General features: G+C 38.8%; 1 protein-coding gene and 1 long non-coding RNA gene across 2 annotated transcripts; both read right to left on the bottom strand.

The window, feature by feature from the left end:
- Positions 1 to 14,134: 14,134 nt before the first annotated feature.
- LOC149080972 (uncharacterized) lies at positions 14,135 to 17,139 on the bottom strand. The gene is made up of 3 exons (XR_016193402.1): positions 16,715 to 17,139; positions 15,148 to 15,395; positions 14,135 to 14,525 (listed from the first exon to the last, which is right to left on the bottom strand). It is a non-coding gene; the product is annotated as an uncharacterized LOC149080972 (long non-coding RNA).
- A 16,432-nt stretch (positions 17,140 to 33,571) lies between these two features.
- On the bottom strand, positions 33,572 to 45,525 carry LOC149080971 (uncharacterized). Its single transcript, XM_089238273.1, has 3 exons — positions 45,380 to 45,525; positions 42,082 to 42,595; positions 33,572 to 33,610 (listed from the first exon to the last, which is right to left on the bottom strand). Exons 1-3 carry the CDS (start codon positions 45,523 to 45,525, stop codon positions 33,572 to 33,574), a joined length of 699 nt encoding a protein of 232 aa, XP_089094399.1.
- Positions 45,526 to 58,893: the final 13,368 nt, after the last annotated feature.

The following is a 58,893-nucleotide window of genomic DNA, read 5'->3' as shown; positions in this document are numbered from 1 at the left end:
ACGTATAATGTACAAATGATGTTATTAAATCGCCAACGGGTCTTCCAACCGGAACAAGAAGGATGCCAAACATTTGGCGACTTCCGTAAACGATTCTTCGATTCCGATTGGTTCCCAGACGTGCACCAAATCTTTATTGTTGTATGTAGTATGTAATAGTTTTTCTTCCCCCCCCCCCCAATGAATCGTTGTAACGTTCGAAAATTACCACTGCTAACATAGCAATAGTAGTTGGCTTCTTTGGTGTTCCCTCTTTTTGTGTGTGTGTGTGTGTTATTACCAGTGTTACTTCCGAAACCTGCAATTACATTAGACAGATTGAAATTTTCTAACTTTATTATTATTGTTATTTCGATATTTGAAGGCCTATGGTTAGATTGGTTGTTTTTTGCGTTTTTTTAGGGCGGGGTGCCATTTCTGGAAAATATCTCTATTAGGTGTGGAATCCCCTGCTTCTCGCGTTTATATATATATGGTGGTGGATGAATGGCTACATGTGAATTATTGCATCGTTTGGCGTCAAAATAGGCGTTCGGAAAATACATATCAATCGAATAAATCTATTTTTTGAGCTTGAAAATTGGCTCGTTATTGGACATCTGAGAGGAAAGGGAGGTGGAGGGAAGCAAGCGCGGATTCAGAGGGATAACGATGAGGGCCATCGCCCTCCCAAGAGCTGAATAATATGGAAAAGCTGTAAATTTGCCCGCCCCGTAAAATACGGGATGATCCAATTTCACCGACACATAGTCCTGAATCCGCCTGCCTTCGCTTCATTAGGCAGCTGCAAACGTTTGTTTCGACTTCAGCTTCATTTGTAGCTGAAGATATCTACCGTGGCTTCGTTCACAGCTGAAGATGCCAGCCTTCCCTCAGACATGAATCCATTGTGGGGTGGGGGGGGGGGTTAGTAACGATAGCTCCAGATAACTGATAATTCCAGCATTAATGAAAGATAATTTCAGAATTAATGAAAGAGATAATTTCAGCATTAATGAAAGAGATAATTTCAGCATTAATGAAAGAGATAATTCCAGCATTGGTGAAAAAAAGTGATAATTCCAGCACTGGTGAAAAAAAGTGATAATTCCAAAATTAATGAAAAAGTGATAATTTCCAAAATTAATGAAAAAGTGATAATTCCAAAATTAATGAAGTGATAATTCCAAAATTAATGAAAGTGATAATTCCAAATTAATGAAAGTGATAATTCCAAAATTAATGAAAGTGATAATTACAAAATTAATGAAAGTGATAATTACAAAATTAATGAAAGTGATAATTACAAAATTAATGAAAGTGATAATTACAAAATTAATGAAAGTGATAATTACAAAATTATTGAAAGTGATAATTCCAGCATTAATGAAAGATAATTTCAGAATTAATGAAAGAGATAATTTCAGCATTAATGAAAGAGATAATTTCAGCATTGGTGAAAAAAAATGATAATTCCAAAATTAATGAAAGTGATAATTCTCGAATTAAGGAGATATAACTCCGGAATCAATGAAAGAATTAATGCCCGCATTAATAAAGGAAATAATTCCAGTATTAATTAAATAAATAATTTCATCTTTTTTCATTTTTAGAAGAAGTTCGCTCTATCCTTTTTTTTTTTAAATCTCTAAAACGAAATATTTAGAGACCGAACTGTGCATTTCAATGGGGCAGGGCACGAACTGTGTTTTCACCGAATCACGTGATTTCCTTGCATTCGATGTCGCCGCCGCCGCCGAGGCGGCTGGATGCTCCTTCCTGTAATATAAGCTCGATATTCTGGTCTGGTCATGAAATTATCACATTAATCAAGGAACTCTGTGTGGGGGAAATTTTAGGTCTAGAGAATATTATTCGTTACTTGATTAAACCGACACTAAATCTGAATAAAAATTAACTCTTCAATCGCTTTGACCAACACCTTCTACGGCAGAAAGACTCCGCGCGAAGCTCGTGACGTCACTGAAGTCATCCATTTGGGACCGTTCAAGCATTACGTAAGCAAATTTTTAGCAATTTTTGACCCCCCCCCCCCTTGTCAGCAACGTTTCGTCATCAGCTCTGCCCCTCTGAATCCTATCGAATATTGGTGGGATCAGAAACGTACACGGGGGGGGGGGGGGGGGGCATAGATCAAAAATTTGTTTTTTTAATGCAAAAAAAAAAATTTTGAAATTGAAATTTCGGAAGAAAATACCTGTATATGTTATTATAATCAATTTCTATTAATTTTAATGATATTTAAAGGCTATGAACTCAAAATGCATCTTTAATAAATTCATTACGACCCTCCCTCTAAGCCATATAATGATAAATCGCATAGAGAACCTTGTCCCGCGGACCAAATACGGCCCCGGGAAGTTATCTAATGCGGCCTACCTTCCTCAAACCTAATTTTGTAAGAAAATGAGCTAAGCGGCACATCTACAGATCACTTAAGCGTCCCGTGGTACAATTCCAGAACATTTAAGCGGCCCGTGGCACATTTTCAGATCTTTTAAATGACCCCGGACACCGTTCGAGAACACTTAAACGATCCGTGACACATTTAGAGATCCCTTGAGTGAAATGTGACGTAGTTTTAGAGCTCTTAAATGGCCCCCCAGTGCGGTTCTACATCACTCATGTTACCCGCGGCACATTCTCGGATTATTTAAGTGATCCGCGGCATATAATTACGGATCACTTGAGTGATTCGTGGCACAGTTCCAGAGCACTTAAGCGGCCCGGACACTTGGATCCGCGAAAAATTTAAAGATCATCACTAAAGTGGCTCTGTAGGGCACTTATCAGTGGGGGAGGGGGGGGGAAGGGAAGCTATTTCAAGTGCCCACAAACTATCGAAAGGTTTTTCTCGTTTTCGGCTCGCCGAGTAAGATGCCATTAAGAATATTTCATATTTTCATAAAGAGTGGTTGATGACGTAAGCATTATCCAAACCACCCTTCCCCCCTTGTCATCAAAAGTCAGCAAATCGGAAACCCCCTCCCCCCATCGATGATGACGTAATACTTGAACGGCCCCTTTCACCTATAGCCATTATTGGATATACAGTCGAATACCGTTATAGCGAAAATCTAGACGAACACTTTTCTAATCCACCAGATAAGTTCACATAGAAACAATACAAAAAAACCTGGAATTCCTTTATAACGGAATTTCATTATAACGAAGCGATTTCTCCGGTCTCTTGGTGTTCGTTGTAACGGGAATCGACTGTACTGAAAAAAAAAAAAAGGTAAAGATTTCACATACGTCGGACTGCTATATCCAATGGCAACAGGTGAAATGCGCGACTTCAGTGACGTCAAAGCTTCGCGGGGAGGCTTTATGATATAGAAGATGTTGATTAAACGGTGCCGATCTCGAAATTACGTAGGGGGGCTAGAGGCTACGTGAATTGATCGAAATATGTCGCGGAGCGGCAATTGAAGAACACTGCTCTACCTACAACATAGGTTTACCCCCTGGAAACAATTACAGGGTTCTGCTAAAGCTTTCCCTGATTCCCACGGGAAAGGGGGGGGGGGAGAACCTATAAAAAATTTTATAGGTGCCGCCACAATAGGAAAAATATTCGTTGAACGGAACCCAAACGCACACTTATGGTTTTCCGTCAAAAAATCTTTTCTCAATCACCACCAATATCCTTAATTTTTTGGCGTATAAATTTCTACTTCCTAAACCATTTCTCTTATATAAGAATAAAATCAAAAAATGGTGCCCCCCCCCATTCCCTTATACGTCCAAGAGGAAAAGGGTTGAGGGGAGGGGGGGGGGAAAGAGAAAGGAAGCATCATCATCAATTCATCATCACTCTTCGGGTGACAGAGGCTATTAATTTTAATTATAACTCATCTATCAAAGTCACCAAAAGAAAAGAAGAGAAAGTCTTATTTTTTTGAGCGGAGAATATTATTATTATTAATTCGGCTGGACTTTTACACGGTTGCCATCGTCTGAATTCGAAATAAGTTAAACCGTGAATTTTATTATTATATTAATTATAAACACGTAGGAAAAAAATTGGCGCGGACCGATTGTTGTTGGTGTTTTTTTTTTTGGCCCTTTTATTTCTTTTCGTTCGCGATTCTTTTATCCAGTCCCGGATTTGAACGGGTAAGAAAAGTGCGGTCGCGCAGCACCGGGTCGTAAAAAAAACGGTGATGTGCCTATCAGGCCCGGACTTAGGCAGGTGCGAAAGGTGCGGTCGCATCGGGCCGCAAAATTTAGGGGGCCGCAATTTTCCCTGAAAGAAACAATTTTCTTCTGGAATGGGAAATATATTTGTGAAAAACTTAATTTTTTCCCCTGAAACTTTCATTTGGTGGGAAAAGAAACAGCTCCCAGTTTCAACACCAATAACATCAAAGCGCTGATAGCCATTACAATTAGTGGAGAAATTCCGAAGAGCATATGCGTAAACTTCTATTGGGATCAAATTCCTCCCCTTAATATTTGTAATATCAATGGAAACATTTGGGTTTTATATAGGCCTCCTTCCCTCACCAATATTTTTGAACCCTCCCAATGTTTTCAATGAGGGCCGCAACTAGATGTGTGGCCAGCTGGGGGAAAGCACGCATTTTGGCTCTCCTCTCTAATATTGAAGAGGTTAAAGGGTGAAATTTGTGGTCTCTCTGATCTGGCACCCGGGACACCAGATATGCCTACCCCCCCCCCCATTTGCGGCCCTGCTTCCAATACACAATGAAAATGAATATGATGATAAAAAAGTCTTCTTTGTCAACATTGTTTTCCCTTCAACATTCTGATTTTGATCTCCATCACACTTCCTGTACAATTTTTGTTGCATGCTGTAAAACCAAGACTGCCAAAATACTTCGGTTCACAACTCGGGAAGTTCGTAAATGGGGGAGTAATTATATATATTTTTTAAAAAGGGTCGCAATTTTATTATTTTCTTTGCACCGAGCCGCGAAATTCCTCAGCCCGGCCATGGTCCCGATTCATTTTTCTCCCGTTTAATCCTCTCGTTGAGATAGTGCCGTTTCATCCTCGGATGATATAAATTCCAGTTCAGTTTTCATCCATTCCATCCCCCCCCCTTCCCGTTCGTATGTTGACATCTTAAGAATGGGGTACGGAGAGGAGGACTTCAATGTTTTTTTGAGTCAAGAGCACCGGTACATGCCAATCATTAGGAGAGAAGCACCCGGGGCCGTAGTGTGCCTTCTCGGTGCCCTCAAGACTTTTCCTTGGGGCTCCCCCCCTCTTGGAAGGGTTATCATTATGCAAAACAAATGTAAACTTTTCTGGGGCTCCCATTCGGCTCGGGCTCCGGGGCAGTACCCTGGCTGCCCCAGCCTAGTTACGGCCCTGGGAGCACCTATGGTAAGAGGTGTTCAACATTAAGGTGAGTTTGGGTCATTTGATTGGTTTGGGTCGTAGGTCACCCAAATGATCTGAAAATGTGCAGCGGAGGTCACTCAGGTGATCTGAAAATGTCTTCGGGGGCACATTTGGCATGCGGATCATGGGCTGAGAATGTGCATGTATGACCTATGTATTCATATGCTTAAAATCGAAAAAAACAAGAGAGATGCAGAAATTCATAAAAGGGCAATTAAAGCGTGGGGGGGAGGCAGGAATTCAGAAATGGCAAAGGGAGGAGGAGCAATTTAGAAATGGGCAAGGAAGTCAAAAATTCAGAAAAGGGGGGGGCAGAAATTCAGAAATGATCAAGGAAAACAGAAATCCAGAAATGTGAAAGGCAGGCAGAAATTCTGAAATGAGCAAGAGGAATTGGGAATTAAGGGATTGCCAAATGTATTGAAGTTAAATTGACTTTCTGTAAATGTGTAGAGAAAGAAAAAAAAAAATGATAGTCCCTGGCAGGGCCTGTTTGTTCCTCATAAATTTGGGTCCTAGGCAAAAATTCACGTAGCCTTCTTTGAGGCGCACACAGAGAAAGGAGGCATTCGGACCGTATTCAAGATACAAAAGGTAGTCAATTTCGGGGGCCCTGAAAATTGTGGGGCCTGGAAACTTGTCCCACCCACCCATGTGAGAAACAGGCCCTGGTCCAACCACCATACCAGTGCCTGGGGGCCTCAAGCGCAGGGGGGGGGGGAGCTCATGATAATGTGATCTTGTTGAAATTTTCTAGATTGAACATGCAAATTGATAAGCAACCATTTCTAGTCAGGTTGGGAGTGAGGGGAGATCAGAAAAATCAATTTGCCTGAGGCCCATGATGCTCTTACGACGGGCCCTGAGCATGGCCCGTCTGTTATGTATGTATATACATAATGGGACGCAAAATGGCCAACTCCGTCTATGCATTCGGGACATTCTAATAGTATTTAGAGAAAATATGTGTGGACTTTGGAAAGAGACTAATACGCTAAATCAGTCTTTCCCAAATCGGGCAATATCGCCCCCCGAAGGGCGACGGAAGATTCCGGGGGCGATAGAAGCTGCGGATTTAACATAGGATTCTATGGGTTCACTTGAGTTGGAGGAGACGAGAGAAATTTCTCATGAAGGGGGCAAACAAAACGCTTGGGAAACTATGAGCTAAACTATAAAGAAAATATTATAAATGGTGGGATCTATGCAGGGACAAAACCAAGACGCGTAATACTACAATATAACACGTTAGTGCAGACGCGGATCCAGAGTGATTTGAGAAAAGCGACTAATTGCGGAGGTTCGTAGGATCGGTATATCGCGGGACAGAAGAATTTTTTCCCAAATTATCCAGCTCATTGGAGGGGGTGATCGCCAAAATCACCCCTCCCTCCTCTGGATCCATGCCTGCATTAGAAATACTGGCGAAGATTCAGAGAAAGGGTGATGCGAGGATTGTGCCCCTCTAGACGATATGAGAAAAATTTAGTCTGTCTCGCAGAACAGTGTTTCTCAATCTGGGGACATATATAGCCCCTTACAGTCTTGAGACATTCCAAGGGAGGGCCATGGGGTGAAAACCAGGTTGAAGGGAGAACCATAACAGGCTGCTGGGGGGGGGGGGGGCAGACATAAAGCACACACAGAGCTGTGAAAAAAATATTCAGATGGGAAGAAATATTATAAAGCTTTTTTAAAGTAAAATATGATGAAGAAAAAGTGCGACTACTTTCAGAATCCATCAGAACCAGGACCTACCAGTACAATTAATTTTGAAAATAAGTAGTAATAATGTGGGCTGCTTATTTTCCAGCTAAGTATGGGACTACCACATGTTGGCTATTGATTATTACCTATATTGACTACCATGGGGCCCATGATGTTGAGACAGTCCTGAATAGAACTCGGACTAGCGGGGAGATCAATAAATTCTAGGCCAGTGGTCTGGAGGCCAATCTTCTTTGCAAAATTTTCGTTCAGTATAAATACGGATCTTGCTTCTAGATGAGGGTCGAAGACTCTGGGTAAGACAGGGGAGCCACGAGAAAAAAAAAATGTTTCAAAGGGGGCCACGGGCAGAAAAAGGTTAAGAAACACTGCTCTAGAATACGGAGTGATCCGACGAATCTACACAATAAGTCACCCGTCATCCCCCCCCCCCGCACATAGCTCTGGATTTTCGCCTATCACTGTATATATAAGTAAAAATGGAAAACATGCGATGACTCATTCAATTCAACATGGAGGTGTTATTCCATCTCCCCCCCCCAAAAAAAAGAAGCACGACGAATTTACATGAGATGAGAGAGAGAGAGAGAGAGATAAGTAATGAGAGATGACTCACACGCGTAAACGCTCTTCCCTCTCTACTTGAGAAATTATCCAAATTTTGAACGTAATCAAATTTTTTATTATCGCCGGAAGATGGTGCTGGTCCTTTGAGAGCGACTGATTGATTGATTGATCGGCTGATGAGATGATTATCGGGTCTCGGATCCAAAAAATTGACCGATTCTTCTCCTTTTCTCTTTTACATGTTGAGTCAGAGGAGAACATTTGACTGAATTTATCTGATAAAAAAAAAAAGAGCAAAAGGAGAGGAAAAAGTCATTCTCAACAGCCCAAAAGAAAAGACCACCGAGACGAATCCATGTGGGTGGTCCGAGAGCCACCCACGATGGCATCACTAATTGCCTTCTCCTATTTTTTCTTGACTGACTGAAATGTATGTCTCTCTCTCTCTCTTTCTACTACCACAGGGGGGGAAAAAGAAAATAATAAAAGACTGTTGTGTGGTGATGTCAATGGCTGTAGGGAGAAATTGGTAATTTCTGCTCAATGGTAATAAAGAACGAGGACGAGACCCATCCTGGGGTGTGGATATGATCGTATTCTGGCAACGCGTGTGGTTTCAATTCTCTCTCTCTGTTACATAGTTTAAGCAAAAGAAATTAGCCATTTGGCAATGAGAGAGAGAGAGAGAGAGAGAGATAGAGAGAAACTCCTCATTACTATAAACATACCATACGTATAATTGACGCTCGTTATTTCGAGTGAACACCCAAACGAAGAAACTGAATCACGCCTTTAGGTACTTTGGGAAATCCTTTTTATGAAAACGGAACTGGCATGGAATACACGTACCGAATGGATGGTATTGTATATAAAGCGTATAGCAATTACGAAATATTTATGCATTTCAGTCAGTAATTACCGAATTATATTCACTAATATATTAAGAGTGACCCCAACCTCTTTTTTTCCCCTCGACCCAAATTACTACGGACTTATACAAATTTCTTGCCTCTACCACATGCAGTAATCAGCAACCACATGCTACCCCCTCCTCCCTCACTCCATAAGGTTACGGGAGGCTGACAGGACTCTAGCCTAGAGCAGTGTTTCTTAACCTTTTTTTCATCACATGGCCCCCCCCCCCTTTGAACCCATATTTTCTTCTCGCGCCCCTCCCCCCGTCTTTTCCATGGCCCTCCCTACCATCATCCAAGAACAAGATCCTCCCCACGTAAGAAAAAAATCTAAAATTGAGTTTAATCAAAACTCTAAATTCAGTAATAAACAAAAAATTTATGATTATTCACTCTGGAGCAATGGGTCAGGCACGGATCCAGAAGGTGGGTGGATCATTCCTCTAAAGCAGTGATTCCCAACGTGGGCGTTAACGCCCCCTTGGGGGCGATGGAAAGTTCCAGGGGGGCCGGTAGAAGCTACCGGTATAACATAGGATCCTATGGGTTAGATTGCGTTAGGGGGCAATGGGAGAAAAAAAATTCTGAAGAAGGGGCGATGGAACAAAAAAGGTTGGGAAAATATGCTTTAGAGCAGTGGTTCTCAACCGGTGCTCCGCGGCCACTCGAGAATAATAAAATAAATCAATAAATTTGATAAACAAAAAAAGAGGCCTAAATGGCATCCTTCGCTATATAAATAATATACTAAAAAAGGGCTCTAGTTACACAGGGCTCCGCCAGAGGAATTATTCACTGAAAAGGGCTCCGCAAGTCAGAAAAGGTTGAGAAGCGCTGCTTTAGAGCAAAGTTTCCCAAACTTCGCATTCCATCACCCCCTTCATCAGCAATTTTTTTCCCTCTCATCGCTCCCCCCCCCCAACTCAATCTAACCCATAGGATCCTATGTTATACCAGGGGGTGATATTACCCACTTTGGGAAACACTGCTCTAAAGAGCCGAATTATATGGGGAAAAATGGTTCTGTTCTTATGGCGCGATACCAACGAACCTACACAAGAAATCGCTTCTCCTGACGCATCACCCTGGGTTCGCACCTACCCTGGGCTCTCTCTAGAGCTATCTCTCTCTCTAAGTAATCTTACTTCTTGTAGAAGTTTTAATCATGGTCGTCTCGACATCATGGGTGTTAAATGTGATGTTCGAACAAAGTGATGTTCTGAGGCCCCATACTTATCTGGAAGTAACAGCTTGAGTACCCCCTACTCGAAAATCATAGTACCAAATCTGATCATGCAAGCCCCCTATGGATATGAATGAAGCCCTTGACCGAGCCCAAATGTCTCCATGTGTTAAGGGGCCGTGAAAAATACTGGACTAAAGAGGGGGTGGGTGTTAACAAGTCTTAGAAGTTTAAGAACTATAGAACTTTTGGTCTGTTTTTTAGGCGAGGAAAGTCAAAAGACAGGGGCTGTTTCTCATCCTTCCTGAATTTCTGCTTCAATCGTTCCCCGAATTTTCTTTCCAGTTAATCCCGAATCAGTACCGTCTTAACGTATGGGCCCACCAGGGCACATCCCGGGGGTGGGGGGGGGCCTCAGAAGAAGAGGAGCCTCACAAAAATTAGAATTAGTTGAAATTTTAGAGAATTTGCCTGGTAGGGCCTCAGAAAAATCATTTAGCCCGGGTGCCCATGATGCTCTTAAGACGGCCCTGTCCCGAATTTCTGCTTTTTAGGACCTTCCATTCTGAATTTCTGCTCTAGTTTTTACCTGCGTTCCTGCTTTTCATGTACTTTCTGAATTTCCATTCACTCCAGTCCTTTTTTTAACTTCTGTTTTTCATTCCATCTGCTCTTGTCCTTCCTTGTATTTCTGATACAGGCCTTCCCACAATTTTTATTCTTCGCGTGGCGGCTTTATACAAATACAAATACAAAAACAATGCCACAACAGGCAAAATACCCAACGAGGTGGCTTTCTTGCTTTTCATGTCCTTCCATCGGGAATTTTTGCTCCAGTCCTCTCTGTACGTTTTGTTCCTGTTCTTACTGTCCTTTCTGAATTTCTGCTTTCCATGTCCTTTCTGAATTTCTGCTTTCCATGTCCTTTCTGAATTTCTGCTTTCCATGTCCTTTCTGAATTTCTGCTTTCCATTTACTTTCTGAATTTCTGCTTTCCATGTACTACCTGAATTTCTGCTTTCCATGTCTTTTCTGAATTTCTGCTTTCCATGTACTACCTGAATTTCTGCTTTCCATGTCCTTTCTGAATTTCTGCTTTCCATGTCCTTTCTGAATTTCTGCTTTCCATGTCCTTTCTGAATTTCTGCTTTCTATTTACTTTCTGAATTTATGCTTTCCATGTACTACCTGAATTTCTGCTTTCCATGTCTTTTCTGAATTTCTGCTTTCCATGTACTACCTGAATTTCTGCTTTCCATGTACTACCTGAATTTCTGCTTTCCATGTACTACCTGAATTTCTGCTTTCCATGTACTACCTGAATTTCTGTTTCATGCCCTTCCATTCTGAATTTATGCTCTAGTCCTTTCCTTCTCATTGTAATCAGGTTGAGCTTTAATTAATTTGATAATCCCTTGAACCCGATTACACATTATCTGCTCCAACCCTCCCTTGCATTACTCTTTTCCATGTCCTTTATAAATTTTTGCTCCAGTCCTTCCCTGAACAATTCAGGCCGAATTTCTGCTCTTTATGCACTTCCTGAATTTCTGCTTTTTATGCCCTTTTTGAATTTGTGCTCTTCACGTCTATTTTCAATTTCTACTTTCCATGCACTCCCTGAATTTTCGCCTCAGTCCTTCTCCGAATTTCTGATTTTCTTGCCCTTGCATCCAAAATTTCTGTTCTAGTCCTTTGTCCTACCAGTCCCAGTCCTTCCTCTGCTGCAGTTTCTGAATTTTTTGCTCTCCATGTCTTTTTTGATTCTCGTGTACTTTCTAAATTTTAGCCCTAGTCCTTCCCTCAATAATTCAGGCTGAATTTCTGCTTTCACATCTTTTCTGACTTTCTGCTTTCCGTGTATACAATTCCTGAATTTCCACTTCTGCCCTTCCCAGAATTTCTGCTTCCCTTGTATACAATTCCTGAATTTCCACTTCTGCCCTTCCCAGAATTTCTGCTTTCCATGCTCTTCCATAATGAATTTCTGTTCTAATCCTTCCTTAATTTTTTGCTCCAGTCCTTCCATGAAAAATTCAGGCTGAATTTCTGCTCTTCTCATTCTTTCTGAATTTCTGTTCTCCATGTCTTTTCTAAATTTCTGTTCTCCATGTCTTTTCTAAATTTCTGTTTTTCATGTACTTCCTTAATTTCAGCTTCAGGCCTTCCCCGAATTAAGGCTTTTCGCGTTCTTTTTTATAAGCTTTTCCCGCCCTTTCTAAATTTCTGCTCCAGTCCTCTTCCCTGAATAATTCAGGCTGAATTTCTGCTCCTCCCGCCTACTGGCCTTTTCTGAGTGCACCACTGCCCTCTTCGCTTTTTCCAGCTTCCGTCATCATTGGACGAAGTTCTCAAAATTGTCATCTCATTTAGGTTAACGCCAATAATTTCCCGTGCAATCTCAGTTTCAAGCGCGGTATTCTCATTGCAAAGTGAAAAATTCCTGTTTCTAAAAATTACGTGACATTCCACCCCCCAGATCGCGGATCAACAACTGTTTGCCAGACTCCAGGGGCTCGACCATCTACTTGTCGTTCATAACAACCTGTCCCTCGCTGAAGGACAATTCTGAAAGACAAGCTGAAGGACAAAAGTCTCAGCGATAATTCTGAGCGACCATTTTCCACTCGTTGAAGATTGTCGTTCAGACCACGTGATACGATAAGTACGCGAAAATGCTTCTTCGAGAGTAATTCATCTTCTGACCAATCAGCGCTATGTTAAGGAAATACGACAACTACTATGTTTTTTATTTTAATTGTTCTTCCTGCCGGTGGCAACAGAAACATTCTGTTTATTTACTTTCTGTCCCTTCCGTGTGTTTTTTTTCCCTATCGCAATGAATGGTGCTCAACCCAAGCGATGCTCCAAGACCATCGCCGCTCAGCATGAGGTGATAATTTTTTTGGAGAAACGCCATGTTTTAATTCAGGGGAAGCTGTCCTCTGACCTCACAAGTCACGACAAAAATACAACATGGTCACTGCTGGCGACAATATTAAATGCCATTCCGTATGGTCCCAACAAAGATGGGAAGGATTGGAAAAAGGTGAGTACTTCAAAGTTTGTTGAATTTTACCTTGTAATTTATGAAATATAGTTAATTTATTAAATATGTTTCATTTATAAAACCAAAAGTTTTGTTTCCTGCTGATGTCAGAAAAATTACAGAAACGAAATAAGGAAATATTGCATTTAATCGCTTAAACTAAATTTTTTTTTTTATCAACATCTCTCAAAGGAAAAAAAATCTAATGTAATTGTTTTTTATGTGGTTTATATAAACAATGGTAGAATGTTACAAAAATTAACAGCGGTCCAAACAGGCCTTTTTGAATCTGGTTTTTGAAGGTTGAATTAATGTGGCAGTTATGCATAGGATGATTATTTAAACCACAACATTTCTTTTTGTGTAGACGTGGACTCACTACAAGAGTACTGTGAAAAAAAATGTGAAATTCACTTCATCCAATGTCACATTTTCTCACAAGCGAAGAGCTTCTTTACATTGTGATCTCATTAAATTTAACTTTTGGGATACTGTGCCTATTACCTCTGGCATACAGAAATGTTTCACACATTTCCAATTGAGTTTTGTGGTCTTCCAGTTAGTACCGTCTTAATGCATAGCCCCCCCCCCCCCCACCAGGTTTGAGACTGCTCTGCATTTTCAGAAACTTATAACACATACAGTTGTGACATGATGGCATTGGGTTGTATCATTATTGTATATAACTGTCTGAAAGTTTGATGCATAATGGATATGATTATGAGGTATTATTTGTTAAATCTCCTTCACTTGAATACACATTTCAGGTCCTGTTGATGTATCCCTTACTGTTCCTTCCCATCAAGAGGAAACAGCCTCAGCTTCATTGAACAGGACGCCACAACGAAGAAAAAAAAAAAAAAGGATGCTATAGAAGAGCTCATACAGGCACAGGAGGAAACTGCAATAACCTTCAAAGAAGTACCCACTTCTTTAAACATTCTTTCATCACAGTTATGTAACATGTTTAAAGATTTTATTGAAGTATATAAGAAAAATTAAAATTGTGATTTTTTTTTTCCTTTTTATTGATTGAATTTGTATTGCTGTATTTCATTTAGATAGGTCACTTTTTAATCTCCCACAGGAGACTGGAGGATAATATGGCCCTGTTTACAGTTAAATTCAACCATTTAAAAATTCATGAAATGTATGCATTGGCTAACAGAGATCAGGAAATAGCAGATTGTTCATTTTAACTTTCCAAACATATGGAAGGATCAAGATCACTAAAAATATTTTAATAAAAACTATTTCCAAATCTTTTTAAAACCAAAATCAATGAATTCCTCACACCTTAAGTAATGAGTCAACTCTCAGTTACATTTAGTTTCATTGTGCATTTATTATTTTCTTTTCTTGCAAAATTTGAGGTATGGCAAAAATTTAACTGCCAGCACAATACATTGCAGCATAAAACATTCGAAACACAAGACATTTCATAAGCAATACTACATTCAAAAACTGAAAACATCACAATCAAAAATTCACAAAGATAAAACTTGGAAGACAAACGCAACATTTGTGCATGCCCTTCTGGTCAATAATGCTTTCCCTCCTTATTTTTGACTGCATTCACACATATAGGTTGGAAAAACACACCCGCAGTCAGTGTTTACCGCTCCAAAAAAAAAACCACACAGTTCACTAGCAATAGTCATCATTACCGCTGAGCATCCATTGCCTCGATGTTAAGAGTCAGAAGTTCTGTCTGAAATAATAAAAAAAACTATGTAATGATAGTTAAAAAGACTGCATAGAAGCATGTGAATTATTAAAACCTGACATTGTGTCAGACAGAAATCTTTACAAATATCCTGAAATTTAATAATGGAAAAAAAATTTTACATAAAGGGTGAGAACAGTGTTCAGACAACATACGTGTATAGTACTACAAGAATAAATTCTGTTTGATAGTTTGTTTAAAGATATCACACCTTTTCTTATTTTATGTCATTGCATAGTGACAGTTTTCATGGAACGTACCATAAATGACTACTAAACCAGACATGCGCCTCAGCCATATTGCTCTGTGGAACTTCTAGCAAATCAATACATGTTTGAATGTGTGTGTCCGTGTTGTGAACCTAATGTGAAGCTTGTTTCTGTCTAATGTTTGGTATAGTGATGCCATGTGGCACCCATAGGCATAAACTCATTGAAAATTTGGAGGGAGGGGTTCAGGCTCAAATAATGGTGTCGTATAAATGCAAAAACCATATAACTGGCGCTTTTAAAAAATTAATCCCCCCCCCCTTTCCACAGACGTTTCCCAAAATTCAAAATCATAAAGGATGATTATTGGCAAGAAGTTGAAATACTATATTTCTCACCAATTGTGCGTTGACGTAGGAAGGCTCTGGATACTTCTTGTCAAACTTTGATGGTGCCACAACAGGTACTCCCAAAAACTCTCTTGCAGGTCGACATATTAGGACATCTCACATACTTATGTAGCATCAACGTATTGATGGCCTCAGTAACTGTATGGATAGAGTTACTCACAGACTGTTCGTACATCCCCAAACTGACGTCTTGACTCAGGCTTCTTTGGTAGGCACCAGTGACATGCACATAGAACCTGCGCAAAAGTCAAACATGAGGTAGTTGTTCAAGATATATTGTAAAACTATTATATTTGAATAAACTAATGTTATGGTAAAGTGCTATGAGAAACTTCTGTTAGAAACAAATGCTAACGCGCTCTCGGAAAATGTAATCATCACCACCCCCCCCCCAAAACATGAAAAACAATGACATATAGTGTAACTATCGGTTAGTAATGGAATGGTCATTATAACGAGCATATAGACTGTATACCGTATCTCTCACTCATCCCCCCATTGCAAAAGTACAAGGGAAGAACATGCATAAGTGAGAGCAGGGCCGCTACTAGGGGGGGAGCAGATGGGTATCGGGCACTAGACCCGAGGGGGGTGCAAATTTCATTCTGATACCTCTCCAAAACGTTACAAAGGGGCATCAAAATACTCGCTTGCCCCGGGTGACCAAGCATCTAGTTCTGGACCTCAGTGAGAGAGGCATACAAGCGAATAGCATTATTATCCATGCAGTGTGTAATCGCTTCAGTACTCACAAAAATAGGTAAACCATTAAGTGAATATTTCATTGGAACAACTGTGATGGACAAAGGGTGATCTAAACAAAATACTGTAAACTTGTTTAGGGTACTTATTAATTTTACACACACATATATATATATACAGGCAAGGCTTGACAAATGGAAAAAATATTTAGGCGCCAGCGTAATTTCTTAGCTGCCCTGCAAAATTTGGTAATCACAGGTTTGAGGTTGTCTCAAGAACGCAATGGGTCCATGTGCCCCTATTCCGCAGGACCCCTACGCTTGGATCTTTGCCGGTCCTTTCCAGAAAAGGTGAATTTAGAGTGTAAAACAATGAAAAATGATAGAAATCGTCCCCGGGTCCCTTCAGCCCCACCCTTGTGGGTACCATGCATGGGCCTCAGGCAAAGTTATATTCTAGGACCCCCCTAATTAACTGAAAGGGCCTGTAGCTTATAAGTTTTATGCTTTCCTCGCGAGAATCATAGCACCAACTCTTACGAGGCCACTTATGCACATCGGGTCGTGCCCGGAAGGGGCCCCACGTGTTAAGACGGCACTGCACAGAACTACATATTTTGTGCATGAGTTTTTCAAAATACTTTTATTTTGAAAGCCTAGTGTTTTTTAATGAATATCAAAATTACCTGAAAACATTGTGAACATAAAAAATGTATAGGCCTAAATAGGCTTACGTTAACTACTTGATTCGTTTTCCATTATTAATAAAAAATCATTCATTCAAAATGAAACACCACTACAACGAATAATTTCTGATTAAAATTATTTTAATTTAAACGTTAATTATTACTTACCTTTCTCTCAACTGTCAGCGGTGTCTCGAGTTCCGACCTATGGGCCAACATCGGCGCAATTCCTCGAACACTTTCCTCGTAGCATTTTTCTTCAACCTAAAAAGGTTCACGAATTCTTTATCCGACAGCTTAAACGCATCCATGACGTATCTATTTCAAACCGGAGCACGCGCAGGCATTTGAGAATCGTAATAATCATTTAACAACACGTAAGTCGACGCCATCGCCATTGTTAAGCCTACTGAAATAATTGTCCTTCCGCTGAACGAGAGGTTCCCGGCTCTCGTTCACAATTGTCCCTCCCAGCGATCCGCATTTATCGTTCACGAAGAATATGGTCGCAAAAACTTCCCTTTTATCGCTCATAACGAGAAATCGCTGAGTGAACGATAAAATCGTTACCGGGGACAAGTAGATGGTCGAGCCCCTGGATCACGAAATAAATCTTATATATAAATGTGAAAGTATGTATGTATGTATGTATGTATGCTCTTTATACAAATCTACAGTTTTAGGCCGATCGTCGCCAGATTTTGCATATATACCAAACAGGACCGGAATTGGACCGTAGGCTACTTTAAAAGTTCGTCAGAGCTGGGCAAATGCCCGAAATGGGCGAAAAACTGTCGGGCAACAATGGTTTTGGGGCCTCGAAAATTACTTTCGGAACGTTTACTTTGGTTACCGTGGTTTCCAACAATGCGTTTCAGACGTGGGGTGATCAGCGAATAAGCCCTTATTTCAAAATTAAATATCTGTACAACAAATATCAATAGAATTATGCGGTAAACGGTACGTTTATTAGCAAAACTGTAAGAATGTTGTACAGAAATTTCGAAAATTTAGTTTTTTTTTTAATTTTTTAAAATTTAAAAAAAACAAAACTGGAGATTTTGGGGTTCCGAAAATCCTCATTTATTTATTTACAATAACCCCAGAAGGCATGAAATGCATGAAAATGAATTTTCGAAATTTCTGTACAACATTCTTACAGTTTTGCTAATAAATGCACCGTTTACCGCATAATTCTATTGATCTTCGTTGTAGAGATATTTAATTTTGAAATAAGGGCTTATTCGCTGATCACCCTGTACCTTTACAATGGTTTGTCACACCTTTAATTCTGTTATTATAACTTTTCCAATCCTCTCAGTAATTGAAGAAAACCCGGGAAGAGCGCCGTTTATTTCTGCTAGCCTATATACAGGGTATCCTGTAAGTGCTAATACGGCCTTTAACTCATCAACCGTCCATCGTAGAGGTACAGTTTCAATTTAAAAAATGCTTAAAAGGCGTGTGAATAATATTCGCTGCACAAGCTGGACGTATGACGTCACTAACAACAGAGGACAACAACTACGACGACAAAATTGGGAATAAAAATGTTCATCGCCAGCTGATGAACTCGATGCTTGCCTCAAATCATCAACACTCTGGCACGAAGTTAAAAAATTATCATTATCCACCAACATGCGAGTTCAACTGAAAAATGACTTAGCACTGCGATCATTTTCACGTCAGTTGATCAAACTTGGCAATGGAAGAATTCCCGTAGAGACCCAAGCACTGGACTCATTACGTTCCCAAATGGATTTTGCCAGTTGTTAAACTCAGTGATGTGCCAAAGGAGAAGATGTCTTCATTCCACGTATGGGGTCATTCAAGTATTACGTCAGCATCGAGGGGGGTTTGAAGGTTGCTTACGTCATCAACCACCCCTTTTTGAAGATATGAAATATTCTAAGCTGCTGACGAAATTTTGCTGACAGGGGGAAGGGTCAGTGTTTTCCTGACAAGTGGTGACACAGGTGGTCAAAAATGGCTGAAAATCTGCTTACGTAATACTTGAATTACGATATCCCAATTATCACTGAAGAAATGCCATTCGCTTCCAAGCGATTACAGTTCCCGGTTCGTTTAGCTTTTCCCATGACAATCAACAACAAAGTGCAAGGCCAGCCGTTAGCAGTGGCAGGTATCAACCAGCTTGAGCCCCTGTATTTCTCACGGACAGCTTTTCGTCGACTGTTCGTAATCCCAAAAATTTGTACATCTACACACCAGATGGAAAAACAAAAAATATTGTGTATCCACAAGCGATTGCCCTGAAGATTTTAATTAAAATATTTAAAAATAAAAGTAATTTTCTCTTACTTGATGCAGAAATTTTTTTGATTAAGAAATAATTAATAAGCTATACGTATATATACATTTTTTACGGGACGGGCAACGTCGCCGGGTATCAGCTAGTAAATAAATAAAAATAAATAAATACAATTGTCTGGCAACTATGGAAATCACGTGATTTCCCGCGCACGCATTTTCAACTCCTGAGCAACTCGTAGAACCTTTTCTCTCCTTTTTTTCCCCTTCAGATATCGGTCTTGATGTCTCTCCAAGGTTCTTCTTCTCCTTGTCTTCGAACACTATCATTAAATCTCATTAAATTCACATTAGCGTCGGACGATGTTATACAATGTATTAAAAATAACGCAAACAACTTTCTACATATATATATAGATAGATATTTATACATAAATCCGTGTACGTACGTACACATGGCATGTTTTTCACATCACTTTTTTACCGATCGTCTTGGGGTATCCGGTAATTCATTTTCTTCTTCGGTGTTTATTAATTCTGTACGTATATATTTTTTGTTCATATAAGTGATCCATCTACACATGGGGGGATAAAAATGGGGGCCCACCAAGTACGTCAAAGGGTTGAGGATATATATATATATATATATGAGAAGATGGAAGTGCGTTGTGTGTGCGTGTGTACGAAAAAAAAAACTCTTCTGGAAAACATGAATGATCGGATTTTGTTTCTCGGACCGATCGGTCATGTTGTATAAGGGGTTGTCATGTGACGTAATTAGAGGGAGTGTTCCACGGACATGAGTTTTCCCGCGCTTCTTGTTTCAACCCCCCCCCCCCCGTCCAAAAAAATTCAATTACTTATTACGAGTCGTGTTTATTGTCTATTTTTCCTTCCGCCATTTTTTATTATTGTTTAATGCTATTCCTTAAAAGTTGTTTATGGTCTATGGACCGGACGGACGGCCATCTTTAGCTCTTTCTATAGCCCTTTTTTTTTGGGATGTCTAGTTTCTGTGGGGTTCGATGATCTTAACCACCGAAGGCGTTTGTATCTTTATATATAAAAAGGGTCTGCGTTGGCGAATTGTTTGTTGGTTTGTTGTTCAACAGAGGAAGTAGACATCTTGACTGGAGGTCTGTCTAAGAAATGCTTTTTTTTCTTCTCTTAATGGATATGTAATTAATAAATTACAGGTTGGATGATGATGATGGAGGAATGTTTTCATCTCACCATATAACCAGTCTAATAAAGGTCGTAAAGTCCATTCATTTACACGAAAAAATTGTTTTTAGTCTGCATCAGTGTTTTTCAACCTCTGGACTGCGGCCCGGTACCGGCCCTGACATCATTCATACCGGGCCGCGAATGACTGGCCATTTAATGCCCCCCCCCCCACTCATTTTCCTACATTCGTGCGTTTGAAAGACCTTTCACTTACAAAAAATAAATAAAATCGTGCTGCCTCCAAAACTACTGGTCTCTCTACACCTTAGGTTTCCAACTGGTGTTGCGTGGAACCCTCAGGTTCCGTGACAGCTTTTGTTTTTGGGTTAGGCATGATCGAACGCCACGGAACCCTTAAAAATCCCGGAGTGCATTCAAAGAAGAAAACTTTCTTGTTATTCATACTCGCAAAGCTGCTCCTTGTTTAGAATTTTAACGAGATAGTGCGGTTTAAAAAAATCCAAGCCACTAGAATGACTAACCAAGAAAGTGTGCAAGCGTGCGAGTGACCAAAACAATGTGTATGTGTATATAGTGAACACATTCTCTTTAATTTCACTTGAGCAGACCTGTTAGTTTCTCTGCGCACAGAATTTCGATATCTACGCAGAATGACAAAATAACATGCTAACTTATATTATACAATACGGGGAATTTTTTTCTGCCCAGCAAAAACTCCGTGTTCACGGAAACATTCCCAGCAGTGTTCGCCAATAAGCATTTAGATGCGTGATTCAGGAATCAAAATTCACTTTTACTCCTCCAAATTTTGTTGAGGAATGAAAATACTCCTTCAAGTTTTAGGTAATTTTTTTTGAAAATAGTTATTTCTCTGGTTTTTATGAAAAAATACCCCTCTTTTTATATATATACGAAGTTGCCCCCTGAAACTTTAGAAGTGAAATTATTCTTCAAAATTATTTTTACACTCATTCTCAGCCATTTTTAGACTAAAACTCCTCTAAACGTCCATATTTTGTAAAATTATTTACCATGAAAAATGGGTACCTTTGTTAGATATTTTTGTCCATAACTAACGAACAGTAAAAAGAAAATTTCATCAGCCGCAAAATATGCTTTCTAGAAAATGACTACTACTCAGGGCCGTCTTAAGAGCATCATGGGCCCCCGGGCCAAGTGGTTTTTTTGAGATAAGTTCAAGAAAATTTCAACCAAATCTCATTTTTGTCAGGCTCCCCTTCTCTTCAGGCTGCCGGACCATGCGTTAAGATGGCACTGCTACTACTACTACTAAATCACACATGCACCTCGTCCATATTCCTCTGCGGAACTTCTAACGATGTATATATTATACTAGCTATAATACCCGGCGCTGCCCGGGTTTTCTTCAATGAGGCTGTTAGAAACACGTGATATCTCCCTCTTTCTTTGAGGGACATGCAAACCGTGTCTAGTTAACCAATATGGCGACTTCCTGTGCGACTCATGCAATAAACAAATCTAGATTTAAAGAAACATAGAAATGAATATATACTTTTCTTTCCTTTTTTTAAGGGGCGCTATGTATTTCTATTCCCCCCCCCCAAACTTCAAGTTAATTATCTGCCTGTTTCAGCTTTCAAAAATGCTTAATTGAAGCTGTGGAGTTTTTTCGATGTACTTTTTATGGGCCCATAATTAATTTTAAAACAACCTAAACTGTATGAATTGATGCAGTTGAATATCAGAAGATAATACGGAGACATTAATTTTCATTCTTCAGAAGATATAAATAAAAAGTTGAAATCAATGTTATTACATGAATACCCAACTCAAAAGTAGGTCCGGCTAATTACTTCATATTCAATCTCCTGGGCTTAGTATACCTCTAAGCAAACACAATATTTCAGAAATCGGGAATTCTATACAATTTTTAAAATTATTGATGTGGCGGAAAACCACACCAAATTTCAGCATTTCTACAGTAAAAGCGGCAATTTTAACAGTGATTTCTATGAGTCTCACCCTTTTCCTGACCCTCAAATCGATGCTGATGATGATTATGACGTCTATTCAAAAAGCCTCACTACTGAGAGTATTGAAATGTAATTGTATTGAATAGTAGTATTGTGTAGTATTGAAAGTATTGGCAAACAATTATAAAGGCATAAACTATTATACATATACATATACTAACAGGATTAAAGAAGTGACAAGCCATTGTAAAGGCATATACACGTCTGAAACGCATTGCTGGGGAACCACGGTAACCAAAGTAAACGTTCGGAAAGTGATTGTTGAGGCCCGAAAACCATTGTTGCCCTACAGTTTTTTGCCCATTTGGGGCACTTACCCTGCTCTGACAAAAATTTAAAGTAGCCTATCGTTCAAGTCGGGTCCCATTTGGTATATATGCAAAATTTGGCTACGATCCATCTAAAATTGTAGATTTGTATAGAGAACATACACACACAGACAGGCAGACAGACAGACAGAAAATCAATTTTATATATATAGATTGAGAGACATCATCAAACTAGAACACCTTCTGACACCTATCAAATAAAAAACACAACTTTTATGATTCTTCGATTCGAATTGGTGACCGATGTTCGATTAATGTGTCATATGAAAAAAAAAACAACCAATGTAGTATGATATTAGTAAATATTAAAAATATATATATTAGTTAAATTATCAAGTTTGCCTCCAAATTTTAACAGTTGCTTTTTGTGTGTAGTAAAATAACGTTAGTAACACTCGTAAAATGATGTCCTCTTTGACTTCCTGTGATTGTAATCAAAATCATATAAAAGGGGCTTGTATGCTTTTTGATTAGGACTCTAAGGGAAGATAAAATATTTACTCTGATATCATACTTTATTGTTTTTTTTTCATTCGCCGCATTAATCAAAAACCGACCACCAATTTGAATCGAATAATCATAACAGTTGCGTTTTTTATTTGATAGGTGGCGGAAGGAGTTCCAGTTTGATGATGTTTCTCTATATCAGCGGTTTTCAACGTTTTTTGACTCGCGGAGCCCTTGGGGTCATTCAAGAATTACGTCGGTATCGAGGCGGGAGGGGGGTTTCGGATTTGCTGACTTTTGATGACAAGGGAGGGGGGGGTTTGAAGGTTGCTTATGTCATTAACCACCCCTTTTGAAGATATGAAATATTCTAAGCTGCTGGCGAAATTTTGCTGACGGGGGGAGGGACAGGTTAGTGTTTTGCTGATAAGAGGGGGAAGGGGGTCAAAAATGGCTGAAAATCTGCTTACGTAATACTTGAATGGTCCCTTTTCTGGTATATAATTTCTGTGGAAGAGCCCCGTAGGTCTATTTTTCATTCATTCATCAAAGTTACTGATTTATTATTATTATTCAAAAATACTTATAATAATTTTTTTTCGAATTTACAGGTTTTTTTTTTGTATTTTTCATGGAGCCTCGATTGAGAACCGCTGCTCTATATAATGCACAGCACAATCATTTTCTAGAAGGCATATTTTGCGGCTGATAAAATTTTATTTTTACCCGTTTGTTGGAAACAATTTGAAGGCTAAAGAAAATTCAGAATCAGTGAAAGAAACAAATTCAGAGCAAAAGAAAATTCAGAATTATTTGAAAGAAACAATTTCAGAGCTGAAGAAAATTCTGAATTAACGAAAAGAAACAATTTCAGAACTAATATACACTATGGCAGAGGTTTCCAACACTTCTGTACTTGCGGAACCCTTGTCTTCTATTACATCTACTACTAAAGCACGCATGCACCTCGTCCATATTCCTCTGCGGAACTTACAAATGAAAGACTGATTCCGGGAACCCAAACAAACATAAATATTTATTTACTATATAGAATTTTTCATTGCGACACCAATGAAAAAGTTTTGCAGCTTCTTATACCGCGCAGAACCTTTTCCAAAGAAAAATCTTTCACGGTACCCTAGACACATGATGTATGTATAACAAGAGTAAAAATGGTGATGTCACGTAGTGTGTATGTGCGAGCCGTCATCTATATAGAAAACGAGTCTAGGAAAGAATAGGAAGATGGATAATAATTTTTTTGTTATTTTCTTAAGGAACAAGAAAAAGAAAGAAAGATATAAGATTAGAAAAATGTCGTTTCGTTGGCGAAGCAGAAAGAGACAAGACAAGTGTGCGGCCATCATTGCGTGCGCCGAGTTTTGTCTCGCTTCTTTTTTTCTTGCGAGTATGGACGATGAGTTTCACGGCCACCCAAGTCGCAACTGACGACCTCAAAAATGCGATAACCGAAAATAATAATAAAGAAATGATAAGGGGAAGAAAGAGAAGAACAAGAACATCATCTTATATACATGTTAGAAAAAAAAAATAGGACAGAACTTGTATTTTCCACTTTACTACAGAAAATTGATTTTTAAAAATTGAATAATAATCGTTACATTTCACAGATTTTGGTGACAGCGTCATCATAACGAGTTCGGAAACCTGGAAAAATTTTTGGGGCCTTCATACAGCTTTTTTTAAAGCCTCGAAAAATTAGGCCGGTGAGGGGGGCACAGCTGGAATCCAAAACAGGCATTCATAATTGCAGAATTTACGAAAAAGCTGAAAAATGCCAAAACAAAAAATTTCAGAACACTAAATAGGAATTAATGAGAATTCAAAATTAATGAAAGAACTGATTTCATAACTATTGAAAGAACTGATTTCATAACTATTGAAAGAACTGATTTCATAACTACTGAAAGAACTGATTTCATAACTACTGAAAGAACTGATTTCAGAACTATTGAAAGAACTGATTTCATAACTACTGAAAGAACTGATTTCAGAACTATTGAAAGAACTGATTTCATAACTACTGAAAGAACTGATTTCATAACTACTGAAAGAACTGATTTCAGAACTATTGAAAGAACTGATTTCATAACTACTGAAAGAACTGATTTCATAACTACTGAAAGAACTGATTTCAGAACTATTGAAAGAACTGATTTCATAACTACTGAAAGAACTGATTTCAGAACTATTGAAAGAACTGATTTCATAACTACTGAAAGAACTGATTTCATAACTACTGAAAGAACTGATTTCAGAACTATTGAAAGAACTGATTTCATAACTACTGAAAGAACTGATTTCAGAACTATTGAAAGAACTGATTTCATAACTACTGAAAGAACTGATTTCATAACTACTGAAAGAACTGATTTCAGAACTATTGAAAGAACTGATTTCATAACTACTGAAAGAACTGATTTCAGAACTATTGAAAGAACTGATTTCATAACTACTGAAAGAACTGATTTCATAACTATTGAAAGAACCGATTTCAGAACTATTGAAAGAACCGATTTCAGAACTATTGAAAGAACTGATTTCAGAACTATTGAAAGAACTGATTTTTCAGAAGTGACGAAAGAACAGATTTTTCAGAAGTGACGAAAGAACAGATTCCAGAACTAATAAAAGAACTAATTCCAGAAGTAATGAAGGAACTAATTCCAGAAGTAATGAAGGAACTGATTCCAGAAGTAATGAAGGAACTAATTCCAGAAGTAATGAAGGAACTGATTCCAGAAGTAATGAAGGAACTGATTTCATAACTACTGAAAGAACTGATTTCAGAACTATTGAAAGAACTGATTTCATAACTACTGAAAGAACTGATTTCAGAACTATTGAAAGAACTGATTTCATAACTACTGAAAGAACTGATTTCAGAACTATTGAAAGAACTGATTTCAGAACTATTGAAAGAACTGATTTCATAACTACTGAAAGAACTGATTTCATAACTACTGAAAGAACTGATTTCAGAACTATTGAAAGAACTGATTTCATAACTATTGAAAGAACTGATTTCAGAACTATTGAAAGAACTGATTTCATAACTACTGAAAGAACTGATTTCATAACTACTGAAAGAACTGATTTCAGAACTATTGAAAGAACTGATTTCATAACTACTGAAAGAACTGATTTCAGAACTATTGAAAGAACTGATTTCATAACTACTGAAAGAACTGATTTCATAACTACTGAAAGAACTGATTTCAGAACTATTGAAAGAACTGATTTCATAACTACTGAAAGAACTGATTTCATAACTACTGAAAGAACTGATTTCAGAACTATTGAAAGAACTGATTTCATAACTACTGAAAGAACTGATTTCAGAACTATTGAAAGAACTGATTTCATAACTACTGAAAGAACTGATTTCATAACTATTGAAAGAACCGATTTCAGAACTATTGAAAGAACCGATTTCAGAACTATTGAAAGAACTGATTTCAGAACTATTGAAAGAACTGATTTTTCAGAAGTGACGAAAGAACAGATTTTTCAGAAGTGACGAAAGAACAGATTCCAGAACTAATAAAAGAACTAATTCCAGAAGTAATGAAGGAACTAATTCCAGAAGTATTGAAAGAACTGATTTCATAACTACTGAAAGAACTGATTTCATAACTACTGAAAGAACTGATTTCAGAACTATTGAAAGAACTGATTTCATAACTACTGAAAGAACTGATTTCAGAACTATTGAAAGAACTGATTTCATAACTACTGAAAGAACTGATTTCATAACTACTGAAAGAACTGATTTCAGAACTATTGAAAGAACTGATTTCATAACTACTGAAAGAACTGATTTCAGAACTATTGAAAGAACTGATTTCATAACTACTGAAAGAACTGATTTCATAACTATTGAAAGAACCGATTTCAGAACTATTGAAAGAACCGATTTCAGAACTATTGAAAGAACTGATTTCAGAACTATTGAAAGAACTGATTTTTCAGAAGTGACGAAAGAACAGATTTTTCAGAAGTGACGAAAGAACAGATTCCAGAACTAATAAAAGAACTAATTCCAGAAGTAATGAAGGAACTAATTCCAGAAGTAATGAAGGAACTGATTCCAGAAGTAATGAAGGAACTAATTCCAGAAGTAATGAAGGAACTGATTCCAGAAGTAATGAAGGAACTGATTTCATAACTACTGAAAGAACTGATTTCAGAACTATTGAAAGAACTGATTTCATAACTACTGAAAGAACTGATTTCAGAACTATTGAAAGAACTGATTTCATAACTACTGAAAGAACTGATTTCAGAACTATTGAAAGAACTGATTTCAGAACTATTGAAAGAACTGATTTCATAACTACTGAAAGAACTGATTTCATAACTACTGAAAGAACTGATTTCAGAACTATTGAAAGAACTGATTTCATAACTATTGAAAGAACTGATTTCAGAACTATTGAAAGAACTGATTTCATAACTACTGAAAGAACTGATTTCATAACTACTGAAAGAACTGATTTCAGAACTATTGAAAGAACTGATTTCATAACTACTGAAAGAACTGATTTCAGAACTATTGAAAGAACTGATTTCATAACTACTGAAAGAACTGATTTCATAACTACTGAAAGAACTGATTTCAGAACTATTGAAAGAACTGATTTCATAACTACTGAAAGAACTGATTTCATAACTACTGAAAGAACTGATTTCAGAACTATTGAAAGAACTGATTTCATAACTACTGAAAGAACTGATTTCAGAACTATTGAAAGAACTGATTTCATAACTACTGAAAGAACTGATTTCATAACTATTGAAAGAACCGATTTCAGAACTATTGAAAGAACCGATTTCAGAACTATTGAAAGAACTGATTTCAGAACTATTGAAAGAACTGATTTTTCAGAAGTGACGAAAGAACAGATTTTTCAGAAGTGACGAAAGAACAGATTCCAGAACTAATAAAAGAACTAATTCCAGAAGTAATGAAGGAACTAATTCCAGAAGTATTGAAAGAACTGATTTCATAACTACTGAAAGAACTGATTTCATAACTACTGAAAGAACTGATTTCAGAACTATTGAAAGAACTGATTTCATAACTACTGAAAGAACTGATTTCAGAACTATTGAAAGAACTGATTTCATAACTACTGAAAGAACTGATTTCATAACTACTGAAAGAACTGATTTCAGAACTATTGAAAGAACTGATTTCATAACTACTGAAAGAACTGATTTCAGAACTATTGAAAGAACTGATTTCATAACTACTGAAAGAACTGATTTCATAACTATTGAAAGAACCGATTTCAGAACTATTGAAAGAACCGATTTCAGAACTATTGAAAGAACTGATTTCAGAACTATTGAAAGAACTGATTTTTCAGAAGTGACGAAAGAACAGATTTTTCAGAAGTGACGAAAGAACAGATTCCAGAACTAATAAAAGAACTAATTCCAGAAGTAATGAAGGAACTAATTCCAGAAGTAATGAAGGAACTGATTCCAGAAGTAATGAAGGAACTAATTCCAGAAGTAATGAAGGAACTGATTCCAGAAGTAATGAAGGAACTGATTTCATAACTACTGAAAGAACTGATTTCAGAACTATTGAAAGAACTGATTTCATAACTACTGAAAGAACTGATTTCAGAACTATTGAAAGAACTGATTTCATAACTACTGAAAGAACTGATTTCAGAACTATTGAAAGAACTGATTTCAGAACTATTGAAAGAACTGATTTCATAACTACTGAAAGAACTGATTTCATAACTACTGAAAGAACTGATTTCAGAACTATTGAAAGAACTGATTTCATAACTATTGAAAGAACTGATTTCAGAACTATTGAAAGAACTGATTTCATAACTACTGAAAGAACTGATTTCATAACTACTGAAAGAACTGATTTCAGAACTATTGAAAGAACTGATTTCATAACTACTGAAAGAACTGATTTCAGAACTATTGAAAGAACTGATTTCATAACTACTGAAAGAACTGATTTCATAACTACTGAAAGAACTGATTTCAGAACTATTGAAAGAACTGATTTCATAACTACTGAAAGAACTGATTTCATAACTACTGAAAGAACTGATTTCAGAACTATTGAAAGAACTGATTTCATAACTACTGAAAGAACTGATTTCAGAACTATTGAAAGAACTGATTTCATAACTACTGAAAGAACTGATTTCATAACTATTGAAAGAACCGATTTCAGAACTATTGAAAGAACCGATTTCAGAACTATTGAAAGAACTGATTTCAGAACTATTGAAAGAACTGATTTTTCAGAAGTGACGAAAGAACAGATTCCAGAACTACTGAAAGAACTGATTTCATAACTACTGAAAGAACTGATTTCAGAACTATTGAAAGAACTGATTTCATAACTATTGAAAGAACCGATTTCAGAACTATTGAAAGAACCGATTTCAGAACTATTGAAAGAACTGATTTTTCAGAAGTGACGAAAGAACAGATTCCAGAACTAATAAAAGAACTAATTCCAGAAGTAATGAAGGAACTAATTCCAGAAGTAATGAAGGAACTGATTCCAGAAGTAATGAAGGAACTGATTCCAGAAGTAATGAAGGAACTGATTTCAGAAATAATGAAAGAAATGACTTCAGAACTAATAAAAAATGATTAAAACGCATTAGGAAAATTTCTCATATGGTGAAATTATTGATATGTGAGAAAATGAAATGTGTAAATGTGAAAAAGAAAATGTGTTGGAGTTTTTTTGGAGTATAGAATGTGTAAGAAAAGAATCAAGTGCGTTCTGTGTAACGTATCCATTATGTGCAGAGCCGTCTTGACAGCCTCATGGATAGAGTGATATTCTGGGGGCTTCTTACATGACTGGAGGTTCCAGCCTTACAGATTTTCATATGTAAAACCAATTTTGAAAAAAAAAAATGAAAGTTAAGAATAATAAATAAAAAAATTTCAGAATTCATAGAAATTCAGAATTAGTGAAGGAAACAATTTCAGAATAGAAGAGATATTGTGAATTGGTAAAGGAAATAATTCCAAAACTCACGAAAGTTCAGGATCAATGGGAGAAAAAAGAACTTTAAAGCTAAAGATAATTCAGAATTAGTGAAGGAAACAATTATTAACAAGGATAATGAAAATTCAGATTCAATGAAAAAAAAACCAGTTTAAGAATTTATAATAATTGATAATGATCTGAATGAAAAAATTTGGGAACTAATGAAAATTTGGGAATCAATCGAATAAAAAAAATTCATAACAATGATAATTCAGAATTAGAGAGAGAAATAATTTCAGAACTAGTGAAATAATTCAGAAATTAGTGAAATAATTTCAGAATTAGTGAAATAATTTCAGAATTAGGGAAATAATTTCAGAATTAGTGGAATAATTTCAAGATTAGCGAAAAAAATAATTTCAAGATTAGCGAAAAAAATAATTTCAAGATTAGCGAAAAAAATAATTTCAAGATTAGCGAAAAAAATAATTTCGAATCCGTAGAAATGCAGAATAGAAAATTTCAGAATTAGTGAAAGGAATAATTTCAAGATTAGCGAAAAAAATAATTTCAGAATCCGTAGAAATGCAGAATAGAAAATTTCAGAATTAGTGAAGGGAATAATTTCAGAATTAGTGAAGGGAATAATTTTTCAGAATTAGTGAAAGGAATAATTTTTCAGAATTAGTGAAAGGAATAATTTTTCAGAATTAGTGAAAGGAATAATTTTTCAGAATTAGTGAATTATATATAGATCACTACTCACATTATCAGCTGAGCTTGCAATTAAAGGTATAAGATGCCAGAAATTTGTATGCGCCGATTACAGACAGATAATTTTGTTATATCAGAATTTGTGCCCAAAATACTTTCTATAAATTCAAAATTAATTAATTTTTTTTTTAAATCAACTAACCGATTCCAATTTTTTGCAGTGAATATTAATTTTTTGAAAACTTAAAAGGGTACTTTCTTATAGTCCGCTGAATATCATTAATCGGGATTTCACTTTATTTCTATTACGCCAGTTTCTCAAATTTTTTGTTCCATCGCCCTCTTCTTCAGAAATTATTCTCTCTCATCGCCTCATAACGCAAGCGAACCCATAGGATCGTATGTTATACTCGTAGCTTCTATCGCCCCTCTGGACCATTCCATCGCTCACCAGGGGTGATATTGTCCACTTTGGGAAACACTATTGCACTGTTCAAAAAATTTTCATGAAGTCTTCATAAATCCATTCAAATGAATTTATTTATATAGTCGATTCCCGTTATTGCGAAAAAAATTGTCCTTTTCACGAAAACTTTTCTAACCTCTTAGATCAATTTACATAGGAACAATGTAAAAATCCGGAATTCTTTTATAACCAAATTTCATTATAAAGAAGTGGTTTCTCTGGTCTCTTGGAGTTCGTTATAACGGTATCAGACTGTATTTCTGACCATAAGGGAATAGAATTATTATAATATCGCTAAATCATTAGCTCTAGTATATGAAATAAGTGCCCGAGTGGTACAGGGGTAAGATGCTCGTCTTCCACCCATGGAAGTTGTCCTCGGTCCCGTAAGTTCAATCCTGGAGAAGAATATAGATAGAAGATAGATAGGAAGAAAACAGTGATTTTAGGGCGCTGATTAAAAATCTCATTAGTTTTGTCTGCTGACTATCCAGTTTTTGTGAAAATTAAATTTCGATGGTAATACCAAAAGCAGCATACAAATCGCATTGGAACTTTGCGTTATAAACAAATACAGTAAATCATTGGCAAAGACGTTTCAGTGATTTTAGGGTGATTTTGGGGCGGTGATTACGAATCTGGCCTGGCATCGGTTCTGTCAGATTGGCTGTAGTTCTTGAGACAACGTGAAAATTAAACTTCAATGGTAATACCATGAGCAACGTACAAATCACATAGAAACTATGCGCTATATATAAAGACAGTAAGTTACTGGCAAAAATATTTCAGTGATTTTAGGGCGACTCTGGGGTACTGATTCCGAACCTGGCATTGGTTTTACCGAATTGGCTCCACTTTTCGGGATAATGCATACTTTCAACAATGTGATTTGTATGCTGCTTACGTATTAAAATTGAAATTTCCGCTTTATCTCAGAAACTAGAGCCAATCTGACAAAATCAATGGCAGATTCGGAATCGGCGCCCTGAAATGACTAAAACCACTGAAATATCTTTGCAAATGATTTACTGTATTCATTTATAACGCAGTTTCAATGTAAGTTGCTTATGGTACTGCCAGTGAAATTAGTAAGTGAAATTAGTAGAAAAACTAGAGCCAATCTGACAAAACCAATTCCAGATTCAGAATCAGTAGCCCCAATGCTTCAACATACCCTAAAACCATTGAAATTTCCTTAAGAACATGAAAAACAGTTTTTTGTGGTTGAGCAGTATTATTGGTGGGAGTGGATTTTCCATATACCATTTACTGCATTACAATTCCCACAATCGATACTTGTAAAATAAAAACTAAATCTCTAATTACCAATTTTGTCTGCCATTTTCGCCTTTAGCAGCCAGTGACGTCTTAACGCATGGGTCCACCCGGGCACGGCCCGGGGTCCTCAAGAGAAGAGGGGCCTCACAAAAATGGGAACTAAATGAAATTTTCGAGAATTTTCCAGGAAGGGCCTCAGAAAAATCAATCGGCCCGGGGGGCCCCATGAAGCTCTTAAGACGGCCCTGTTAGCAGCATGAAATCCATACAAATTAGTTGCTTTTCTTCAATTTACACATTTGTTGTTGAACAGTGTTATTAATTCATTCATTGTAAATGGTCACTAATTCTTAATTCTCAAATTATTATTATTTTATTAGTTCGTTGCGTTTCACTAATTCGGAACTAGGAAGCATTTGAAATCAATGAATTAATAAAAGAAAAATTTCAGAATTAATGAACGTTAAAAAAATTGATAAAAGAAAAAAAACCACTCAGAATTATAATATGCATACATATATTAGTATATTATGTACTACTATGAAGATTCAAAATTAATGAATTGAGAAAAAAAATTAGAATTAGTTTTAACATGTAGAATTAATAATGGAGAAAAAAATTCAGAATAAGTGAACATTTAATAATAGAAAAATTCAAACTTAGTAAACATTCAAAAACTGATGGGAAAAAAATTAAGAATTAGTGAAAATTTAAAGAGGAGAAGAATTCATAATCATTGACCTGATAAAAACGAAAAAAAAAATTAAAAATTTATGCAGTACAATTATCGTATTTTCCAGCGGCAGGGAATACCGCTTAGAATGTTTCCCCGTTTAGTACAACAAAAATTCGTGGTCCCAACCCTTACTAATTCTCATTAGGAGATTTTCCGTTTAAAGCGTTTTTCCCACTTACAAAATTTTTTCGAGAAAAAAAAAGTTAAAAATGGAGATCCACTGCAGATGGCATTGAAAATAGTAGATAGGAGTAGAGAAAAAAACAGACTAATGTTTCTGCTAAAACGTCACCCCTAACATTGCTCAAGATTTCATCATTGGTGAATGAAGTTTTCACATATGGCTGACGATGATATTTTCCTTAAAGTAACGAAATTTGCATCTGTGGATTATTCGTAAGAAATTATGGCGTTGGATCACATGCTGAAAATTAGATTTCCAGAGAGAAAATAAACATTCATCATAGATCTTACGGATACATAACTAATTCGAAACCGAAAAAAAAAAAAAAAACCACGTGAATTTATTAACACAACACCCAATTACAATAGACAACAGCCCGGTCACATCAAGGTCCGTTATCGAGACGTCCACCCCATACAAGAACCTAAAACAAAAATAGATTATGATCAAATTAATTAATATAAACACATTATACACATACATACATATAGACAATCTCCGGGCAAATAGTTTTTGAACTCATCTCCATGTATTTATTCATTCATTAAAATATACACTTGAGTATAATATTACGACGCTTTTTTTTTAGAGCTCAATGACTCAAAACATTCTAGGAGGAAAGAAAATAGACATTTTATTTATTATTCCGTGTCGAACAGTTACATGCTATATACAAGAGAGATCTTATTGCGTCATTAAAGCAAATGCGAAAATAATCGCCTCCTTGAAGTTGGGGGGGTTCAAAAAAGGCATCAAGGTGTAACGAATACCTTTAAGAACGAACTGCGGTCAGACCACAACATGGAGAGGAGAGAGAGAGAAATATGGCGGTCAACTGCAATTATTTCCTATGGTGGATGGCTTTCAGAAAAAGATTCCTCTATGGACACGACACGCGTGTACGTGTGAGGGCTCCTTTTCTTATTCTTTTTTTTAAAAAAAAAAAAGGAGGTAAGAAAATATAAAAAAAGAATTCCTTACCACACACAAACCGTGACCAGAAACGGAAAGTTCTTCGGTTATTATTTACATTTTGTTGCTCTTCTTTTCTTGTTTCCTTACCTTCATTATCATGATCATTTCCTTGGAAGGCATATACTGTGTATATAAAGACAAGGAGGAGGAGGAGGAAGAAGAAGCGAGCTTCTCGCGTTGACGAAATATTAAATGTTTCTGAAAAAGGAGGGAGGAAGAGGAAAAAACCAGTAAATTATTTTTTCTCCCGCGTAAATTTTCCCGCCCCGTCATCGATCTGGGACGCGATTGGACGGGGATCGAGTCACGTGACGAGAGTCTTCAACGAATCGCGTATCTTCCTAGTCCGGTCGCAATGCATTCTGGGATGATTTCATTTGAATAAATTTCTACTTTAGTTTCGTATTCAAAGATTCCGCTGTGTGTTTGGCGCTTGTTAATCACGAATGTAAATTTTTAATTAAGGGCGGGGGGAATCGATTAGAACAGGTGGGTCTTCAATGCATGGCCCGCGGGCCTCGGGAGTTTTTTTGCCATGAGTTGGTGGCCCCGCGGGGTTCGGGGGAAGTTTCAGTTTGGTCCGCCGTGTCTGAAAGGTTGAAGACAACGCGGATTAGAATTTTAAATTTGTTGATTATATAAATTTTTCTATTGAATACCTCATGAAACCTTGTTACAACGATACTCGATATAACGATAAATCCTTATACAACCGGGCGGGGGGGGGGGTCGTCAATCATTCAGACACGGTGGGCCAAAATGAAACTTTTCACAGCAGGGCCGTCTTAAGAGCATCATGGGCCTCCGAGCCAAGTGATTTTTCTGAGGCCCTACCTGGGAAATTCTCAAAAAATTCTACTTCTCGTTTTCCTGAGGCCCCTCTTTTCTTGACACCCCGGGCTGTGCCCCTTGTGAGTCCATGCGTTAAAACGGTAGTGTTCTACAGAGCCCGCTGGCCACCAACTCATGTAATTTAGTGCTATCTTAATAGAAGAGACCAATGGGAGCCCCGAGTTATAGAAAGACAAAAATTAATTGAAGACGTATTTATTTTGAAATTATTTGCTTCATTAACTCTAGGATTAATCGTTTTTCAATATTTTCAACCATTTTCTGAAAGTGACCGGCGGGCCCCAACAAAAGTGCCGGAGACCAAATGTGACCCTCGGGCCATGCGTTGATAACGGCTACGGCCACATGTGGTCCGCAGGCTAAAGGTTTACCATATATGGCTTAGAGGGTGGATCGAAATGAATTTCTTAGCCTTCAAATAGCATTGAAATTAACAGATTTTGATTATGTTAACATATAAAGGTATTCTCTTTCGAAATTTTAATTTAAAAAAAATATTTTTTGCATTAAAAAATAAAAAAATTTTGGTCTTTTCCGGAAGGGGGGGGGGGGCATGAACCCCATGCCCTGCCCCTGCGTACGTCTTTGATCCCACCAATATGCGTTAGGAGGTAGAGGGCAGAGCTGACGAAATTTTGCTGACGTCGGGGGGGGGGAAGGGGAGTCAGAGTTTTGCTGACTTTTGCTGACTGGGGGTGTCAGAAATGGCAAAAAATTTGCTGACGTAGTACTTGAACGGTTCCTAAACCTCCTAGAGTATTAATGAAGTTGTTGCCGTGAAGCTACTTTCTGTGTAGTACACAAAAGTGTTGTCCAAAAAAACTATTTTACAGGGTGATTCACAACGAACTGAATATTATTTATCAGTTAAAATCGTCACACATACATACATACACACACGAACTTAAACATCCATATACTCTCTTGTCCTTCCTCTTCGTAGTGGTCCCCCGAGGGCCGGTTAAGAGGGCAGCCAATGCCCGCAAACGGGCAGGTACTGCCAGAAATCCCTCTAATAAAACACTTATAAATGCATTTGGCGGTGGTACCAACAACGCCATTTCAGAAGAATTACTAAAAAAATGAGAAAATTTTTTTTTAAAAACAGATCGAAATACCCAATTTTTTTTTACTTTATGTCAAGAATCACGACCGAATTATTTACTTGTGACATTTTTTTCATGTGAAGTATAGACATGCATGGGGTGGTCTATGCGTTAATGGTCTCACGTCCTTACAGTGATTCTCTTTTTGTCTCCCACGGATCTCTTACCGTAGTGAACATGCGGCTTCCCAGAAAGTTGAACAAAGAACCGCTTCGAAGACTGCACAGGTGCGCATAAATATCTCCAGCTTGCCGCGACGCCCCTGACAATGTTTGACGACGCAAACTTTTAGAATCACAGTCTTAAAACCTTAAGAAAACGAAATTGATGATGAAATATGAAGAGATGATTTTGAACAGCAATTTATATATATAAAATTGATTTTCTGTACGTCTGTGTGTGTGTATATATATGTTCTCTATATAGAAATCTACAATTTTAAATGGATCGTCACCAAATTTTGCATATACACCAAATGGGACCCGACTTGAACGATAGGCTACTTTAAAATTTTGTCAGAGTAGGGCAAATGCCCCAAATTGGCAAAAAACTGTCGGGCAACAATGGTTTTTGGGTCTCAACAATCACTTTCGGAACTTTTACTTTGGTTACCGTGGTTCCGTAGCAATGCGTTTCAGACGTGTATATGCTTTTACAATGGTTCGTCGCTTCTTTAATGCTGCCAGTGTTATGTATAATAGTTTATGCCTTTCTAATGATTTGCCACATTTCCAATACTCCCAGTAACGAAACGTTTTGAATGACGTCATAATCATCATCAACATCGCTTTGAGGGATAGGCAAAGGATGATCCCCATAGAAATCAGTGTTAAAATTTCCGATTTTACTGTATAAATGCGGAAATTTGGTGGGGGTTTTCTGTCACATCAATAATTTTAAAAATTGTATGGAATTCTCGATATTGAGTTCGCTTAGAGATATACGAAGCCCAGGGGATTAAATATGAAGTAATTAACCTGACCTACTTTTGAGTTGGATATCCATGTAATAACATTCATTTCAACTTTTTATTTATATCTTCTCAAGCATGAAAATTAATGTCTCCGTATCGTCTTTCGATATTCAACTGCATAAATTCATATAGTTTAGGATGTTTTAAAATTAGTTATGGACCCCGTAAAGTGCATCGAAAAAATTCCACAGCTGTAATTAAGCATTTTCGGAAGCTGAAACAGACAGATGTGGATAACTTGAAGTTCAGGGGGGGGGGGGATTGAAATACTTAGCGCCCCTTAAAAAAGAATAAATTCATTTCTGCGCTTCTTTAAATCTAGATTTGTTTCTTTCATGAGTCGCTCAGGAAGTCTCCATATTAGTTAACTTGAACGCGGTTTGTATGTCCGTCAAAGAAAGAGGGAGATATCACGTGATCCAAAATGTTTTATTAAAGAAAACCCGGGCAGCGCTGGGTAGCTGTTTTTGCTATTTTTGCTATATTAATAGCAAAAAACATATACATGATATTTTTTGAATACATATACATGATAGTGAAATTAAGCAATCGAGGGTACGGGGTATTGCAATGTGGCAGTACTTCTGATGGTTCAACGTAGTGTCAACGCAAATTCTACCGCAAGTCATTTGATACCGCATTGTTTGAAGCAGCATAACCTTGATGTTCCTCGCACCAAATAAAAAAAAAAAGCAAACTCTAATCCAATCCGAAGGTGCATAGGCACCCTGGAATGGTTGATAGCACCTACCGCAGCAAATCCGTCTGAAAAATATACAGTTGAATCCCGTTATAACGAACTTCGAGGAGACCAGAGAAATCACTTCGTTGTAACGAAATTTCGTTATAAAGGAATTCCAGATTTTTACATTGTTCCTATGTAAACTTATATGGAGGATTAGAAAAAGTTTTCGTTATAAAACGAAATTCTCGCTATAACGGTATTCGTTAAAACGGGATTCGACTGTAATATTTGTTTCTGGTGAAGTTCTGTTGATCACTCTCTAAAAACCCACCCTCTACCGCCTTTGCTACTGCAATTCCACCCTACATTCTATCGTCCAAAAAATGCTGGTTTTGGTATCTTTTATCCCCTCTTGAAGTTTGTCTCATGAATTTAGAATCACCCTGTATGTATTTATTTATCTAATCTATGTGTTTATATTTCGTTTGCTAGGATGCCAAGATCGAAATCCACTCTTCTCCAAAGAATGTCAGGAAGAAGTGGCGGCCAGAACACATGTGAAAAATCGAGAGAGAGAAATGCGTACATACTCTGAAGGCTCTCTGGCTGCGTTTTTTCCCATAATTATTATTATTTTTTTTATAAGGGACCGTCAAAGTATTACGTCATCATCGATGACGGGGGCGGGATCCGATTTGCTGACTTTTGATGACAGGGGGGGGGGGAGAGGGTTTGGATAATGCTTACGTCATCAACCACCCTTTATGAAAATATGAAATATTTTTAATGGCATCTTACTCGGTGCACCAAAAATGAGAAAAACCTTTCGATAGTTGGTGGGCACCTGAACTAACATTCCCCCTATTGATAACTGCCCTACAGAGCCTCTTTAGTGATCACTAAATGTTTCGCGGATCCAGGTCTCGGGGCCGCTGAAGTGCTCTGGAACTGTGTCACGCATCACTCAAGTGATCCGTAATTACATGCCGCGGATCACTTAAATAATCTGAGAATGTGCAGCGGTTAACTTGAGTGATATAGAACCGCACTGGGGGGCCACTTAAGAGCTCTAAAACTACGTCACATGTCACTCAAGGGATCTCTAAATCTGTCACGGATCGCTTAAGTGTTCTCGAACTGTGTCCTGGGTCATTTAAGTGATCTGAAAATGTGCCATGGGCCGCTTAAATGTTCTGTAATTGTACCACGGGACACTTAAGCGATCTGTAGATGTGCCGCTTGGTCCATTTTCTTACAAAATTAGGTTTGAGGAGGGTAGGCCACATCCAATAACTCCCCGGGGACATACTTGGTCCGCCGGTCAAGGGCCTTTATGCGATTTATCATTGTATGGCTTAGAGGGTGGGTCGCAATGAATTTATTAAAGATAAATTTTGAGTTCATATCCTTCAAATAACATTGAAATCAATAGAAATTGATTATAATAACATATACAGGTATTTTCTTCGAAATTTCAATTTAATTTCGTTATTTCCTTTATTTTGCATTAAAAAAATAAATTTTTGATCGTGGAGGGGGCTCGAGAGAACCCTATGCCTCCCCCCCCCTCCCGTGTACGTCTCCGATCCCACCAATATGCGTTAGTATTCAAAGGGGCAGAGCTGATGACGAAATTTCGCTGACAAAGGGGGGAGGGGGGGGGTCAAAAATGGCAAAAAAATTGCTTACGTAATACTTGAACAGCCCCTAAGCATGGTTTTTCCCTCAGGACCGTCATTTCAACTTCTTCCGGGGAGGGGGGGGGGGCAAATCACATGTACTCAATGTATGAATATATACCATTTTTAGTGTGCCCCTGCTCCCCCTAAATGACGGGCCTGTTTTCCCTCCTTATCTTCATCCTCACATGCTTATTTACACACATGGTACATTGGCGTACGCAAAGGGGGAGGGGAAAAAACGTAACCCCCCCCCCTCCTGAGAAGAAAAAAAAAATTGAAACCTCCCTTGAGAAAAGTCTGCGTACACCTATGAAAGGGTACATAGCAAACGGGGGGGGGGGGGGAGTATGGCATTTTAGTGGTGAACCGTTGATCCTAGAGGTACGCTTCCGAGTAGAAAAAGTTTCCAAATAACGTGTAGTACTCAGAATACAGTCGAATCCCGTTTCAACGAATACCGTTGTAGCAAAAATCTCGTTTTATATAACGAACACTTTTCTAGTGTCCCCCCCCCCCCCGTATAAGTTTACATAGGAACAATGCTAAGGAACCTGAAATTCCTTTGTAACGAAATTTCATTTTAACGAAGTGGTTCCTCCGGTCTCTTGGCTTTCGTTATAACGGGATTCGACCGTAGTATGTCATACATGTTGCAAGGGTTTGTATAGTTATTAGAATAAAAAAAAATATTTTTTATACAGTCCTCGTGCGCCGAAAACCCAATTAGGAAGTTGTTGTCCTGTCTCTCATGGTGAGAAAAAAACTGCACTTCACCTCAGCGGTCCAGGAGATTTTTTTCGGCACTTCGTTGGTACAGTTCGTACTGTATAGTGATGCGGCCCTATGTCGAGATGGACTGTTACCTGCGTAAAAGTAACGGAGACAAATACAGTAAAGGGGTCATTCAAGTATTACGTAAGCAGATTTTCAGCCATTTTTGACCCCCCCCCCAGCAGCTTAGAATATTTCATATCTTCAGAAAGGGGTGGTTGGTGACGTAAGCAACCTTTAAACCAACCCCCCCCAACAAAAGTCAGCAATCCGAAACCCCCCCTCGATGCTGACGTAATACTTAAATGACCCCAAATAAAAAATAAGTCTTAATCAATTCAGACCGTGAATAAGTTTTTTTTCAGAGCCAAAAAACCATGTCTTAGCGTGGCCTGGATCTAAAATTTCCGCGCGTACGCGTCATATCATTATTTTAGTGTGTTATTAAGTTTAAAATGGCAACTGGAACGCATCATCAAAGAAAAACAATTGTTATTTTTTATATGAATGCGCCATCTAGTATGTAATGGCTCTTAAAACTCCACAATGAATAGTCAGTTTCCATACAAAAAAACGGAAAATATATTCTAAATAACATAAATATAAATTTATAAAATCTGTTAACTTGTGATTTGATATAGTGGCAATTCCAATAAAAGTTAATGTTTTGAAAAGTTATAATTTATCAGAAATTAATATTTTTCTTCGTTGCTGTGTTTCACAGGCCGAATTCATCATTTAATTTGAGCGGTTAATTGATCAATTGTTAATCGCAGTCGAAGACTTTAGTTGAGTTGCCCAGCCGCTGTGGTGGTCGAGTGGTTATAGTGACGGACCCCACAGTGGTGGTCGGCTGAAGTTGGTTTTCTGTGGTTCCCAACTTCAAGACGCGAATGCGAGCCGATAAGTCTCGCCACCCTACAACGTTACAAATATTCAATCATTACACTTCACTCACAATTTGAAGTATAGATGACAGCACTGAAATATCATACATAACACTAGCTACACACTCAGACTGTTAGGTGTACACACTCACTTTGTTCCAGACTCTGCCACGGGGGCAACGGGATAAGTCCGGTGGCAGAGACCCTGGCGTTCATTCATTCATTAACGGTAGTCCCAAAAAAAGAAGTCATAATGTTTCCTAACAGGACATGGTCTTTTTCCAGAACAACCTCCACCGCTTCGAAATCCCCAAAGCCCTGACTGTAGATGCGGCGGAAACGAGTTGCATTAGGCCAGGAATTCAACACAGTGTAGCGGACGGGTGGTATATATAATACTGCAATCTCCCACTCCTGCAAGACTCCATATTCTCGGAAAGTTATTTTACGTGCTTGAGGATCGCATCAAATTCAGGAGACAAAAACCCCAAGGCGATGAAACTTAACTATTTATTAATAACGATTAACAAGGTTAAAAACATTTTAGGTTGTAGTTATAAAAACATGCTAGCAGCCAGCATCCGACCAGCCGGAAGGTTAAGTGTTGAAAGGCCACAAGCCAAAGCCATAATTCGTCTGACCGAGGTATAAGGCCACAAGAATAGTGACGATCTTCATTTTATAGCCGAAGATCGAAGTAGCGCATGCGCCGCTACATAACTCCATCCTCAGTCTAGTATAGACGATATTTGACTCTTTTTTTCTTCCACTCCTGGTTATGTAATCATGGCTCTTTGGTCGATCTCCTGGTTGAGCGTCTGACGTTGGTCGCTGGCTCGATGATTCAGACGAAGTCTTGACATCGGCAGGTATCATATACGCCGGTTTGATTCGATCTATATTCACCAATTTTTCTCCTGTATTGAAAAGAATAAAAAAGTTTTTAGCGAAACGTTTTTTTTACCAAAAATGGTCCTTCGTAAGGAGGTTGAAGAGACCTTTTAGTTGCACCGCGCCGCACAAACACATGTGAGCAAGATTTAAGTTCAGCTGGTACGTAAACTTGATGTGATGAGTGATGTTTAGCGGGCACTGGTTTCACTTTGCTCATTAATTGTTGAAGCTCAGGGGCATAGTCAGCTGTCTTTAGAGGATTTCTTGGTTCAACGACCATGTCCCCAGGTAGACGTAGTACAGTACCAAGAGTGATCTCAGCTGACGAGGCATTTAGGTCTTCCCGATGAGCTACTCTGAACCCCAGGAGTACCAGTGGCAAGGCATTCACCCAGTTCAAATCTTTGTGGCACATTAGAGCTTGCTTGAATGGACGATGTATCCGCTCAATCATTCCATTGCACTTTGGGTCGTATGAAGTTGTCCTAGCAATTTCTGCACCCATGAGCTTGTAAAGGGCACGCACCAAGTGAGACTCAAACTGTCTACCCTGATCGCAAGTGATCCTCAGTGGCACACCAAATCTGCTAACCCAATTAAACAGGAAAGATTTTGAAACTGTTTCCGCAGATATGTCAACAAGAGGGACCGCCTCAGGCCAGCGCATAAAACGATCAATAATTGGTAAGCAATATCGGTATCCCTGACAAGGGTAAAGGCCCCACTATATCTAAATGTACATTTGCGAAACGTTCATCAGGTGTTTTAAAACGCATCAAAGGAGATTTTGTGTGCCGGAATACTTTAGTCTCCTGACAAGAAATGCACATTCTACACCACAAATATTTTTGCTTATTAGGCCACACATATTTTGAAAAAATAAGATTTTTTGTAGTTCGAATCCCGGGATGGGAAAGAGTCGTGCAATGAATGAAAAACTTCATTTCTCAAAGTTGCGGGAACATAGGTTCGAGCTTTTTCATCGTCATCACAATACAACGAAATTTCCGAATCCGGAATTTGAACTAATACGAGTTTTACACCTGTTTTTTCTTTCCCACACAAAATTTTCTTTAATTCAGGATCTGACCGCTGCTCCCGCTCCCAGAACGATAGATCAGCGATCGATCCAAATTCTATCTCAGAAATCCTGGAAAACGAATCTTCGACAATATTGCTGTTGCCCTCTAAATATCTGATGTCTGAGGTAAACTGTGCAATAAAATCTAACTGTCGTGAACGACGTGGAGATGCATTTTCATTCTTCTGTTTCAAAGCATATACGAGGGGTTTACGATCCACAAATAAAGAGAAAATGATCTATCCTCAAGCATATGCCTAAAATGTATAGCCGAATGAGCAGAGCCAAAAGTTCTCTATCGTAAGTAGAGTATTTTTGTTGCGTGGATGTTAAACCTTTTGAAAAAAAAAAAAACCCCTAAAGGTCTAGGACCGTCTGAAGAATTTTCTTGTAGAACGGCATAGCAAAATTACTACAATCCGAAATGAGAGCAAGATTAGCTGATGGAAAAGGATGATATAACAAAGTTGCAGGGGCGTAGCCAGAAATTTCGTTCGGGGGGGGACCACTTTCATTTTGGGGGGGGGGGACCAAAGTGACAGAACAATGGATTTGGTCATCTTTTTCCCTTTTTTCGGTCATTTTCTCACATTTCGGGAGGGGGGGGACCAGACCCCCAAGTCTCCCCCCTCGCTACGCCCTTACAAAGTTGCATCGGCTAAAATTTATTTCGACTTCAAAAATGCGCATTTTTCAGTTTCTTCATTCCACTCGACAGTGCATTTGTTTTTGTTTTTTTCGTTTGAACCCATTAACAATTTATTTAGGGGCGATAAATATTCAGTAGCTTTTGGACAGAAACGTCTGTAAAAATTAATCATTTCCAAATATTGTCGAACTTCTTTAATAGTTTTAGGCTTGGGAAAATTTATAATGGCATTGAATTTTTTTTTTTCATCGGTTTAATTCCGTGACTATTAACTATATGTCCCAAAAAGAGAAATTCCAGTTTTGGCGAATTCACTTTTATCCAAATTAATAGTTATGCCATAGTCCAAAAATCTCCGAAACACCGTTTCCAAATGTTTTTGGTGCATTTCGACATTTTCACTGGCCACAAGGATGTCGTCCAAATACGGAAAAACATAATCCAGACCCTGGACCACCTCATTAATGAAACGTTGGAATGTTTGAGCGGATCCACAGAGCCCAAAATTCATAACGGGGAACTCAAACAGACCAAAAGGTGTAATAATGGCTGTTTTAGGGATATCGGGGGGATGAACCGGGATTTGATGGTAACCAGGTCCAATTTGGAAAATACTTTTTTGTTATATGTTTTGAAAATCTTGAAGGTAGGAAATTGGATACCTATGACTTGATTGGATTACCTACACTTGATTCAACCGTCTATAATCCCCTGTAAGAAATCAATCGCTAGTCCCTTTAGGAACCATGTGGAGAGGGCTAGACCAGTTACTGCGAGAGGGTCTGCAAAATCCCTTCTCCATCATGTACTCAAATTCCCTTTTTGCGATTTGTAATTGAGACGGATTCAACCTACGGGCTCTAGCTACATACAATAGAGGGTCCCTTAGTTGTTATATAGTGAACTTTTTGAAGATTTTCTTTGCGACTGGGCTTAGGATACAACTCAGTAATTTCTTTGTATTTGCTAAGCAGTGAATGATAAGGATTATCTCTAGAAATTGTTTTGATCGTTTGGATATGTGAAAGAAAAACCTGGCCTCTTGAGATGAATGTTTTTTTTTGGTTCCCTCAAACATTTATATATAATGTCCACTAATAGGCCGTAATGTGAGAGAAAATCGGCACCTATAATGGGTTTCGAAACTTCAGAGATTACAAAAGGCCATTGAAAATTTTGATCAAGGCCAAAATTACGTGCCAATAATTTTGAGCCGAATGTGCGTATTTTTGTTTCATTTGCAGCTATAAATGCGAGTTTCGCAACTGGTAATTTTTTTTGAAAGATACGAGAAACAGGGTAGCAGCTTACATCGCTTCCAGTATCGATCAAAAATTTCGTTTTGGAAATTTTTTCAGTTACGAAAAGCCTGCGACGTGTGTTCGCCGGTTTATCAAAAAGTTGTCGCAAATTTTTTTCCGGCGAAACTAGTTTTGAATCTACAAATGAACAAGGCAGGCTTAACGCACCTTGTTTGCACGATTTCCAAATTTTTTATGATACCAGCATTTTCCCCATTTTGGTTGAGAAACAGGATTTGTTTGCGCTGTATCAGAGCGAATATATACGCGCTTAACTGAATCCTTTTCCTTTCCTTTTCCATTTTCCTTTCTCAACTGAGCAATGCAAGACTCCAACCGGTCAGCTTGGTTTTGCAAATTATCCACTTTCTTACTTGAATGCGCTTTGTCAATTTTTGCGGACTCGTCGTCGACAGCCATGACTGCATTTTTCAGAGCATTCGCAAATTTTGTCTGCCAAAACAGCGAGTCTTGACAGTTCATTCTCACTAGCAGCTAGCAAAATAGACCAAGTGGTTGAGGGCAAACGATTCAACCATAAATTTTTTAGGAAAGAATTTTCAACTAAACCTTTCACTTAGACCCTACATTTCCCGTAAAAGGAATGACGGTTTTTTTCATCTCCCAATTCCAAGTGTTCTAACAAAGTTTTAAACTTTTTTGCTTGAGAGTCCTCAAACGTCGAAATTAAACGAGTTTTTAATACTAAATATATAAGGATTTTCCTGAGGTGGTCTGTAAACAGTATTGGTCGCGTGACTCGGTGTTTGCGGATCAAGAGCAGCTACTAAAGTGTGTAATTTAGTAATCTCACCCTTTATGCCCGACATAAAAAAATTTGCCTCTAATTGCGAGAAATACAAGCGCACATTATTGGGCCAGAAAGGGGGAATTTTAACTGAAACCCGATTAACCTCAAAATTGGAATTCATAGTATTAGCTTCGATATTGCCCATCAATTATGATATTATTCGACACGCCGGCCGTGGCATTTTCCTCGTTTGGCATTCTGCAATTTATCAAGGGGAAAAAAAATTCAAAAGCATAAAAATTTGAGTGCGCACCGAAAGTATTCACCAGCAACCAGAAATAAACGTTTTTTTACTCACGAAAGCAGGTTACAAACTTCACGGCAATCCAAAGCAGTTCATCGTGTAGGTTGTCAGGTCACCACATGCAGCGGACGGGTGGTATATATAATTTTAAGGAGACACCAGCGAATAAGGCGAATACACGAAAACAAAAATATAAAAGTCCCCTAATGTGCATTTCAACACCAATGGGTGCCGTCTTCGGAGGAAAATTTAACCACTAGTCACGCTGACCGAGTTTCTGACCACGACGTTTCAAAGTGAACAGACAGACGTACTTCTTCCGCTGAGCAACCGAGCGTTAAGATTTGGTATTCAACCCAAGTGGGAAACTCGGTCAGCGTGACTAGTGGTTAAATTTTCCTCTGAAGACGGCACCCATTGGTGTTGAAATGCATTAGGAGTTTTTATTTTCGTGTATTTGCCTAATTCGTTGGTGTCTCCTTAATATTCTTGGGCAAAGTTGATCAACTCTTCTATGGTATATATAATACTGCAAACGTTTATTCCCGTATTTCCGCCCATGGAGACTGTCATAACTGTCAATATCAGAAGTAGGCACAATCTGCAATCGTAATTAAAATTCCAAAAACACTGAACGCAAAACGTTAAACCTGACAAATATGTGAGATGGATATTCATAATTTTTGGCATAATTATCATAATATAATTTATATTATGAAACTCTATGTGTGTGTGTATATTCAAGACTTTATTAAACGTTAAAAATTCAAAAAAATATATATATCGTTGAAAAAACGGGCCAAATGTATAAAAAAAAAATCGGAACAACGAAAATTGCAGGAATGTCCCGTAATACGGGACACAAGTGGTCCGTCAAATTGATTGGGATAAATCCATGGCTTCGAGGGTCGAACGTGCCCCCCCCCCCCCCGGGGTTATTATATGATGAGGCCAGCCTCCTCAAACCTAATTTTGTAAAAATGAAGTAATTGGCACATTTAGAGATCCTTTAAGTGACAGGCCCAGTTTTAGAGCACTTTAAGCGGCCCGTACTGTACTTCGACATCACTCAAGTTACCCGCAGCACATTCTCGGGTTATTCAAGTGATCGTCGGCATATTTACGGATCGTTTGAGTGACAGAACCGGGTGAAAGTTCCAGAGCACTTAAGCGGGCCGCGACACAATTCTAGAGCTTTAAGTGTGGTCCAGACATATTTTCAGATCACTTAAAAGATCCACGGAGCATTTTAGAGATCACTAAAGTGGCTCTGACCTGGGTGACAAACTTAAAAGGGCTGGGAATTTAGGTGGGTACAAAAAAAAGTTATAAAATTATCGAATTTTGATTTGAAGGGGACGGAAAAACGGGAGTTTGCACCCCCCCCCCCCAATAAAAGTCCTAGTTATGGCCCTGGACCGAACACACCCTGCTTCACATCTCATAGAAAAGGAGGTCTCTGAGATAGGTGCCTTCAGCTTTACACGAAGCGTGGGCCATATTTAATGACCATGCGTTGATGACAAGTGCCCTAAGCATAGGCGTACGCAGAATTTTTTCGAGGGGGGGGGGGATCAGATTTTTTTTTCTGAGGGGAGGGTTACGTATTTTCCTGCAAAATAACACTATACTCTTGGCTCGGGGGGGGGGGGGGATTAGAGCCCCAAACACCCCCCTCCCCCTTTGCGTACGGCAATGGCCCTAAGGCATTTCCAAACTTTTTCTTATTGTTTATAGTACCCTTAGGAATGGGATTGGAATTTTACATGTCCCGCAACACCTCTGCTCAATTTCAAGGTTTTCCGGTGGCACCAGATTTCATTGTCAGTGCCGTCTTAATTCATGGGCCCACGCGGGCACGGCCCGGGTGGTCTCAGAAGAAGAGGAGCCTCACAAAAATGAGAATTAGTTGAAATTTTGGAGAATTTGCCTGGTAGGGCCTCAGAAAAATCTCTTTGCCCTGCTTTTTGTGACGATGTCTCTCTATGCATCTTATGCCCAGTGGCGTATTCACGAGGGTAAGGGAAGATAACCGAGCGATAGCCCAAAGCGGCAAGTACAGAGGGGGGCGGCAAATTTAAGTAATTGGTGTCAAGAACATTAAATTAGAGAAGATAATTAATGGAGAAGGGCGGCAAAATTTTTTGAATCGCCCGCATGCGGTGAGGCAATAAATCCGCCGCCTCTACCGAGGTCCCACCAATTTGTGCCTTGGTGGGTCCATGTGTTGAGATGGCCCTGGGGACGGTGACGTATTTACAGGGTGGCCCGAGCGGGCTACAGCCCAGGCAGGCAAGTTCAGCGGGGCGGAATTTCACATGTTGAAATGACCTAGAGTGTACGGCAAATTTGAAAAATGAGTGGTAAATTAAATTAGTGTAATGGAAGAACGGCGGCATAATTTGTAGAGCCAACACCTTCTATAGCAGAAAGCCTCCGCGCGTAGCTTTGACGAGACTGAAGTCGCCCATTTCACCTGTAGCCATTGGATATAGCAGTCTGACGTATGCGAAATCTTTAATCCTTTAATTTTTTTTTGCAAGTATTTCCAATGACTGTAGGTGAATTGAATGCCTAGAGGGTGAGTGGCTGAACGAGTGACCTAGAGCGTGTGCAAGCATATGAATGACCAAAAGAGTGACCTAGAGCCTAGCTAGAGTGTGCGTGAGCATGGGAGTGACCAAAAGAGTCACTTAGAGACACAGGGGACAGGGGAAGGGGGAAAAGGAGGCGGTAAAACCATGAATCCGCCTCTGCCTAGGGATTAACTTTGCCTTCCATTCAAAACAAAATGGGTGAAAGAACACTCTAAATGCCTGATTTCTTAATACAAATACTCTCAACCAAGAAGAACATCCTAAAAAATATTGCTGCATACTACAGTCTAATCCATCCCGTTTTAACAAAAATCTCATTTTAACGAACACTTTTCATCCCCCAAGATAAGTTTACATAGGAACAATGAAGAAACCTGGAATTCCTTTGTAACGAAATTTCGTTATAACGAAGTGATTTCTCCGGTCTCTTCCAGTTCGTTATAACGGGATTCGACTTTATATTGAAAGCTCCTCCGTGTTTCAGTTAAAATAACTAATTGTTGTCTTTGCTTTATAGTAGCGCCATCTATTGTGAGAATATATAATTGACGTCGTCAAGGGTGCGCGCACGTCCTCGTTTCTATAAGTTTCGGAATCGCTCTCTGAGCCAATACGCATAATTCTATAAACACTAGTTATGAGTGGGCGCTTTATCCCAGTGTCGCGAGCCCACAGATGACCCTTTTTTTTTTGACGAATTTCATTATTATTCAATCGTCAACAGCAAGCGCGAAAGGGCCAGGCCCGGGAAGAAAAATTCAATTCTGGTCAGGTCTGGTCCGATACCCGGTTCGTCCTTGCTTGTCATTAGGCTTTCCTGACACAGGGGTACAACAAAAACGGCGACGTGACCGCAGAAAAAATTGCTACCGCAGGGAGTCCCCCATCGAGGGTTTAGCGCACCAACCTCTCGATGAGTATAAAAAAAAACAAGCCTGCCGTTCGGAATGGACAATAAATTGTAGGTCCCGGTCTAAAAAAAAAAATTAGCCCTCGTGTGCAGAAAATGACCGTGGTGCGACAAAAATGATCAAAGAATAGTTATGCGCATTTTCGTGATCAGAAGTGCCGCCATCTGTCTGCCATACAGTAGGTGTACTTACAATGTCTGCAAGAAAAAGACTGCCTATGTTTAATTGCGTTTCGTGAGTGAAGTTGAGAATTTAACAGAAGACGGAAAAGGCCGAGAAAAATCTGAATCCTTATCTTATCAGTCGACTGATTAGAAAGTCATAAAATGATAGAACACCTTTCCACATGCTCATTAGCAAATTCCTGTGAAGCAACATATTTACCTTCTCGGAGCGGCGCCATGTCGTTCCGTAACATTTGAAGAAAATTCTGCGCGAAACCATTGATTTTCGTGGTGAAATTGCGGAAATCAGACATCTCTGAGAATGAGAAGTAGGGACACCATCGTATGGTTTGACCGATTAGGTGTACAGACCTTTGAAGTTGTCTGAGAAGTACTCGTGTGGCAGACGCTGATCCAGGGCAAGGTGTCGGGAGGGGCAACTTTTTGTGTAGGTTCGTTGGATCATTCGGTATTTTAAGGGAGAGACAAATTTTTTCGTATTACTCGGCTCCCTCACGTCTCTGGATCCGCACATATAAGCGAGAGAACAGATATCTTCAGCTATGAACAAAATGAAAGCAGACATTTTTCAGCTACGAACAAAACAGACATCTTCAACTATGAACAAAGCAGACATCTTCAGCTGTGAATGAAACGAAAGCGACATCTCCAGCTATGAATAAAGTGAAAGCAGACATCTTCAGCTATGAATAAAGCGAAAGCAGACATCCTCAGCTATGAATAAAGTGAAAGCAGACATCTTCAGCTATGAATAAAGCGAAAGCAGACATCCTCAGCTATGAATAAAGGCCAAGCAGACTTCCTTAGCTCTGAAAAAAGCAGACATCTTCAGCTGTGAAAAAAGCAGACATCTTCAGCTATGAATAAAGCGAAAGCGACATCTCCAGCTATGAATAAAGCGAAAGCGACATCTCCAGCTATGAATAAAGCGAAAGCGACATCTCCAGCTATGAATAAAGCGAAAGCGACATCTCCAGCTATGAATAAAGCGAAAGCGACATCTCCAGCTATGAACAAAGGCAAAGCAGACATCCTCAGCTATGAAAAAAGCAGACATCTTCAGCTATGAATAAAGCAGAGATCTTCAGCTGCGAATGGAGCGGGGCAGGCAAGTTTAGCTGCTTTAGACGCTGAGAAGCCGAGGCAGTCTCAGTTGCGAAAATAGCGGAGGCAGTCCAACACCACCTATAAGAGACCTTCTATAGGTGGTGTGTTGATTCAGGGCATTGTGTCGGAGATGTGATTTATTGTGCTGATTCGTTGGATCGTCCCGTGTTTTACAGGACGGACAATTTTCCCACATAATGTGACTCTCAGGAGGGGCGATCGCCCCCCGGTGGGAAATTAAGACCCCATCCATCGATGGTCGCCCCAGGTCCGGTAGGTAAAGAACTTGCTTCTGATGTTCTATGTCCGGATTCGACCCCATGGACCTAGACAGTAACCTTCATAGGGGAAGACGAGCATCTTACCACTGCGGCACTCGGCCGCTAATTTCACAGGTCTGGTGTCCATGCCCTTTATTCACTGTGACGCAGATTTGAATATAGTTTCTTCTTCCCCAGGTTACATTTGCATGCGTGGTGTTCTTTTTCCTCCCGATAAATTTCAGCAGGAATGTCATTTTAATGTTTGCGGAGCGGCCGTTTCGAAACGCGCGTTTGCGTTTCATGTTAGACCCATGCATTCACTGATGACAGTTGTTTGTATTGGTGTGTACTATCACCTCCTAAAGATTTCCCCATCTTTTCTGAATCACCCTGTATAGACGTGAATGGGCCAAATTTTAAGGATTTCACAACTGTATGTTATATCCGGGTATTGTTATAAGTGTACTCGACTGTATATGCAACTTTTTGGAATTTCGGAAAAAGACGCTATAAAAAGCATTTGAAAAATATGGTTAAATTAGGAGAAAGTAGAGAAATACAGTCGAATCCCGTTTCAACGAATACCGTTATAGCGAAAATCTCGTTTCAACCAACATTTTTTGTAATCTCCCAGATAAATTTACATAGGAATAATGCAAAAACCTGGAATTACTTTATAACAAAATTTCGTTATAACGAAGTGATTTCTCCGGTCTCTTGGTGTTCGTTACAACGGGATTCGATTGTATTACTGCAATGTGATTTCAACTGAGTACGCTAATACTTTCCAGTAATACGGCCGATTTTTGTTCTTAATGCAAAATTTTTAATTTGAATTATGGTCTATGGTTGTTTTTTTTTGTGAATGAATGTGAAATTTTTCATTTGAAATTCGTTACTGCGAATAAATGCGAAATTTCTGATTTAATATATATATATATATACAGTCGAATCCCGTTTTAACGAATACCGTTATAGCGAAAATCTCGTTTTAATGAATACCGTTATAGCGAGAATCTCGTTTTAACAAGCACTTTTCTAATCCGCCAAATAAGTTCACATAGGAAAAATGCACACACCTGGAATTCCTTTATAACGAAGTGATTTTTGCGGTCTATTGGAGTTCGTTTTATAACGGGATTCGACTGTATATACAGTATATATATTTTTTTTTGTTGCGAAATTTATGTATCTCTTCTGATTATTCAAAAAGATTGGAATTTAAAAAAAATCTAGAAAAAAAATGTCTTTTCTTCACTTCTCAGCAGTGGCGTCGAAACCAGGGGTGCTCGAGCACCTACAGTTATTTGTATCACGTTTCCGAACACCCCCAGATTTCATTCAGAAAAAAGAAAAAGTCTACGTAAAACTAAAGACGAGCACCCACAGATCTGAAGGGCTTCCTACGTCATTGCTTGTCAGATGTTCTTGCGAAAGTTTCTCTTTCTGTTTTGTTGCATTGATAAATGTCTCTGTGTTAAGAACCACTGCTCTAGGTCATTCTTTTGGTTGCTCACTGACTTGGTCCCTCGATCTCTAGGTTTCTCTTCTGGTCATTCCATGCTTTTTTCAGTTTAATGTTTCAATTTGTTACATAAATACAAGATGAGACAAAAAAAAAATCACCCAGGGCCGTCTTAAGAGTATCATGGGCCCCCGGGCCAAGTGGTTTTTCGGAGGCCTACCGGTAAATCCTAGAAAATTTCAACCGCATCTCATTTTTGTGAGGCCCCCCTCTTCTCTTGAGGCCCCCGGGCAGTGCCCGGGTGGGCCCATGCGTTAAGACTGCACTGTCTGGAACGCACTTGGGTCCAGACCCCCCTTGGCTGGAAAAAAGTGATATAAAAAAAAATTAAATATTAAATTTTCTCTCTTTTTTTTTTTTGTTTAATATTCCCCTTTCTCAGGATCAGGTTCGATCCCCGTTGACGACCCAGTGGTGGTCGGCTGAACTTGGTTTTCTGCTGTTTTCCAGCTACGATGCACGAATAAGCCGGTCTCCCACTTGAAAAACTCTCCCCGCAGAGAGCAGCAGGCAGGCCTACAACACGATACTGACAAAACATGACAATTCAAGCATTTCCATCTTTAACTCAGAAAATGGAAGCCAGGTGGCAGTACAACTCGACAACATAAATACGTTAGGGCCAAGCATACTCTCAGAAAACACATACATTCCGGCACGTGCCGATTCGTCAGAAATTCCGTAGAGGAATGTGTACGAGGTGCATGTTTGGTTAAGTAGTAGTGGTAATGTTTAATGTGAGAAGAAAAAAAAAATCAAATATCAAAATAAAACTTTCGCATGATTTCTAGTATTTTTGGCAACAGCAAGGAGTGCAACTATATGAAACATACATTGCATGATTTTCAGATGAGTGCAAATAACAAGAATCAATATGTCACTGATGGATGGAAAAAAGATATTGCTTCATGTGTCTTTTGTAAATTAATAATATTAAGGAGTAGCGCTATAATACCCGGCGCTGCCCGGGTTTTCTTTAAGGAGGCTTTTTCGGATCACGTCATATCTCCCTCTTTCTTTGAGGGACATGCAAACCGCGTTCAAGTTAACTAATATGGCAAACTTCCTGCGCGACTCAAATAAGCGAACTCAATATCTCAAAAATCGAGAATTCAATACAATTTTTAAAATTATTGATGTGGCAGAAAACCCTACAATTTCAGCATTTCTACAGTAAAATCGGCAATTTTAACAGTGATTTCTATGAGTCTCACCCTTTTCCTGACCCTCAAAGCGATGCTGATGATGATTATGACGTCATTCAAAAAGTTTCGTTACTGAGAGTATTGAAAATGTGGTAAATCATTATAAAGGCATAAACTGTTATCTACTGTATATATATAAAATTGATTTTCTGTCTGTCTGTGTGTGTGTGTGTTCTCTATACAAATCTTCAATTTTGGATCGATCGTCGCCAAATTTTGCATATATACCAAATGGGACCCGACTTAAATGATAGGCTACTTTAAATTTTTATCAGAGCAGGGTAAGTGCCCCAAATGGGCAAAAAACTGTAGGGCAACAATGGTTTTCGGGCCCCAACAATCACTTTCCGAACGTTTACTTTGGTTACCGTGGTTCCCTAGCAATGCGTTTCAGACGTGTATATGCCTTTACAATGGTTTGTCACTTCTTTAATCCTGTTAGTATATGTATATGTATAATAGTTTATGCCTTTATAATGGTTTGCCAATACTTCCAATACTACACAATACTACTATTCAATACAATTACATTTCAATACTCTCAGTAATGAAGCTTTTTGAATAGACGACATAATCATCATCAGCATCGCTTTGAGGGTCAGGAAAAGGGTGAGACTCATAGAAACCACTGTTAAAATTGCCGATTTTACTGTAGAAATGCTGAAATTTGGTGTGGTTTTCCGCCACATCAATAATTTAAAAATTGTATAGAATTCCCGATTTCTGAAATATTGTGTTTGCTTAGAGATATATACGAAACCCAGGAGATTGAATATGAAGTAATTAGCCGGACCTACTTTTGAGTTGGACATTCGTACAATAACATTGATTTCAACTTTTTATTTATATCTTCTCAAGCAAAAATTAATGTCTCCGTATTATCTTTTGATATTCAACTGCATCAATTCATACAGTTTAGGTTGTTTTAAAATTAATTATGCGCCCGTAAAAAGTACATCGAAAAAATTCCACAGCTTTAATTAAGCATTTTTGAAAGCTGAAACAGGCAGATAATTAACTTTAAGTTGGGGGGGGGGGGAAATAGAAATACATAGCGCCCCTTAAAAAAGGAAAGAAAAGTATATATTCATTTCTATGTTTCTTTAAATCTAGATTTGTTTATTTCATGAGTCGCACGGGAAGTCGCCATATTGGTTAACTTAGACACGGTTTGCATGTCCCTCAAAGAAAGAGGGAGATATCACGTGTTTCTAACAGCCTCATTGAAAAAAACCCGAGCAGCGTCGGGTATTATAGCTAGTACATATATATGCGTACAGCATTGAAAAAGTGACAAACCATTAGGCCACCAACCAAAGGCATAAACACGTCCGAAGCGCATTGCTACGGAACCACGGTAACCAAAGTAAACGTTCCGAAAGTGATTGTTGAGGCCCAAAAACCATTGTTGCCCGACAGTTTTTTGCCCATTTCGGGAATTTGCACTCCCCCTGACGAAATTTTAAAGCAGCCTATCGTTCAAGTCGGGTCCCATTTGGTATATATGCCATATTTGGTGACAATCGATCGTTAGCACAAATTGTAGATTTGTATAGAGAACACACACACAGAAAATCAGTTTTATATATATAGATATCAAGTGGTAAAGAGTTGAAAAATGAAGGTAAGTAAAATGCGCGTTTTTAGAAGAGTTTTGTGGATAAGTGATGGCGAATACATATTGTTCAATCTATTTGAGAAACGAGAACTGTTTAAAAATAATCATAGTAGATTTGTACTACGCGTACGCAGAATTTTCTCGGTGGGTTTTACGTTTTCTCCTGCAAAATAACACTGTAATCTCTACTTTTGGGGGGGGGGGGGGTAGAATTCCCCCCCCCCCCCCCCCCCCACGTTACGTACGCCAATGTGTAGAAGTAAAGCTGACGTAGGGGTAAGAATTCCAAAACTGTGGAAAAGTTGTTTTGAAAGAGTCAAATAGTCACTTGTGATGAGTCTTATTGCTCTTTTTTTGAGTTTCATTATTGGTGTAAGACTTGAAACGAAGTCGCCACCCCCAGGTAGCCAAACCATATAACAGTAGGGAATGAAATAATGAGTAATAAAGTGTTTACATGAACGAGTATATGGTTTAAGGCAGTGTTTCCCAAAGTGGGCAATATCCCCCCCTGGTGGGAGATGGAATGGTCCGGGGGGGGGATGCGATGAGGGAAAAAAATCCTGATGATGAAGTGGGCGATGGGACAAAAAGTTTGGGAAACTATGGCCTTAAAGCATAGTTTCCCAAAAGCTAATATAGTTTGTAAATTACATAACGAAGTACATTTTGCAAATATTTTGCGTGGGTTTTCCCACCTAAGGTTATGATCAATATGCATACCTTGGTATTTAGTCGTTGAAACCTGTACGAGAGTCTGGCATTTCCAAGTAGAAATATTTTGGCAATTTTTATAGTGGAATATCAGATTATGGTTGATATTCCACAATATCAGTTTATATTAGCCATAGAAGAGAAGTAGATAAACTTAGTTTTTGTCACACTTATTTGTAAGTCAGTTCTGATAAACCAATTACGAACCATCAATAAATCAGTGTTTATGGGCAGACTTGCTAGTGAATGATCTCGTCATCAGTTGAATAAAGTAGTGCTATGTCGTCCGCAAATGTGCCGCTTAGTTCTTTTGCTCAAAATTAGGTGGCGGGCCACATTAGATAACTCCGAGGGCCACATTTGGTACGCGGGCCATGTGTTTAGGGTCCATGGAATTTCTTAAAAAGAAATTTTGAGTCTCAGCCTTGCCTTTTCAAATTTTTCCGATCAGTTTTACATTTCGAGATCAAATAAGCTGTCCGCAACCAGATTTTTGAATCACCCCCCCCCCCCTCCCGGTGCATTTCCCAGATCGCTTAAGCGACCCACGTTTTACACTTCCGTATCACGCAAGTGGCCAACGGCATATTTCCAGATTACTTGAACGGCTCGCGTCGCATTTCCAGATTAGTTAAGTGGTTTGCGTTGCATTTCGAGATCAATTAAGCTGTCAATTTCCAGACCACGCAAGTGACCCGCGGCACATTTCCATACCATCTGAACGGCTCGCGACACATTTTTAGATCAGTTAAATCGTCACTTTCGCCATGTATAATTCCGCATCGTCTTGTATAGGCCTCGGCCAAGCAATATTGAATAAATAAATAAATAAATAAGTGGTTTGGGGCCCATTTTCAGATCAATCAAGAGCCCCGTGACACGTTTCTAATCCAATGAAGGGGCCCGTATTCTCCAGAAGGTTGAGCACCCTTTCCCTAAAACAGAGGTCTTCAACATTTTTCCGGTCACGAGCACTGCCTGTACCCGTCATCAAAAGAAGAGCACCCTTGGACGAAGAGCACGAAATCGGACACGAGCATCGAGCACTCTGGGTACTTTTTGGAGCAGCACCGTGGTGTCCGCGAGTAATGGGTTGAAGATGCCTGCCCCAAAATTTTACACACACATATCCGCCATAAAAGCATCATGGGACCCCCGGGCCCACTGATTTTTCGGACGCCCCCCACCTGACAAATTCTCGAAAATGAGATCTCATTTTAGTTAGACCCCTCTCCTTTCTCAAGGCCTCCGGGTGAGCCCATGCGTTAAGACGGCACTGTTTAACATTCTCTTCAAATTCCCCCCCCCCCCCCCAGGATAATAAACACCACCAGAAAACCCAAAACCATTCACACACCTCCAAACCCTCACAGGTGGCCTAAAAAAAAGGGGTCCAAATTTTATATCCTTTTTAATAGGCCTCGTATAACCTTCATTCATCCAAAAAAGATCTGCTCATCCCCTCAATACAAAGTATTTGGTATATAGGCCCATAACACCACACATAGGCCTAGGCCTATATATACAAAAAAAAAAAAGAACTTTATATGACTGTGTGGTTTCCGTATATGTGGGACCACCAAAGGCGATAAACCAGCCCCAGTTGTCTATTGACCATCGAACAATAATTAAAAAAAAACACACACATACACGCGCGACCCCCCCCCCTTCCCTTCGGGGCCAACCGCCGCCCCCTCGGGAAAAACAGTTGACAACATACGTACGGACTTGATTCCCCTGGGATGTATTTTTAAAAGCTTTTCTCGATACTTTTTAACCACAGTGTCGCTCAGTGTTCTTTCACTCACTCACATATGGTGGAGCTTTTGTGACTGTTGCCACCTATATATTCCCCTCTTTCACCTTTAAAAGGTCCCTTTTTATTTATTTACTTATTTATTTTTATGGTCAGGTATCTTCTCTCTCTCCAAGTAATACTTCGTCCTTTTTTTTAATGTCTCCATTTACAATTGGCGGGAAGATCAAAGCTGGCCGCCGACGTGTGTGCAAGGAAAGGAAAAAAAAAAAAAAAAAAATGGTGGACCACAAAATGGCGGACCACACAGGGAGATGGGATGTGATTTCTCAGCGCTCTCTTTTTTTTTTTTTCTCTCTCTTCTTCTTCTTCATTACGTGTACGTAAAAAGTTGCTACTACAGCACAACTACTGCAACAACACCATCATGGGAAACTAGCATAAAGTACGGTTTGGTTACGGTTGTCTTTCCTGGGACCCCCGTCGGCCGCCCCTCACCCCTACCGACGAGACAAGAAAGGTCCACGTTTAAGAAATGCACTTTTTTTTTTGCAGATTTTTTTCTTGAACATGTCAAAAAGTGTTTTTAAAGGAGAGAAAAGGGTTATATAAGGCTTCTTTTTTTCACAATGTTGCAAGATTGTTTTATTTGTTTATTGGCTTTTATGCCATGTGCGTATGTAGTATTTACATGAAATATTGGCATGGGGTTTTTTGCTTCCTTCCCCCCCCCCGTTACATGAATAAATATGTGGGTGAATCGCAACCGGTGGACGTAAACTATGGTCACCACATCCTGTAGCGGGGCCCCCAGGTTGGGATACTTTGCGGGCCCCTCGGTCAGACTTTTTACGGGCCCCTTCTGTAGTTAATTTACAGCATGAAAAAGCAAAAAAAATTATGGTAACCGTCCTG

The sequence above is a fragment of the Pholcus phalangioides genome, unplaced genomic scaffold (assembly GCF_987345545.1).
Source record: "Pholcus phalangioides strain wild (caught in Gottingen) unplaced genomic scaffold, Ppha-v1.0 ptg000010l_1, whole genome shotgun sequence".
Classification (NCBI taxonomy): Eukaryota; Metazoa; Arthropoda; class Arachnida; order Araneae; family Pholcidae; genus Pholcus; species Pholcus phalangioides.
The sequence above is the reverse complement of the archived record's forward strand: the minus strand, read 5'-3'. Positions and strand labels throughout refer to the sequence as shown.

Bases quoted from the DNA above. Each gene is read 5' to 3' on its own strand.
- LOC149080971 (XM_089238273.1), bottom strand. From the start codon at position 45,525: ATGAACTGTCAAGACTCGCTGTTTTGGCAGACAAAATTTGCGAATGCT. The intron at 42,596-45,379 runs GTTGGAGTCTTG...TTGGGTTAGCAG, and splicing joins TTGCAAAACCAAGCTGACCG to ATTTGGTGTGCCACTGAGGA. The intron at 33,611-42,081 runs GTAAAAAAAACG...TTTTTGTTTTAG, and splicing joins CTTACGAAGGACCATTTTTG to GTTCTTGTATGGGGTGGACG.